The sequence below is a fragment of the Solanum verrucosum genome, unplaced genomic scaffold (genome assembly GCF_900185275.1).
Source record: "Solanum verrucosum unplaced genomic scaffold, falcon-dt-bn FXZP01000040.1, whole genome shotgun sequence".
Taxonomy (NCBI): Eukaryota; Viridiplantae; Streptophyta; class Magnoliopsida; order Solanales; family Solanaceae; genus Solanum; species Solanum verrucosum.
The window spans coordinates 750,631-822,719 of record NW_026020323.1 but is presented as its reverse complement, the minus strand read 5'-3'; the positions used below and the strand labels follow the sequence as shown (position 1 = coordinate 822,719).

The following is a 72,089-nucleotide window of genomic DNA, read 5'->3' as shown; positions in this document are numbered from 1 at the left end:
GCTTCTCCGCATCGCGGACTCACCCTCAGATATCGATTTTTGGTCTTTTATGATGTTTAGCTATCTAAAATCATTCCTAAACATCATGAGATCTTTCCAATCACAAATCACAATCCTTGAATCTATAATTCAATTCAAGGACTAGTTAAGAGTCAAGTCAAGAGCAGTTAAGGTCAAAGTCAAGGGAAGTTCTTCAAAGTTTTCAAAAGTCTTTTATAAATATTTTGACTTTGTTTTTAAGACTTAAAGTTCAAGTTGAGTAAATAGTACAGAGTAAAGCTTGAAGTTCATTTCTTCAAAAGTATATGGGGACTATGTATTCCCAAAGGGTTTAAAATGTTTTCACATTTAAACAAAAATAGAAACCTCGATTTCCAAAGGGCCTTCGGGCTAGTTTTCAGAAAAGAGTAATCGCTTTCTAAATGAAGCAAGAGGGGAAACTTTGATTTCCAAGATAGCCTTTGAGCTAAGTTTTGAGCACTAATCTCAAATCACAGAAGAAGTGTGTTTTTTAAACATAAAGAGCTAGTATCCTATTTTGGGAGTAGTATTGAGTACCGATATGGGAGAGTGTTCAGAGAACCCACAGCCCCCATAAACCATGTAGCCATCATGGGTAGGAAAGGGTTATACTTTTTAGATGAACCCTTAGTGATTTTTAGCATAGACTAGTGGATCCACTTAGTAGTTTAGGTCCTATACCCTTGGCAAGGTATAGGATGCCTTGGCAGGGTGAGGTAACACGCTGTATCATCACTGTAGCTCTTAAGTGATGGTTGTCGATTAGAGAAACTCCCATAGAAGTTATTTGTATTCTTATATACACAGTTTTTTTTGTATTTTTACATACATTTCAGAGTTTAAGTGTATCTTTGCATACACCCAAAGTTGACATCATGTTTTAAACAACTTTTCTTTATATTGCTGTTTTAAATCTTCTTTATATTGAAATGAGTTCATTTATGTTGAGTTGAATTGAGCCAGGTAAGTTATTCAGTTTCCTTTCAGTTTCTTTTCAAGCTTAAGTTGTGTTTAACATTACAACTCGCATATTTTTACATTCAATGTACTAATTCCAGTTGGCCTGCATCTTATTATGATGCAGATACAAGTAACAATGATCGACATCCAGTGCATCGTGGATCCAGTGAGCAGTTCAAAGTCTGTTGGTGAGTCTCTTTGCATTTCGGAGGACTCCTTGTATTTCACTTTTAGTACTTCATTGTTAGGATGATTGGGGTCTTGTCCCAACATCCCTCTTTGTTTTAGAAGATTCATAGACAGTTAGTAGTTCAGTTGTATTTACATTTCATTTTATATGTTAAGACTTGAGTTGCCATTATGGCCAAGTTGGATGTTGACCTTTAAAACATTCTAAGTTATTTTACCAAGCTATTTGAGTAAGTTCATTTGATCATTGTAATAATTTTTAGAGTTTTCCAATAGGTTAGTAAGCCAGGCCAAGGGTTTGCTTGAGGCCAGCAATGGTCTTCGAGTGCCAGTCCCACCCAGGGCGTAGGCTCAGGGCGTGACAATAGTGTAGACTTGTGAATACATTCTCATCACTCTCATGCTCACTTACTCGAGTCTTGAAACAAGTTATTAGAAGTTGTAGAAGACTCCTCAAAGGACTCAAAGAGACTTTCTCAAAATGTCCAAAAGAACTCTCAAGACTTGACTCTCAACTCTACCTTGAATGTGATTTATGAACTCAAGGTTGTGATTTGTGATAGGAATGATCTCGTGATGTTTAGGAGTGTTTTTAGATAGTTCAACATGAAAAACGATCAAGAAATCACTGTTTGGAAGCAAGTCCGCGACGCAGAGATGAATTAAAATATTTGGTCACGAATTAAATTTTAAGGCAGAGAGGTCCGTGACTTATCCGCGAAGCGAAGACAAAGTTTATGAAATAGGGAGCTAGGTCCGCGACGCGAAACAAGGTTCCAGATTTGCCTGACTTTTTCCTTCTTCATTTTCTAACCCCTAATTCACCTAAACTCGGTTCTTTTTCTCAATTCCTCTTTAGATTTAGATACCCAACACATGAACACAAGAACCTACTCATAAACAACTGTAAAATCGACATGATTTCATTAAGAACTGAATAATCTCATCTAAACTCAAGAACTAAAGCCAATTTCAAGAACATCACACTTTTAACTTTCTAGAACGAACTTAACGCTGAAATTAACATGATTGCCGTGTGGGTGAACAAACCCAACACTATGGAAGCTTACATACTTGAAAGAACCATCTTCTTGAAGAACTTGAAGGAAAATCTTGAAAGTTGAACCCTAGCCTTAGCGTTTCTTAAATGCCTAGAGCGTAGAATTTTTGGAGTGGATGAGAGAGTTTGAATTAAGAAAATTGATTTTCTACTTGTTTAGGGCAATTCAGACGACCTCCTAAGGGTTTTTAGGACTAAAATACCCTTAAAGAAATAATTAAAACGAGCTGGGAGTCGGAATGATTTTTTACCAGGCAGTGAGGACTCGAAGGGCTTTAATTTTCTATCTGTAGCTCACCTAACTCATCCTTTACTAGGAGTTATAACCATTTGAAGTTGACCCAAAACTTAAGAAAAACTTATGAATGACTTGAATGGGCTCTCTTTAGTTCTTTTTGGAACTCAAGGTGCTACATCTAGTGACCTTAATACTCAAAAAAATTTAAATTCCTTGCAAAAATCTCACTCATAACGAAGAACGGTTCGAGTCTTTGCTCAGAAATATATGGGGTGTTACAGTACGCCTCCATTGACTCAGCGTTTTGTGCATCCTGATGTATCACATTCATCTAAAACTAGATCTAGTGCTACACTAGATTATGAGATGCCTGCTCTAACTCCTGGCCAGAAGGACAGACTTGGTAGTGTCATGATTGAGCCAAATGGATCATCGTAAGTTTGTTTTGTTATCTATTTGTTAGTTTATTTTATTTATTTCTTATACTTTAATATATTATTCATGAACTAACATATTTATAATGTATTTTGCAGGTGGCATCCTACAAAGGATGCTGCCCGGGCTTTAAAAGACTGTGTTAGAAGACTTTATACATAGGCTAATCACTCTTGGAGCGAGATTCCAAACAGTATACGTCAGGCGATGTTTAATGAATTTAAGGTATATATTTTTTAGTTAAGTTTAGTATACTTTATTTTTTTTACTATCGATCTAATTAAAGCTATTCAATTTTTTTCAGAATACATGTACTTGGGATTTGAGGTACAATTTGTTCATTACGACCACATTTGAGAGGAGGGCATCCGCCAGACTGTCTAGCTGGAAAAAGAAAGTTCGGGATACTGATGAACGTCCGAATTGGATGTTGCCTCATGTTTTTGATGAATTGCATCTGTATTGAAACACAGATAAGTTTAAGGCAGTGTCAGAACAAGCCAAAAAGGCTAGAGATAGTCTTAAGGGTGGCTCGTTGGACACCGGAGGTTCAAAGACCGTTGGAACAATTGCAAGAGAGATGGTAAGTTCTAATTCAAACTTTTAAACAAATACTTAGTTGATTCATATATATCGTTATAAATTTCAGTTTTTATTTATAGGAAAAAGAATTGGGGTGCACTCCCCTTGGACCGGAAGTTTTCAAGAAGACTCATGTCAGGAAGAAAGAAAATGAGTCGGATTCGGATGTGTGGGTGGAGGAAAGAGCTGAACGAACATTTGTAAGTTATTTAATATGAAAAATATCTATTAATAGTGAATATATTTATGATATGTATATATATTGATGTCAATTTTTATATTTAATATGCAGAATGAGTTTCATCATTACGTCGCGGAGAATCTAGATAGTTCGGTCGAAATGACACATGAACTGTCCACCCAAATTTGGAAAGAAAAAGTGGTAGGGGGGACACACAAGGGTAGATAATATGGTCGAGGCCTTAGAAATGATGTAAGATGACTCCAGTCAGGGTTAGAAGGTATTGGATCGTCACGTCAAGCTGAGACACTTGACGGTGATCAGATTGCTACTATGTCGGCTCAAATAGCACAACTTACATCAGCACTGGCAGAGTCGGAGAGGAGAAGAGTAGCTAAACAACAAAGCATGAGTGAGACCGTTCAACAAATCGAAGAACAAGTGATAAACCTCACTCGTCGACCTACTACTTCGGCTCCCGAGGACACCGACGACGACAGTGATGAGGATGATTATGTAGATCACACTCCCTAGTTTAGGTCTCTTTTAATTTATGAACTTTTTAAAATTTTGAAACGAATTTTGAAACACTTTATAAGTCTTTAAATTGTGATTTAGATACTTTTGAATGTTAATTTAAGTTTGTTGTTTTATGTTTTGTGTAGCTTGTGTGTAATGTTGTGTTTTTGATTGGGCTGAATTGAATTACATTTGCTGTCAAAAAAATTGCAGAAAAAGCGACGGACAGCGTGGTTTAGTCCGTCACTTTTCTGGGTTTTATTTTTAAAGAAACCAAGAAAAGGGACGGACAGTGTCCTTTAGTCCGTCGCTTTTCTGGATTTTCCAAATAAATAATTTCCAGAAAAGCGACGGACTGCGTCGCTTTTTGGAAATTAAAAAAATGAAAATTAAATAAAAGCGACGGAGTTCGTCGCTTTTGTTAAAAATAATTCCTAAAAAAAATAATCCAAAAGCGGCACAATCTGTCGCTTTTTGAAAAGCGTCGAGCCAAAAAGCAACAGAAATGATTGCGTCGCTTTTTCGTCAATTTTGACCAAAAAAGCGACGCAATCCGTCGCTTTTGGCCGTCGTTATTTGGCAGTTTTTTAGTAGTATGTTACCTAAAACTAGTAAGGGGTATTTTGGTATTTTCCTTATCCAATCAGATTTAATTCGTTTTTAGTAATGTTTTTGGGGACTAATCCTATTAGGTTCAGTTTTATAATCCTAAAACACACCTAGGGTTTTAGTTGAGAGTTCAAGAAGAGAAAAGAGGGGAGGATCAAAGCGTTCGTCCATAGTGTTGGGTTTGTTCAACCACATGTCAATCATGTTATTTTCAGCGCAATTTCATTCTTAAAGTTGAAAGATTAGAGTTGTTGATAGGTGTTCTTTAAGTTCATTCTAAATCTTGTTTTGTTGGGGTTTTGATGATTTCTTGAGATTAAAGTGAGTGTTTTGAGGGCTGTATTGAGTAGATTAGAGTGTACTTATGTTAAGTAATTGAATCCAAGTGATTGGGGAAGAAACCATTCGATTCTAGGCGAATTAAGGTGAGAAAACGAGCAAAGAATTTCGTCAGGTCTTCTGGGTTGGGGCCTGGCGTGTCGCGCTAGCCAGAGCGCCCCAAAGTATGCTCTGAAGTTTAAGGGTTGGCGCTCCGCGCCACTCATAGCCCCAGGGTCGCCTACCCTATCCAGTTTGCAATTGGTTGCTCCGTTTGAGTTCTTTCGAAGGGTACCTTCACTCCTTTTCGATTATAACTACTATAAGCTACTTCTAAACACCTAAAATCATTCCTAACATGATCATAACCGTGAATTCATAATTCAAATTTAAGATAGGGTTAAGAGTTAAGTTTTGAGAATTGTTTCGAACATTCTAAGAAAGTCCCTTTGAGTCATTTGGTGGAGTCTTCTACAACTTCTAGTAACTTGTTCCAAGACTCAAGTAAGTAAGCATGAGAGTGAGTAGAATGTATTCATGAGTCTACCCTATCACCAATATCTTTAATATCACGAACCATAACTCTTGAATTCATAATTCACATTCAAGAGAGAGTAAAGAATAGAGTTCAAGAAAGTCTTCGAGTTCAATTGTGAATCCTTTGAGATGAACTATTGATTAGAACCCAGTTTTGAGGAAGTAAGTAAGAGAATGAGAAGAGTCATATACATGAGTTCTATGTAGTTATGTAGACCTTCGAGTCGAGTCGTTCATGCCCATAAATTCCGCATAGACTCCATAAATTGAGTATCATTAAGAGTAGTATCTTTAAGTTTTAAGTCTTGAGTATTGAGTCCCTAATCCCCTTTGAGTTTATATTTTTAATCATGGGACTATTACATCTTACCCATGAAGTCCTTGAGTTGAGTTGTTCATGTCCATAATTCCTCATGAACCCTATAAGTCGAACAGTCTTGAGATGAGAAGTATCTTTGAGTCCTTGAGTTGAGTAGTTCATGCTCATAATTCCGTATGAAACCTTCGAATTGAGCATTCTTGAAATGAGTAGTATCATTGAAGTTCTTGAGTTCCAAGTATTGAGTTCTACCTATGGTTATTGAAAACCTTGCATTGAGTCGTTCACGACCATAATTCAGCATGAATCATATTTTAAGAAGTCTTTTACAAACGTTTTAACTTTGTTTTAAGACTTAAGCTTTGAGTTGAGTAAAGAGTAAGAGTAAAGTTCATTTCTTCAAGAATTATACGGAACTAAGTATTCCAAAGAGTTAAAATGTTTTCACGTTTGAACAAGAAAGGAAACACCGATTTCCAAGAGAGCTTTTAAGCTAAGTTTTGAGTAATTATCTCAAACCAAAGAAAGAGTTTTGTTTTAAAAACATATGAGCTAAGTATATTTTTGGGGGTAGTATTGAGCACCGATATGGGGTTGCGAGTTCATAATAACTCAAGTCTCCATAAATCATGTAGCCATCATGGGTAGAAAGGATCATACTTTTTAGATGATTCCTTAGTGCTTTTTTAGCATAGACTAGTGGATCCACTTAGTTAAGGCGTTTTATATGACGGCAAAGTATATGATAGTTTTGGCAGCGTGGGCAAGACGCTGTATCATCACTTAGGATCATAGTTGTCGGTTAGAGAAACTCCCACAGAGTTATATTGTATTTTTATATACACATTGAGTATTATTGTATTTTTCAATACATTGTGTTGCTATCTACAGTTTTACAGCTTTCCATATATATTGCATCTTTTACTATTGCTTTATCCTTGAAAGTATCATGAGTTGAGTCTTTCGAGTTGAGTATCTTGAGTTGAGTTTCACTGAGTTGAGAACCTTATTACTAAGTTGAGTAAGTTTGAGTAGTTTTGAGTATCCTTGAGTATTCCTTGAGTTGAGTAAGTTTGAGAAGAAGTAAGTGTGTTACCCTTTTTATCAAGATTCAAGCTTATGTTATGCTTTAGAAATCCCCTTACATACTCGTACATTCTATGTACTGAGCCATTTGGCAAATGATGCAGATTCAAGTATTCGAGATCATCAACAGGAGATTCGTTGATATCACATGGAGTTCGAGTTAGCTATGGTGAGACTCCTTGCTTCCGAAGGATTTTATTTTCTTTTTAGTTATATCAGTTGTTAGGATATCGTGGGTCTTGTCCCGACTTTCATCTTTGTCAGTTAGAGGCTTCATAGATAGATAGTAGAGTTTGAGAAGTTTGTTTCATTTATCTTATTAAATGTATTAAAGACTTGAGTTTCTTATTGTTGGCTAGTTGAATATTCTATTATTATTCAAAGTTATTCATCTGAGTTAAAGATTTGTAAGTTTCATGAATTTTATTCAGTTTTTAAGCTTTTGCATGCTTAAGTTAGTCTTCCGCTTGTAGTCAATCAGGATGAGAGTTCGCTTGGAGACCAGCAATGGTTCTTGAGTGTAGGCTCGGGTCGTGACAGATACTCCAAAAATATTATCATGAATTTTTTTCGGCATTTGGGTTTAGCATTATGCAAAAAAAATTAATTTGATAATTTTTTTCATTTATTTTTTTATGTAATATAATATTAAAAAAATTTCAGTTGAAATATATTTCTTCTCAATTGAATTTTCTTGAAGCGGTGTTTGTTGGAGACTTCCACTTCTAATAATAGAGAATGAAATTCGAATGCGAGACATAATCAGAATTTTGATCACCTTAATATCAGATTGCATCGAAAAATTATTGATCTAAGTACAATTTGACTTTTAAAAAGGTGAAGATTATTAAGTCCTAGCTTCTTTCGTTAGTAAATGAGAAGAAAAACATATCATGTATTCTCACACCTTCCTACAAAAGTTAGTTTTAGCAAATAATGGTATCGAAGATTTTTAATAATTTTTTCAAGAGCTTTTTATAGCGTAATGAATTTATGCAAGAAAATTTTTGTTGATAGTCATGTGAACTGCACATGTTTTTGTAGGATCCTTTTGTTTTTTGGCAATATCTAGTTAGAAGGATGATAATCATTAACTTTAAAATAGTTAGAGGATATTTTCTGCCAAAAAGGATATATTCATATTGTAATTCAAGTTTGGAGTATAGTTTAAGCATGTTTTTAGCCAAAAACTCTATATTTGCTAATCTCTCAAACTTTCTCTTCTTCTCCTTAATTCAGTCTGTTTATGCAAATTAAATATAATTGTATGTTTATCCATTGATTATCCTAAAAGTACTCTTTCATATATAATAATTTTGTAGCATTTTCTTGCCCAATTTATTATGAGATTTTGCGGTTTGTTCAACTTTTTTTTTGGTGAAAATTCAGGTTATAGTGTTTGAGATTTTTGTTTTAAATTTCATGGGTAAGAAAATTTCTTATAAGATTCTCGTAAGAAGTCGGGAAGATGATTTCGATGAATACAGATTAATGTATATCAATCTCGATTTGACCAAATGTATACAAATTTATTGTGTGAGTATGGATCAATGGATACAAAGATAAATATGAATCAATGTATACATACAGCAGTTACTGTATAAATAATAAGCTAAATTACATGTAAAATTTATAAAATAAAATTGTATGCATACATGTATCATATTAATCTCTTCATGTATACATTATATAGTTACAACTACAATTGTTGTCAATATTCTTATGTATATAAATAAAATATAATTTACGTATACATATTATAGTTATCATATACATCAACTAAATTTACATGTCAATCTTTATGAATGGGGAATTGACACGAATATACAACACCTAACATAAATTGACAACAAAATATAGTTTATGTATAGATATTACAGTTATCGTATACATCAACTAAATTTACATGTCAATCTTTTTGAATAAAATTTTATGTATACATATAGTATATTAAACATTTTATGTATGCATTATGTAATTGCAACTATACTTGTTTTTAATTTTCTTATGTATACAAACAAATATAATTTATGTATACGTATTGCAATTTTTAAATAAAAATCGTTGTTTTTATTAGTATTTAACTAATTATTATCATTTTTTGACAATTAATACACGTTAATTGAGGATTGAAAATATATTTTTTATGCTTTCAAAGTAGTCACAATTTCTTTAATGATTTAATTAAACAATTAAAAAAAAGTGGGTGTAGCCTTCTTTAATGTGTTAATTATGGATTTCTTTTTCATTTTTTAAAAATAGCAGCAGACAATATGCTAATAAAAAAAATGATAATAATTATTCCAATTAATTGCCCATCGGCCATCACACCTTCAAACTTTATAGTAATAGTTTGTTATTCATGCCAAACTTTTAGATGTCACTTAAAATTTAAACCAACTATTGATTTCATAACTTTATAGTAATAGTTTGTTATACTGCTTTAAATTAAAATCTCACCAGCAATATCAAATGCCCTCGATGTTCGGTGCATGTATTAAAGTATGGATTCAAATTCGAGACTTTTCTAATATTACGGATGAAGCAGTTTCACCAGTATACTACAACCTATATTAGTATATTTAAAATTGTCTTACTGTTGCATAGTCTAGAATACGCCCACTCTAGGCTAGCCCTAGGTTTATTTACATCTAAATTAATTTGTGTATCCTTTTTGTTCACAATTCTCAAAAGAATTCTATATATTGAATTAAGAATATAATAATTAATGGAGAAGAAAGACTGTAATATTTCTATCCTCAAATAAAATATGTTGTAAATATGAATAAGAAGAGATGTTCCAAATGACAAATCTTATTAGTTCTAATCGTTTTGATTTTTTAATTTTCGTTCGAAAATAACCAAAATAAAATGCTAGCTAAACTAGAAAATATCAAAAAGTTACACTTAGGGTGTGTTTGATAATCAATGAAAATGTTTTTCATGAAAAATTATTTTTCATAAGAATAAGTGGATTTTTTATTTGTTTTCTTCACATTACTAAAAAATTACGTACTAGTTTTCCACTAAAAAAATACTCAGTGGCTATTCCCACACATATTTTGATTGAAATCATGAGAAAAGAAAAAATAGTTAGTAATGATTTCATACAGAAAAATTAGGAAGCTTTCCACTATTTTAGTGAGAATTTGTTTCCCACTATGTGTTTTCCCAGTGAGTTGGTTTGGTGGAAAATAAGTGGGAAAATCATGTTCAATAACACAAATTCTCCATCGTGATGGGAAAATCTTTATTTCAAGTAGTACTTGTGTTCAGTACGTAAGCAAAAAATATTATCCTAAAAGTATTTGTAAATAATCTAGATAAATATTACGGGAGGTGTGGGGTAGAGGCAGGGTTTGTAGGGTGGTTCGGGTGAAGATGAGGTCTGTTGGAGGGTGGGAGGATACTTGTGAAAATTGGTTTCCCTACTTCTACCAAAAAAAACATTTTCCTCATTTTTAAGGAACTTATTTTTCTAAAAAAAATAAAATCCGAACATACCCTTAAAGAAAAATTTATAAAATTCAATGTTCACAAAACAATAATTCTTTCAGGGAAGACATATTGTTGTATAATTAATGATGGTTAGTACATTTCAGTAGTATAAACATCAGAGAGTTGAAGAAGGAGCTGAAATCATTTTTTTAAAATATTCCACTCGTCTTTGAGTCGACTAGCTAGCTGCTATGGGAATAACATCTCTACCAAGTTCTATCGTAACGTTTTTGATGCCTGCAGAAGTAATGAAACAAAATAGAGAGGTAATATTAAAGCTAAAATGCGAGTCTGATTCTTTTTTATTGATCAAGTATAAGTAAAAAACTATTTTGTGTTTGTCAGGATGTTATTGCTTAGGAGATTGGCCACGGCAGAGTGCTCACCTTGAATCGGCCTAACCATTTAAATTCTATATATAAAAAAATGGTATATATATATATATATATATATATATATGCATGCAATATTTAGAAACATATAGTAAAAATGTTCAATTAATTATAAAATTTTCTTCATTAGGGATTAATGCTCGGGCAGAAATTTGAGAAATATGAGAAAGATGAGAATGTTGAATTTGTAATCGTTAAGGTAATTATCTATATATTTTGATTACTATTTGCTTAGTTAATTCCATTTCTTGAAAGTTGAAATTTTCATCCATTTGCACATAGGGAGTATATATTTGTTACTTGTGTTTCGTCCATCATATAATCGTTTCAATTCTCCACCAGCAGAGAATGTACGACCTGCTCCCTATGTGCAAATGGATAAAAATTTCAAATTTCAAGAAATGGAATTAACTAAGCAAATAGTAATCAAAATATATAGATAATATATATATATATGTTCACTTAAACTCATGAGCAAATACATAATATTCTTTGAAGAGGATTCTTGCCTTGAATTTGCTTATAGACTGTATTGGTTTTGCCACCACCTTCAAACTTATAAGAAACCACATATTGCTCTTGCTCATGGAATGTCAATGGGTGGAGGTGTAGGCTTGATGGCTCCACTGAAATTTGTCATGCCCCGAGCCTACACCATGGGTGGGACTGACACTCGAAGGCCATAGTTGGCCCCAAGAGAACCCTTGGCCTGACTTACTTAACTCAGCGGAAGACTTAAAATAAACAAAGATAAGTTCATATAATAAATTGGAATGTTATAAAGGAACATTCAATTGGCCACTAAGGCAAACTCCCAAGTCTCAACATGGAATAATGACAATGAAAAGACTAAAAACTAACATCTGACTGTCTATGAAGCCTCTAATAACAACTGAGATGGATGTTCGGACAGACCCCACAACATCCTAATAAACTAAACTACAAAGCAATGAAATGGATCCTCTAGAAAGCAAGAAGGCTCACCAACAAACTATGGAATGCTCACTGGATCAACGATGCGTCGGCCGGGATGTAGATCTTAGTTACCTGTGTCTGCATCATAATACGGTGCAGGCCAACTAGCATCGGTACATTGAAGGTACGAGTATGCGAGTTAGAATGCTAAAATAACATAGGCTAGAAAGAATCTGAGAGAAACTGAAGAACTTACCTGGCTCAACTCAACTCAACATGACTGAACTCATTTCAATATAAAGCAGTTTAAAAGCAAGTGCAATATAAAGAAAAGTTGTTTAAAAACATGACATCAACTCTGTGTGTATACAAGATACAAAAAACTCTGAGATGTATTTAAAAATACAATAACTTCTGTAGGAGTTTCTCTAACCGACAACCATTACTTAAGAGCTACAGTGATGATACATCGATCTACCACACGCTGCCAGCACATCCTATACCTGGCCAAAGGCATAGGACATGAACTGCCTAATGGATCCACTAGTCTATTTCGAAAAGGGTTCATTTAAAAAGTATGACCCATTTCTACCCATGATGGCTACATGGTTTTATCGAGACGTGAGTTATCTGAACTCATGCCCGCCCCCAATTCGATGTTAAATACTACTCCCAAAATATACTAGCTCTTATGTTTAAAAAAACACACTTCTTCTGTGATTTGAGATTAGTGCTCAAAACTTATCTCAAAGGCTATCTTGGAAATTTCAGTTTCCCTGCTTGCTTCATTTAGAAAGCCAATACTCTTTTCTGAAAACTAGCCCGAAGGCTCTTTGGAAATCTCAGTTTTCGTTCTTATTTAAATGTGAAAACATCTTAAATCTCTTTGGGAATACTTAGTCCCCATATACTTCTAAAGAAATGAACTTCAAACTTTACTCTTTACTCTTTACTCAACTTGAACTTTAAGTCTTAAAAGAAAGTTAAAAGCATTTGCAAAAGACTTCATGAAAAGACTCTAAGAATTTGATAGACTTGGCTCTTGACTTTCCTTGAATTTAAATTTAGGAATTCAAGGTTATGATTAATGTTTCTGGATGATTTCTAGATGTTTATAAGTCATTTGGAGTAGTTAGAATCACTGGAAAGTGGTAATACACTTTAGAATAACTTAAACGGACTGAATGACGAAAATTGGGTGAAAAACGACGATTTGGGGGCGCATCCGGGGAGCGTCGCGCCAGCCCCAACCTTTCTGAGGCTCCATTCTGGCGCACTGCTGGCGCGCCGCCCCTGGCTGCCTGGCGCTATGGGGGCGCGTCGCGCCTGCCTTCCCACAGACACCAACTAACGAATTTTTTACCTCGTTTTCTGATCCTAAATCGTTTTAATCCGATTCTTTTTCTCAAATTCACTTTAGATTTATGTACCCAAATCATATACACAAGGATCAAACTCAAAAAACTCAAGAACTAACAACTTAATCATCAAGAACTCCTAAGAACTCAACTCATGTTCAAGAACGAAAGTAATTCAAGAACCACATTCAATAACATTCAAAATCCAATCTTTTTTAGATGAAATCGCTGAATCAAACATACTTGGCACGTGGGTGAACGAACCCAACGTTGAGATAGACTCACATACCTTAATTGATTGAATCCTCGGCGAAATTCGCAAGCAATTCCTTACGACGACGACGAATCTAGCTTTTTCCTCCTTTCTCTTTTCTTGCGTTCTTCCTCCAAAACCCTAGCTCTATTTGGTAAATGTCTAAACTGATATAATTCTGCTTAGACCCCTAATTAATTACCAAAAACGAATTAAAATAAAAGGGTAAGGAAAAGACCAAACTACCCTTTAAAATCCGGATTGGACATTTCCTTAATCCAACAGCCAACTTCCAAAGGACATTTCTCACTCATACGAACTCGGAATCGCGCAAACTTGCTGGCGTTGGAAAGATAATTCCAATAGCTTTGAAACCATACCTGGAAGTACACCTAAATCATCCTGAGCTAGGAGTTATGGCCGTTTGAAGTTGGCCCAAAAATCAACTTTTCTTAACTTAAACAAATTTTCCAGATTTTTGTTGTTTCCAAAAATGACTATTTCAACTTCTTAGCTTCTTCCTAGTTATTTCAATTTGCGAGATGTTACAATATCTCCCCCTTGGGAACATTCGTCCTCGAATGAGATTACTCTTACTAGGCAAAAAGGTGATAACATCAAGTTCAAGCACCAAACCAGCAAATGCAATTAACAACATGCTACTCATAATTTAAAGAGTAAGAAGAAAATTAGTACCTTGGTCTTCATTTTCTCTGGATTCAAAGAGATGTGGATATCTCTTCTTCATATCCTCCTCAGCTTCCCAAGTAGCTTCCACAATAAATTGTTTCCTCCAAAGGACTTTGATGCTACTTCTTTAGTCCTGAACTTGCGAACTTGGCGATCTAGAGTCTGAACTGGAATCTCCTCATAAGATAAGCTATCCTTGATCTCAATATTCTTAGTTGGTATGATCAATGAAGGATCGCCCATGCACTTCTTCAACATGGAGATGTGAAATACCGGATGAACTGCTGCTAACTCTCGTGGTAGCTCCAACTTATAAGCTACATTGTCAATCCTCTTGGCTATGCGATAAGGCCCACTATACCGGGGACTAAGTTTCCCCTTTTTACCAAACCTCATAACACCCTTCATGGGTGAAACTTTTAAATATACCCAATCATCTACTTTGAATTCTAACGCCCTTCTTCTAACATCAGTGTAGGATTTTTGACGACTTTGTGCAGTTTTCAACCTTTCTTGAATCACTTTCACCTTCTCCATAGCTTGGTAAACTAAATCTGGTCCTATCAACCCTGCTTCACCAACTTCAAACCATCCAATAGGAGATCTGCATCTTCTCCCATAAAGAGCTTCATAAGGAGTCATTTGAATGATAGCATGGTAACTGTTGTTGTAAGCAAACTCAATTAAAGGTAGGTGATCATCCCAATTACCTTTGAAATCAATCACACATGCTCTCAACATATCTTCTAATGTCTGAATGGTACGCTCTGCTTGCCCATTTGTCTGAGGATGAAATGCAGTACTTAAGCTCACCTCTGAACCCAAGCCTTTTTGGAATGACTTCCAAAACTGTGCAATAAATTGTGCACCTCTATCTGAAATATTGGAGACTGGAACCCCATGAAGTCTTACCACCTCTTGAATATAAAGCTTAGCATAATCTTCTGCTGAGTTGGTAGTCTTTACTGGCAAAAAGTGGGCTGATTTCGTCATCCTATCGACAATCACCCAATTAGAATCATGCTGTCTGCGAGACCTTAGCAAGCCTGTGATGAAATCCATATTGATCATCTCCCACTTCCATTCCAGAAGTTCTATATTCTGAGCCAAACCACCAGGCCTTTGGTGCTCTACTTTCACTTGTTGGCAATTTGGGCACTTGGTAACAAATTCAACAATGCCCTTCTTCATGCCATTCCACCAATACACTTCTCTCAAATCACGATACATCTTAGTGGAACCCAGATAAATGGAATATCTGGAGCTATGAGCTTCCTCCATGATCCTCTCGTGGAGTACATCCACCATAGGTACGCACAATCTACCTTGATATCTCAATACACCATCTCCCCCTTGTTCAAAAGATAATACTCTTTGCTTATGAACATTTGCTTTTAAGTCTAGCAAAATTAGGTCTTGGTCTTGCTTCTCTTTCACTTCTGATACTAGTGATGACTCAGCCCCATTTGTCACCACTATTCCTCCTTCTGTGGAATCCATAAGTCTGACCCCCAGGCGTGCAAGTCTGTGCACATCTTTTGTTAACTCTCTCTTTTCTTCCTCAATATGGGTGGTACTACCCATATATAACATGCTTAAAGCATCAGCAACAACATTAGCCTTACCTGGGTGGTAAAGAATACTCATGTCATAATCTTTGAGTAACTCTAACCACCTCCTCTGTCTGAGATTAAGCTATTTCTGAGTGAACACATATTGAAGACTCTTGTGATCAGTGAATACATCAACGTGAACACCATACAAATAATGACGCCATATTTTCAAAGCGAATACTACAGTAGCCAACTCTAAGTCATGGGTTAGGTAGTTCTTCTCGTGAACCTTTAACTGTCTGGAGACATAAGCTATAACTTTGTCATTCTGCATTAACACGCAACCCAAACCAACTCTAGATGCATCACAATACACCACAAAACCTTGGGTACCTTTTGGTAAGGTCAATACTGGAGCAGTAGTCAACCTCTTCTTCAATTCATCAAAGCTTTTCTCACAAGCTTCAGACCATTGAAACTTCACTATTTTCTGAGTCAACTTCGTCAAAGGTGACGAAATGGACGAGAAACCCTCTACAAACCTTCTATAATAGCCAGTCAAACGCAAGAAACTCCTAATATCAGTTGGAGATGTGGGTCTAGGCCAATTCTGCACTGCCTCAATTTTTTGAGTATTAACTCTAATTCCTTCTCCTGACACAATATGGCCTAAGAATGCCACAGACTCAAGTCAAAATTCACATTTCAAGAACTTAGCATACAACTCCTTATCTTTCAAAGTCTGAAGAACTATTCTGAGATGGCTAGCATGATCTTCTTCATTCCTTGAATAGATTAGTATGTCATCAATGAAGACGATAACAAACATATCTAAATAAGGTTTGAAGACTCTATTCATAAGATCCATGAACGATGTGGTGCATTAGTCAACCCAAAGGACATGACCAAAAACTCATAATGACCGTATCTGGTTCTGAAAGCTGTCTTAGGAATATCACATTCTCTTACTCTTAACTGATAATAGCCTGATCTGAGGTCAATTTTCGAGAAACAAGAAGCACCCTGAAGCTGATCAAAAAAATCATCAATTCTTGGAAGAGGATACTTGTTCTTGATGGTAACCTTGTTCAATTGGCGGTAATCTATACACATCCTAAGGGAACCATCTTTCTTTCTCACAAATAGGACCGGAGCACCCCAAGGTGAGACACTAGGTCGAATAAACCCTTTTTCTAATAGGTCTTTCAACTGTTCTTTCAACTCTTTCAACTTTGTTGGTGCCATTCTATATGGCGGAATGGATATAGGACGAGTATCGGGAAAAATATCTATACCAAAGTCTATCTCTCTCTCAGGAGGGACTCCGGGAAGATCATCTGGAAAGACTTCTGGAAACTCATTCACTAACTGAATATGAGGTACCTCAACACTTGAGTCATTAACTCGGACTAAGTGATAGACACACCCCTTAGAAACTAATTTCCTTTTTTTAAGGTACGAAATGAAATGACGCTTAGGCACTGCTGAACTACTTTTCCACTCTAAGACTGGCTCATTTGGAAACTGAAACTTGACTACTCGATTTCTACAATCAACTGAGGCATAACATGCATGAAGTCAGTCCATACCAAGAATGACATCAAAGTCTACCATGTCTAACTCAATTAAATCAGCCATGGTACTCTTTTGATTGACGGAAATAGGACAATCACAATAGACTCTCTCTGCTAGAATAGACTCACCAATAGATGTGGAAACACTAAAGGGTTCACTAAGCTGCTCAGGAATAACATCAAAATTCATAGCAACATATGGAGTTACAAAAGATAAACTCGCTCCTGGATCTAGCAAAGCATAAACAGTAAAGTTAAAGACTTGAATCATACCGGTGACAACATCTGGTGAATCCTCTTGCTCTTGGTGACTAGTGATCGCATAGAGGCGGTTTGCTCCTCCGTCAGTACCGGAAATAGCTCCTCTAGGTGCAGATCTGTCTGGTGGAGCGACAGTAGAAGGCTGGGCTCTATTGCCCCCATTACCCTGTTTGTTCTTTGGACACTCTCTCATGAAATACCCACTTTGACCACACTTGAAACAATCAGTGGAGCCCTCACGACAAACACCTGTGTGGTTGCTACCACACTTGGCGCAGGTAGGAGGCTTACTTCCTTCTTGCACTACACTGCCCTGAGAATAGGCAGGTTTAGCTCTGGAATTCTGACCATAGTACTCACCCTTGTTCTTAGGTGCAAGTGCACTAGCAGATGATGGAGCAGGTCCCTTTTGTTTCTGTTGGAAAGACAATCGGTTGGCATTACTCCTCTGTTGCCCGGACTCATTCCCTATCTTAGCCCTTTTGTTCTTGAACTCCTCCCTATCTCTCAGCTTCTCTTCCTCTACCTGCTGCAGATTGACCATCAACCTCGAAATGTCCATGTCCCCAATAAGCATTGCTGCCCGGCCCTCTTTGCTTGATAGACGGCCTAAACCAGCAACAAACAAACTCATCCTACCCCTCATGTCCGCAACCATTTCAGGAGCATAGCGAGACAGTTGGGTGAACTTCAACCCATACTCATGCACACTCAAAGAATCTTGCTTAAGTGTGAGGAACTCATGCACCTTAGCCTCTTTCAGTTCCCGGGGAAAGAAACGCCCCAAGAAGGTCTCTTCAAAACATGCCCAACTCACATGTGGTGCATCCTCAGCTCTACCTCCTTTCCATTGATCAAACCAAGTCCTAGCAACATTTTTCATCTAATATGCAGCTAGCTCAACTCTCACAGTATCAGCAACATGCATCACCTCAAATACCTTCTTTAACTCCTCAATGAAGTTCTCCGGATCCTCAGTAGTGCTCGAACCAGTGAAACTTGGAGGGTTCATCCTCAAGAACTCTCGAATCCTTGAAGTGTCAGCCTCTTCTTGCCGAGCTCCTCTCTGCTACCCAGCTTGGTTGGTCACAACTTGACTCAACATCCTAATTGCCTCTCTGAACTCAGATATTGGTCACTTCTCCTTGCGTTTGCACCACAGGTGCATTGGGTAGTTCTTGCTCCTCAACGTTCCTCCTAGCTGGACGACCTTTGACTGTTCTTCGTGGAGGCATGATTATCTGAAACACGTACAAGCACGAATTAGAGGGAATTTTTTAGAGATTAAACTCTAACGCATGAAATGAGTATGAAAGAAGTGGGATAGTTCCTAAATGTTACAGCCTCCTAATTATAGATGTGGCAGGCTTCACACCGATAACTAGGACGCTACAGACACTGCTTCATAGACTCCCTAGGACTCTTGAACTCTGTGCTCTGATACCAAGTTTGTCATGCCCCAAGCCTACACCCTGGGCAAGACTGGCACACAAAGACCATTGCTGGCCCTAAGCGAACCCTTGGCCTGACTTACTTAACTCAGCGAAAAACTTAAACTAAACAAAGATAAGTTCATATAATAAATTGGAATGTTATAAAGGAACATTCAACTAGCCATTAAGGCAAACTCAAGTCTCAACATGGAATAATGACAATGAAAAGACAAAAAATGAACATCTGACTGTCTATGAAGCCTCTAATAACAACTGAGATGGATGTTGGGACAGACCCCATAACATCCTAATAAACTAAACTACAAAGCAATGAAATGGATCCTCCAGAAAGCAAGGAGGCTCACCAACAGACTCTGGACTGCTCACTGGATCAACGATGTGTCGGGATGCCGATCCTAGTTACCTGTGTCTGCATCATAATACGATGCAGGCCAACTAGCATCAGTATATTGAATGTACGAGTATGCGAGTTGGAATGGTAAATTAACATAGGCTGGAAAGAATCTGAAGAACTTACGTAGCTCAACTCAACTCAACATGACTGAACTTTTTTCAATAGAAAACAGTTTAAAAGCAAGTGCAATATAAAGAAAAGTTGTTTAAAAACATAATATCAACTCTGTGTGTATGCAAGATACAAATAACTCTGAGATGTATTTAAAAATACAATAACTTCTGTAGGAGCTTCTCTAACCGACAACCATCACTTAAGAGCTATAGTGATGATACATCGATCTACCTCACAGCCACCGCATCCTATACCTGGCCAAAGGTATAGGACCTGAACTACCTAATGGATCCACTAGTCTATTTCGAAAAGGGTTCATCTAAAAAGTATGACCCATTTCTACCCATGATGGCTACATGGTTTTATCGAGACGTGAGTTATCTGAACTCATGCCCGCCCCCAATTCGATGTTAAATACTACTCCCAAAATAAACTAGCTCTTATGTTTAAAAAAACACACTTCTTCTGTGATTTGAGATTAGTGCTCAAAACTTATCTCAAAGGCTATCTTGGAAATTTCAGTTTCCCTGCTTGCTTCATTTAGAAAGCTAATACTCTTTTCTGAAAACTAGCCCGAAGGCTCTTTGGAAATCTCAGTTTTCGTTCTTATTTAAATGTGAAAACATCTTAAATCTCTTTGGGAATACTTAGTCCCCATATACTTTTGAAGAAATGAACTTCAAACTTTACTCTTTACTCTTTACTCAACTTGAACTTTAAGTCTTAAAAGAAAGTTATAAGCATTTGCAAAAGACTTCTTGAAAAGACTCTAAGAATTTGATAGACTTGGCTCTTGACTTTCCTTGAATTTAAATTTATGAATTCAAGGTTATGATTTATGTATCTGGATGATTTCTAGATGTTTAGAATCATTTAGATTAGTTAGAATCAATGGAAAGTGTTAATACACTTTAGAATAACTTAAACGGACTGAATGACGAAAACTGGGTGAAAAACGACGATTTGGGGGCGCATCCGGGGAGCGTCGCGCCACCCCCAACCTTTCTGAGGCTCCATTCTGGCGCACTGCTGGCGCGCCGCCCCTGGCTGCCTGGCGCTATGGGGGCGCGTCGCGCCTGCCTTCCCACAGACACCAACTAACGAATTTTTTACCTCGTTTTCTGATCCTAAATCGTTTTAATCCGATTCTTTTTCTCAAATTCACTTTAGATTTATGTACCCAAATCATATACACAAGGATCAAACTCAAAAAACTCAAGAACTAACAACTTAATCATCAAGAACTCCTAAGAACTCAACTCATGTTCAAGAACGAAAGTAATTCAAGAACCACATTCAATAACATTCAAAATCCAATCTTTTTTAGATGAAATCGTTGAATCAAACATGCTTGGCACGTGGGTGAACGAACCCAACGTTGAGATAGACTCACATACCTTAATTGATTGAATCCTCGGCGAAATTCGCAAGCAATTCCTTACGACGACGACGAATCTAGCTTTTTCCTCCTTTCTCTTTTCTTGCGTTCTTCCTCCAAAACCCTAGCTCTATTTGGTAAATGTCTAAACTGATCTAATTCAGCTTAGACCCCTAATTAATTACCAAAAACGAATTAAAATAAAAGGGTAAGGAAAAGACCAAACTACCCTTTAAAATCCGGATTGGACATTTCCTTAATCCAACAGCCCAACTTCCAAAGGGCATATCTCACTCATACAAACTCGGAATTGTGCGAACTTGGCTGCGTTGGAAAGATAATTCCAAGAGCTTTGCAAACATACCTGGAAGTACACCTAAATCATCCTGAGCTAAGAGTTATGGCCGTTTGAAGTTGGCCCAAAAATCAACTTTTCTTAACTTGAACAAATTTTCCAGATTTTCGTTATTTCCAAAAATGACTATTTCAACCTCTTAGCTTCTTCCTAGTTATTTCAATTTGCGCGATGTTACAAAATTCTCTATCGTCACTGAGAAAACAGTTAGTACCAATTTTATGATTTGAATAACGACATCTTTAGTAAATTATTAATCTTAATGTTTTCTCATTTGCTGTTTTGTTCCACTCCTGAAGCAAATCTAGGGCATCACCCGGACTGTGGCTTATCATACATACTCTCACGCCTTCCAGGTCGACTTGGTAAGTAAGTTAGAACATGTATTTTTAAAATTTGAATATATATGTGTGTGTGTGTGTGTGTGTGTGTGTGTGTGTGTGTGTGTGTGTGTGTGATGTTGTTAAATGTATGTAGGAGAATACTTGGGCTTAACAGGAGCGAAATTGAAGGGTAAAGAAGTGGTTGCTGCTGGATTAGCAACTCATTTTGTACCTTCACACAAATTATTTCAGTTAGAGAAGATTTACTGAGCATAAACAACGGTGGTGAAGAGGATAATATTAGATCTGTCATCGACGAATTCTCTACTAATGTTCAAGTAGATGAAACAAGTGTATTGAGCAAGTAATGTATCACGATTTCAAACTGTTCTTGTGAGGATATTCACACTGATGCATTTTTCATAAATCAATTGTAGGTTGTCCATAATCGATGATTGTTTCTCCAGGGAAACTGTGGAGGAGATCCTGGATTCATTGGTAAGAATTGATTATACTATATATGATAAAACGGAATCATATAAAATAAAACATACAATTGATATAACTTTAATTTTCAGGAAGTTGAAGCAGGCAAAAGAGGAAATGATTGGATAATGCCAGTGCTTAAAAGTATAAAGAAAGCATCTCCAATTGGACTGAAAATAACATTGAGATCGGTAACTAGTCCTAATAATTCATACAAAGAATTTATGCATATCTATTAAACTGCAAATCTTACATTTTCTCTATATTATTTTTTCAGATACGAGAAGGAAGGACCCAAATCCTATCTGAATGTTTGAGAAGAGAATTTAGGATTACAATAAACACATTACGAACTTTAATATCGTATGATTTATATGAGGTAATTTATTTTTAAAAAAATTAAGCAAACATATTCTCAAAGAGGTACACTTAATTTGCTATTTAATTCTCATTTGAAATCTAAAATAGAATTCTTCGATTTATTTTTGAAGGGAATAAGGGCTGCCATCATTGACAAGGATAAGTCTCCAAATGTATGCTCCTTTCCTCCTTCAATATGTTTTTATCTAAACACACAAAATTTGTTGTATGACAAATTGATAGTTTTATTAACCAATCAAGAATTTAGAATAACTGTAAAGTACTCTTTAGTTATTTTATTCGACTGAGTAATAATTTTTTCAATACTGAAACTGATAATAAATATGAGTTGGAAATTGTTATCAGAAATACAGGAGAAATCACATTAACATGAAGTCAAATAATTAAACAAACTTAGGTTGATGAACTTTTAGAAAATGGAAAGATAACAGAATTAAATTACATTTTCACAACTGGAGAAGCATATTCAAGGATGACTTTGTCACTTTGAAATATTTCCATCTCTTTTTCATCCAAAGTTACCATTACATCCATCCCATTTCCAGTTGGACTATCCATGAAAAATATCTGATTCTTCACTCCGCGACTCACCGAGCTTACTCTTATGGCCTTCCCCCATCCAAAATCCATATTGTATAGTCCGAAATTGCACAAACTGCTACACTTATACACATCATCCTTGTTTACGCATTCCAGTAACTCTGCACCCTGTTGCGTTATTTCAAGCACTTTAAAAAATATGTCACTTTGAGTCACATTTTTCAATTTTTCGCGAAGTTGTTCCTTAGATTTTCTTAGTACAGCTACTGAATTGGACAGTTTCATATCATCTTCTGTTTGTGTTGACGTGACAAAGAAGCTACAAGCATTTCCGATGCTGTTTAAAGGCAACGGTGGGCGAAGACCCATGATGTGGCAGAGTAAAGATGGTTTAAATGAACCTGAAGCAATCATGGCATGTTTATGTATAAGTGCTGTAGCAACTTCAACACGACTCGGATTTTCAACGCCTGATTCTGCAGCTGCTATGATTTTGAGCTTGTCTAATCCAGACGACGAGAAATGAAACAATCTAGTCACACAATTTCCGTCATTTCTAACATCAAAATCAGGTAAAGTTGAAGTATCAGTAACTTGTGGGAAAAAAGAAGTTCCATCAAACAGAATAGACGGTTTTGCATGACTCGAATCACGAGTTAAATTAGCCCAATCAGTAATGAATTTGATTACACTATATGCATCCGCGACCTTATGTGAGATGCATACGCTGACTGCTATTCCACCGCAATCAAAAAGTGTTAGTTGAGCGACTACTAAAGTTCCGTCATATGTGTTCCAAGGACAACCTTGTGGATAAACTAAATTTATATCATCATTATAATAAGGATGGTCGAGAATTTCAGAGATGGGGATATCGAGTTGAACATTAAAAAACTCAGCTCCTACATCGTTACAATCGATAAATATGTTATCGTTATAAGTTCCAGCAAATGGATAATAGGAGGTTAATAGATTTGCCAGGGAATTTTGAAGAAGTGTGGATATATGGTTTATGTCATACGATGAGTTTTCGGGTTTAGGATAGAAGAAAGCAAGTGGATTATGTAAAGGACTAACAATCTGATCCAAGAAAGAGAGATTGTGACGCCTAAGTGAAGATGGAGTGGGAGAAGAAGGCTTAATAATCTTCTTGGACATGGACACAATGTGTGACTTTGGAGTAACCATTTTTGTTGGAGTGAAAATGCGCTTTCAAACTTTGGATTGTATGATATAATATATGTAGAGAAAGGTTGAGTATGAATTTATTTATACCAACTCCTAGCCTCATAGTCCTACAGCATATATTCAAGAGAAAGTGGCAAAAATAATCCCTATTATTATATTAGCATAATACATAATTCTTGGCTTCAACTGTCATCTCTGTCCTTCAATTTTAAATGGATACAAGTAGACACATAAATTATTATCACACCAAATTAATTCAGCGTGGTTTGGGTATTTTAAAAAGTTTTGCGGTACGGTAATGGGTAACCACATTTGTCCCACTTCACCTTATATATATATTCATATAATAGATAATTATGGCTTCAATTTTTCTTTAAAAGAAAAACATCTCAATTATATTATACTAACACTTTTTCTTTTCATTATCACTACCTGATTTTAGGGGTGTACAAGATCGAATCGAAAATCGAGTCAAACTGACTAATGGTTTTGTTTGACTTTTGATTTGGTATATATTGGGAAATTTTTTTTGACTATTCCCTAGGTTGGTTTGGTTTTTACTAAAAAAAGTCAACCAGAGACCAAACCAACCCGACATTATATTTATAATTTTTAAAATTTATTTTATACACAAAAGTATTTTCTTTGATATAATTTCTAAATATTACTTATACTTTTTCACAATTTTTATCTTTTTTTTCAAGTTTCTTGAGACTTAGAATTTTGAATGGTCCAATAAAGGTTATAATCCATACATATTAGTAACTCTATTAAAGTTCAATTCAAAATCAAATCAATACTAATGCTAACAAAAAAAATTAATTCAACACTAATTAGAATGTCAATAATGTTGAATATTTGTTCTTTAGTTTTACATTGGTTTAGACATTTAAAACACATAGCCTAATTTTATTTTTTCTTTAATGTTTAATCGTGTATTTGATACTTATTAGACTTATTTTAGCATGATTTAGTACTTTTAAATTATGATCATTTTCATTATGACTTATTGATTTGTAATATTTATTTTATACGATTTTATTAGTATTTTTGGTTGGACTAAAGAAATATTTGGAGCAGGTTATTATATGTTTGTATGAATACATTACTGGAAAAATCCAAAAAAAATCCGAGGTTTAATAGTTTGGTTTGATTTATAAATTAAAAAAATCGACACAAATAGTTTGGTTTGATATTTGAAAAACCCGAGGTTGAAAAATCCAAAAAAAAAACCCCGAGTTTTATTAGTTTGGTTTGATTTATAAATTTAAAAATTTGATACAAATAATTTAGTGTGATATTTGAAAAATCCGAATCCATTGGTATGTGCACCCCTACCTGATTTATAGTAGAATATAGAGAATATGACCTTCTTGCATTCTTCTTTTTGGTAAATTGTTATTAATACATGTACAGATATTCAAAAGAAAGTACAAGAAATTCTCTTCATTAATTAACTACATAAAAAGACATTTCAATCTAGATAGAGTACTAATCAAATATAGATTACTTGATTCGATATCTACCATATCATGTCCATCCCTAATTAGAATTTGTTAAATATTTAATGAAGACAAAAAATATTTATATTAGACAACTTTTAAAGAAAAATTAACACTGGTCCGAAATATATTTAAGAAAGTATTTTTAACAACTTGCATACATAATGGCCATTATTTTGCTCCACAAAATCAGGCAATTTTCTGGCTCCTTCAAGGAAAATGAGAAATGATATTTGTGAGTGCATGCCCACTAATTGCCATTACAGGGTTGAAGAAATAATTGAGATTTTTCTTGTCGTGCTAATTAAATTAAAAAATCATTATTAAAAGTTGAAGTTTGTTTATTACAACTAGTATTGGTTTGCACTTCAGCCCAATGATTATTCGTTTCTAATACCATTTGTCTCATTAATTTAGTGTAATAAATATTAATATTGTTTTCATATAGAAAAATTAAGAAATTTCTCATATTTCTGTGAGAATAGTTTTTTCCACCATGTATTTTTTCAATGAGTTGGCTAGGTATAAAATGAGTGGTAAAATTATGTTTTTTAGCAAAAATTTATCTCTAATGTTAGGAACAAAAATAGTAAAAAATACACGGGTAGAAAAATGTACTTAATAATCTCATGTAGGTCTTTTTTTTTGTTATTCAACTTACTATTTATTTTATGAAATATTACCACGTTGAAACACGTTGTCATTGTATAGCAAAGGATATACAATTAAAAAAAATTATTAATTAATCAATACATTAATGTTTTTTTAAAATGGTTTATCCCTTACATTTGTTTAAATGACGACACATGTATGCATATAGGATCTGTTTAATCCGAAAAAATTGTAGGATATGCACAAATCGTGCCTGTTCAATTATTAAAGCAATGTGCATTATATTCAACGATAATATATAGTATTAATTAATTATGTATTCCTTGGCACGTTTCCTCGGATGAATTCCAATTGGACGCATCGATAATTTTAATAGCTTAGTTGGTTAGTTATCTGAACTTTCTATTTTGTTAACGAGGGTTCAAAACCTCACCTTATAATAATCTCATTACTTTCCCAGTTCATTAATCAGATGGCAGCAAATATTTTTAATTACTACATTTTCTTGGTGGAGTAACTAATTATTTACCTCTATTACAATATAATTAGTGTATTTGAGAACAAATGAGCAACATTAGTAGTTGTTGTTGTCTAAGGAAGAACTATATAGTTGTTAATAATGATTATTGTATGCATGGATCAACTTGCCCACTAAGTATCCATTTCTTTTTGTTTAAGGCACGATCCTACTAATTAATTAATACTCACAACACTCAATCAAATAGGAGGTTAATTAGTTCAGTTATCGATTCTATAGAGATATGTCAAAAAATTAATACAAGATTTAATAGCAAGCTGGAAATATATTTTTAGGTAATTCAGATGAGATAAAGATCTAGGATCATATTCATGGTAATGTAACAATCTGATTGAGTTATCTAATCATATGCTTAAATAATTAGCTATCGATCATAACATCTATACGATTCTCAAACGTCAACCTTCAAGTCCAACTTGAAGTTTAGCTACTGATCATAACATCTATACAATGATTAAAACAAAAAGAGGATGATAAAATCTACGATTTCTCTGCATTCTAGGACGTAAATATAGGATTTCTAAAAATTTCAAGACGAAAAATACCCTCATTTAAACGGAGCACAACTTTTGACAAGTTGTGATGATTTATGGTTTTTTCTTTTTTTTTTTTGGTTTCTCATCCGGTGTCTGGAGCCCACATTGGAGCTCCGACTAAATTCGAATTGCGCTCTGCAAGGCCCATTCGGGGGTGGCGCTCCCAATAGGATTTTCTCCATACCCAGTGCTCGAACCCGAGACATCTGGTTAAGGGTGAAGCACTCCCACCAGTGCACCACAACCCATGTTGGTATTTATGGCTTCTACTCAAACTTCAAAGTGCAATTATACTTTTTTTTTCACTAAGGGTATGTTTGGTACGAAAGGAAATGTTTTCATGTTTGGTTGGTGAGTGAAAAATATTTTCTGGAAAATATTTTTTAGTAGTGCATGATTGGTGAGTGAAAAATATTTTTTAGAAAATATCTTTTGTTTTTGGCTAGAGAGTAGAAAATAATTTTTACAATATAGTCCGACACTCGATCCGAAACTTGATCACACTCCTGACATGGGTCCCGACATTTGAACTAGAACCGACATTGACCATGACCTGAATCAGGATACGATAACCTCGCTAGAGACCTGGCATTCGAATTGAATTATGATCCCGACACCCGAACCTAAACCCGACCCAAGACCCAACCTCGACTCGAGACCCGACCCCGACCCGAGACCCAACCCCGACTCTCAACCCCAACATCCGACTCAGGATCCAACTTTTGAAATAAAATCCAACATTGACACCCGACCCAAGACCCAACAACCAACTCCGACCCAGAAGTTGCCCCAACCCTGACCCAAGACCCAACCTTGACCCTGTCGCTGACCCAAGATCAGACTTTCATCGAGACTCGAGAATCGAACATGACCCCAAACCCAAACCGAGACCTGACCCCAATTTCGACATGAGACCTAATCCCGACATGATTAGACCCAAGACCCGACCTTGACTCTGACCTGAAACCCAACTCGAAACCTGGCCAGAGATTTAACCCAATCCCCGATCCTAGACCTGACCCAAGACCAAACCCCAACCCGAGACCTGACCTCGACCGGGACACGACCTCGATCAAGATCCGACCCTAACTCGATACCTAATAATGAGACTCGACCCTGACCTCGATCTGAGACCCGATTCGAGACCTAACCCTGATTGAGACCCGACCCCGACTACAACGCGGGACGTGACCTCGACCCCGACCCAAGACCTGATCCCGTGACGTGACGGCCCCAACCCCAATTTGAGACCCAAAATCGAGAATCGCCCTTGACTTGACCCCGAGACCCGAATGGAGACCCAAACTTGACTTGACCCCGAGACTCATGACCTTGAGACCCAACCAGATCAAGACCGGACCTTGACCGACACTCGATATCCTAACCGGACCCGAGACCCGATACCCAACCCCGACCCGAGAGCCGACCTTGATCGACACTCGATATCCGAACCGAACCGAACCCGAGAGCCGACCTTGACTCAAGACCTAACCCCGACATACAACTCGAAACCTTTCCAGAGACCCAACTTGACACCCGACCCGAGACCCGACTACAGCCCGAGATTTGACCCTGAGACCCGACCATGACACTAAATCCGAAATTCAATTCTAACTCGAGATCTGACCCGACTCAATTCGAAACTTGGGAGTTGGGTCTGGAATCGAGGTCGGGAGTCGGGTCTCAAATTTAGAATCAGGAGTCTGATCTATAGGATTAATATTGTGAATCAATACCCAAGATTTAAGTTATGCTGAAAAGTTGAAGTGTGAAGTTCAAAATGATACTTTTTTAAGGAAGTCATTTTTCTTAAATTTGAGGAAAACAAATTGATTTGAAAAATATTTTTCAAAATATTTAAGCCAATCAAACATGAGAAAATTGAAAAATATTTTCCTTCATACTAAACACACCCTAAATCCTTCATTGTTGTCCTACCCATAAAAAACAACCAACATAAGTATATTCATAAAATCAACATTAAAAGTGATAACAAAATCACTAAATATGAGGCAAATGATAGTTGAATATATGACTTATTCTTATTGACTTCACATCGTCAACGTTTAGCATTTTAATATTCATGTCTTTATAATATAATATGGAGTATAACAAATGTGCAGCACAGTAGTTGTTATTTAAGTACAAACTATATAAGATAATTAGATATACTCGTTTGATGTTAATGATTATTGCCCACTAAGTATCCACTTCTTTCTGTTTAAGGCACGAGCCACTAAATAATATTCATAAGTTTATCTTCATAATTTCCAATTTGATTCTCTCAGCCTACTCAAATCACGGACCATTATGTGTATAATTGACAACTTGTCATCTAAAAAATAATTAACTTTAATTTTTTATTTTTTCATAGCCAAAAAAAATGTTATGGCATATATTAAATCACAAGTTTTATGGACATACAAATATTATGATATGTTTAATAATATAAATTTTAAAAATCCCTCTTAAACTTGGTGCACAATAATCAATTTTTGCCAAAAGAACTGAGGGAGTAATTAACTAATCATTAGCTATAAGACGTAATTTGATAGATGGTTTGGAGGTGAGTGATGCAGGTATTAAATTCAGTAAAAGTTATATCATATTTGGTAATTGATTAAGAGGTAAACTATTCATGTCTAAAACTAAGGGAAAAGACTCAAATATATCATCAAACTTTGAGAAAAAAACTCATTTATGTCATCCGTTGGATTTGACTCATTTATGTCATCGCTGCTTGAGAAAAGATTAATTCATGTCATTATTTTTTTACTTTGATTTTGCAATACCATTTTTTTTTAACCTTAATGAGACCCCAAACAACTTTTAAACATTTTTCAATTGGAGTTTTGGATCAAATATTTTTTTTGTTGTTTCTTCTTCCTCAAGAACATACGAAGCACATTAAGAACTCCCAAATTTTCAAGTTCTTCATTTTTTTACGAAATCACCTCAAATTCCAAGAGTAGCTTCCCTCCGAACTAGTTATCAAAACTCAATATTTTTTGAGCTTGAATTCAAACTAACTCAAGACTCACTTGAAATTTCCTCAAAGTTTCAAAGTTCAACAATATTATTTAATGGTAGAATTTTCTCCACATTTCCAAATTACTTGAAATTTTGAACATAGATTTAAAAAAACACTAGGGAACAAAGATCTAGTGTCAAAAACAACAACAAAAACATGAATTAAAACAAATTTTTGAATTTTTGGGATTGATTTCCATTTTAAAAAAAATATTTTTTCTTACCCATCGGTTTTTTTAACTCCACAAATTATTTTAGAATTTTGATTTTTTTTTTTAAAATAATAATTAATAACGTGGCAGAATTATAATTGACCACGTGTAAAAAAAAATTATAATTGAAGTTGAAAATTTGGGAGTTCTTGATGCTCTTCATGTGTTCTTGGTGTTTTTTAGGAATAAGAAGTAAAAAGAGTACATTTAATTCAAAACCCCTATTTAAAAGTGTTTAAAGTTGTTTCGGGTCTTGTTGAGGTAAAAAATAATTTAACAAAATCGGAGTTAAAAAATAATGACATGGATGAATTTTTTCTCTAACGACAAGACATAGATGAGCCAAACTTTAACGGATGACATAAATGAGTCTTTTCTCAAAGTTGAGTGACATATTTAAGTTTTTTTCCCTTAAATTAATATTTAGTTTGGGTTGGAGTTTACAAAACTGCATAACTAATATATGTATATTATTTTATAAAGGATAGAAGGTGGAATACTCATACATGTATAACTAATATATTAATAAATAAACTCTGGATATGAAAATAATAATATATAGATTGGCTGATCACTAATACATACGTGCATAACTCTAATCAGCTAGTTGTATATATAAGTTGCAACACTAGTTACTAGAATGAATATCAAATTTTGCCAAAAGTATAGAGATGGGTTCAATATCACGAATTGTATCCATGTCGAAAAGGATAATAAAGCCCTCTTCTCCAACTCCTTGTTCACATAAACGTCACAATCTATCATTGGTTGATTGTTATGCTAATAATGAGTATGCTTCAACAGTCTTTTTCTACCCTAAACCAACAATCCCTGCTAATAACATATCCCAACTTCTTCAAAAATCCCTCTCAAAAGCATTGACATATTACTATCCCTTTGCTGGGATGTTAAAAGACAATGCCTATGTTGATTGCAACGATAGGGGAGCTGAGTTCTTGAATGTCCGTGTTGATTGTCGTATGTCTGATGTTGTCAATTCGTGTGATAATGATAGGAGTGGTGAAAATTGTGTATATCCACAAGGATTGGCTTTTGGAAATAGTAATTCTTTTGATGGTAGGTTAGTAATGGCTCAATTGACTCATTTCGATTGTGGTGGAATAGCAGTCAGTGTTTGCTTCTCTCACAAGATTGCCGATGGCTGTAGTGGTGCCATGTTTTTGAGTGACTGGGCTGCTATTGCTAAAGACCCGAATCATGCAAAACCATCTCCTCGATTCGATGGAGCATCCTTCTTCCCACCTATTCATAATGCTAGTTCAAACATATCAGAGGTGAACAACTTACCACATGATGGAGTAGTACAACAACGTTATGTGACTAGAAGGTATATATGTATACATGTTAAAATTTAATCAAATACGTTATAACTATGTATCTAATTACTACTCACAAATTAAAACCAACAGGTACCTTTTCTCTGCTTCAACATTGAATACTCTCAAGGACAAAATTGCTGATTCAGGATCAGGAATATTACAAAATCCTAGCAGGGTTGAAAGTGTATCTGCACTTCTTTACAAATCATGTGCTGCAGCAGCTGCAAAGAGGAATACATCATTTCGACCATCAACATTCACACTATTTGCAAACATGCGTCCACCATTACCCCTCAACACTATCGGAAATGCTCCTGGTTATATTTCCACATCAATAGAAGAGGAAGTAGATATGCAGCTACCCAGAATCGTTGCTGAACTAAGGAAAGGGAAAGAAAAACTCCGTAACAGGTTCAATACTGTTGATCCTAACAAATTGGCGTTTGAATCATTTGAATTAATGAAAGAAGTGGATCAAGTATTTAACAGACAAGGTTTTGATATCTATAGATGTAGCAGTTTATGCAATTTCCCCTTCTATAACGTAGACTTTGGATGGGGTAGGCCACATAGAGTGTGCTTTCTAATTCCTCCCTGCAACATCATTTGTCTGTTGGATAGTCAAAACCGCCGCGATGGAGGAGTGGAAGCGCTTGTGACGTTACAAGAAAGTGATATGAATTTCTTCCAACAAGACCAACAACTCCTTCAGTTTGCTCGCCCAATATAGTATTTTGTATTTCTCTTCTTTTATGTTTATATTTTTTTTATTTTTTTCCCCAATTGAATTTCGACATGATGAAAAACTTATTACTACTACATTAATTTGATATGAACAAGTTGTTGGAGGAAAAGAGGAAACAGGGCAGGTTTCTAGCAATGTAGAATCAACAAGGCTCTACGAGTTTAGATTCTGTAATATAAACCAGGCAAACAATCAATGCGGAAGTAAAAACTGTCAAAATTTTATTTCGAGATTGTTCACTTGAAATGTTGATTTTGGTCAAACTTTGAAATACGAAAAGTGTCACGTACAGGGAGTACATAGTAAGTAAGACATGCCAACAAGAATATAATAGGGTGTGTCACAAATCGATAATGGTGTCAATCCATCTACACACAAATCCAAACAAATATTTCTTTGTTTACTAGCAAAATCAAGATAATCTCTATCAAAAACATTTCACCATTCATAGTGTTATCTCATACGAGGAGCGAAACTTTTCAATGCATACAACCTCTTTAACCTAGAAATAAGAGATAAGTATGATAACATCATCTTAATTAGAACCATCTTTTCACTAGCCCACTTAAATGAGCCTAATCATAAAATTTACAACTTTCTAAAACAATATCATCTCTATAGAACAACAATCCTTTTCACAATAATAAATTTTACCATACAATAGTATTACTTGAACATCAATTTTTTTGTTTTATATAAAACTTTAGGTATGTCGAAATCTGGGTAAACTAGTTTCCTCATACGCCAATAAGAAAGTGCAACGCATCTTGAGACATATTCTAATCTGATTTTTATTTTTATTTTGGTTTCTTGAATGTTCGATATTCGTATTGAAGCTCAATTATTTTAAATTCGCATTGTGTAGGACTTCATTCAGAGAAAGCGCTCTCTACCATGTATTTTTGCATATTCAAACCTGAAACTTCTAATTAAGGAATGAGCAACTTCATCCACTGCACCATATCTTTTGATGGTACATTCTAATCCGGTTTGATATTAAGTATTCTTACATAGTGAACGATTAGTCTTTTTTTATTGTTGATAGTAATGAATTGTAATTCATTAGGAACTTGCCGTAAATTTTGTTCTAGATTAAACCCAAAGTGCGTCCCAAAAACATCTTTGACAGTCACTACATTTTATGATCTTTAGAGGAAATTAATTAACGGCAATAGCTCAATTGCCGCTAAATATGTATTTTTAGCAGCAATTAGCACTCTATATATGTCCTTAAAGCCCTTAGCGACGACATTGAATCTAATGACACTTAACTAATGTTAGCACTCTTTATTAATGTGTCTATTTATTGCTGCTAAAAGTTATTTTTATTGTAGTATATCATATTGAACACTATTTTCCTGTGACCCACTACTTTTACCAGCAACGATGTATTCAAATGTACCAAATATATCATCGATCTCTCTATGATTGGTCCACATAATAATTTGACTTTAACCCCTTTCGATAGAGATGAATCTTAATCTTTAAATGAACTAACACATTCACAGCGACATTGAACATAAAATATAGCCAATTTCAACCCCCACCCACGCACCCAAAAAAAAAAATTAAGATTAAGATTTTTATTAACTGATAACAAATGAGGTGTTGTGAACCATATGCACCTTAAATGTTCAAGTAGAGCGCATCACAACCCCGACTTAGGATTCGTCTCTATGTTCGATCAGAATTTTCTAAACTCACATCAACCTGACCTAAGTCTCGTCCCATTGACATCCCTAATAGTTGATCCCAATTAATTTGAGATTGAAGTACAATAGCAAGAGGTTGTTGAACGTGCATCATTCTAAGTAGCGGTGTACATGGTCGGGTTGGTTCGGGTGTTTCAAATATCAAACCAAACCATTTGTGTCAGATTTTAAAATTTATAAACCAAACCAAACCAATAAAACTCGGGTTTTTCAACCTCGGGTTTTTTCGGATTTTTTCGGGGTTTTTGGTTTTTCGGGTTTTTCCGGTAAATATTCATAAAACATATAATTTACTAGTACTTCAAATATTATTTTAGTCCTACCAAAATACAACTATCTAAGATGTTTTTTAAAAATATAACAAATATGATATGATTAATGACACTAAAATATCCAACAAAAATAATAATAATGAAATCGCGTAAAACAAATATTGCAAATTAACAAGTCATAATGAAAATGATCATAATTTAAAAGTACTAAATCATGCTAAAATTAAGTTTAATAAGTATTAGTTACATGACTAAATATTAAAGAAAATTAAAATTAGATTATGTATTTTAATTGTCTAAACCAATGTAAAACTAAAGAACAAATATTCAATATTATTGTCATTCTTAGTGTTGAATTGATTTTCTTTTTGCATTAGTATTAATTAGATTTTGATTTAAGCTTTATTATAATTACCAACATCTGTGGACTATAATCTTTATTGGCCCATTCATAATTCTAAGTTTCAAACTTGAAATAATATATTAAAAGATAAAAACTATGAAAAAGTATAAGAAATATTTTAAAATTATATCAAAGTAAATATTTTTATGTATAAAATAAAATTTTAAAATTATATATATAATGTCAGGTTGGTTTGGTCTCGAGTTGGTTTTTTTAGTTAAAACCAAACCAACCCAAATATAGTCGGGTATTTATTTTCAAAACCAAACCACTAGTCGGGTTTTTTTTCCGGGTTGACTCGGTTTGCTGTTTGATTTGGTTTTCGGTTCGATTTTATACACCCCTAATTCTAAGGGGACATGGAGTTGTAAGGATCCCTCAACTCTTTTTTCTTTTTAGTTATAAAATAATTATAACGGATCCAATGAGCTGTACTTAATTGGAAAATCTATTTAAATACACAAAAATTGCCACAACATTCTTTAATGAAGAAAAAGTGTTGAATTGGTGTTTAGTGATATTTAAATTCCTTTGATTAGTATTTAGTACTATGGTGGATGGTCACTTCATTGGAAATTAGCTGAGATTTTGTCAGGCCAATTGAAATTGTTAATTGCCTTATAAATTTATCCAAAAGTTAGTTTTATATATGGACACATAAGTAGGAAAGCTATTTTTCCTAATAATGAGTGCAACAACGCACGTTGATAAATTTAATAGTTTGATGAAGGACTATTTTAACTATCAGCAATATCTTGATGATATTTATTTACACTTAAAAATATCCAACTAATCACTGATTAACTCAAAAAGAAAAAAATAGAATTTGTATGTTTTGCACCCCAAATATGATGTGACATGCTACACATTTTTTAGGAAAACATTTCGTTTATACAAACACACCCTAAATTCTTTTAGCCAGCTTAGAGCCAACTTTTTTCTCATTATTTTTTAATCATTCGTTCCATTCACATCAAATTTCGTTCACATTTTAAATCATTAACTAATCAAGATTCTATAGCTGATTTTTTTCAATTATTATAATTAAGCTGGAGTATTAAATTAATAGATTCATCACGTTTAATACTATTACAATGATTCTTTCAGATTAGAGAGAGAACAGAAAGGGAGAATATGTTAATTAATCATGGTTAGAGCGTGTAAAATTTAATATATAAAGTCCTTTAATTTCTTATGCATCTCCATTAATACTTAATCAAGCTAGGTGTTCCTTTTTAATTTCTCCAGTACTACTTCAAGTTACGTATTGCTATGGCAATAATATCTATTCCCAGTAGCACCACAATGTTTCCAATGCCTCAACAAGTATTGAGACAAAATAGAGAGGTAATTTCAACGTTACTAAAACATGTTATTAATGTCAGAATTAATATTCTTCGATATAATTAATATATGTATCGATCTTTGGTCTGATAAATGTAGCTTAATATATTTTTTGGGTTGTCACTAGGTTGTTATGGCTGAGGAAATCGGTCGCGCTAGAATTCTCACCTTGAATCGGCCTAATCATTTAAACTATATATCAGGCAAAGTGGTATGTATATTTATACTATATACTATATGATGAATATATGTATAGTTACAAAATGGCTAGTGCATGTTCACTTAATTATAAAATTTCTTTTATATAATTAGGCATCAACGCTCGGGCACAACTTTGAGAAATATGAGAATGATGATAATGCTGATTTTGTAATCATCAAGGTAAGTACTAATTAATTATTTTGTTTTGGCATGATACATAATCGTGTCATTTAACTTGACATCAACTGACATTTATGTCCTTCAACTTTGGATGTGCACAAGTAGACATACACGTACGACCTCATGTAGAATGCAAATTGTCACGTAATACATGTGTGTCTATTTATTCAATTATATACAAGTTTAAGTGACTACTTGGTACACATCCAAAATTGGAGGGAATATATGTCAATTAAAGACAAGTTAAAAGGCATTTTTATGTATAAATATGACATTTAACTTGGCTTCAACTTGCATGTATGCCCTCAAACTTTTATTGTACACAAGTAAACACTTAAACTTGTATAAAAGTTGAACAAGTAGACATATATATACGTCTTATGTGGCATCCTACGTGGTCAATTACTTATTAAATTTTATACAAATTTAAGCGTCTACTTGTACACATTCAAAGTTGGAGAGCATAGATGACAGTGAATCCAAGTTAGAGGTCATATTATTATGTATTATGCCTTTTGTTTTGGCTTATCAGTTACCGTTAATTGTTAAATTACCAAATTTAATTCTCATTCATTTGCACATATATAGGGAACTGGTCGCACTTTTTCTGCTGGTGGGGATTTGCATATGTTCTATGAGGGACGAAACACAAGTAACTAGTTCTAAATTTTCCCTTTATTTTTTTCATTATATGTTAGAATTATTGAATTATTAATTAATTTCTATATGTCCACTTAAACTCATGAGTATACATGTATATTATTTGAAGGGGATTCTTGCCTTGAAGGTGTTTATAGAATGTATTGGCTTTGCTATCACATTCATACTTACAAGAAACCACATATTGCTCTTGTCCATGGAATGTCCGTGGGTGGGGGTGCATCCTTGATGGCTCCAATGAAATTCTTTGTGGTCACTGAGAAAGCGGTCAGTACCAATTACTATTATAAAGAAATTTACATATAATTATCTGATTGTGTGAATTAACTTTGCAGTTTAGTTCCACTCCTGAAACAAATATAGGGTTCCACCCAGACTGCGGCTTCTCATCCGCGTCTTCCAGGTCAACTTGGTAAGCGCTAGATGAAGGAGAATGTAATTTTTTTAAAATCTAAAGTCACCTTTGTGGTGAAGGTTAGACTTGACTCCTACCTCGTATATTTATACCCAATAATATGATACATGTAAAAGAGAACCTCTCCAAAAATTGATTGAGAGAGACCTAGTTAATTAATTAAATGTATGTATGTATGTATGTATATATGTAGGGGAATACTTGGGCTTAACAGGAGAAAAACTAAGGGGTAAAGAAGTGGTTGCTGCTGGACTAGCCACTCATTTTGTTCCTTCACAGGTTTATCTCTAAGCTTTTCCTTTCCTTCAGATATTCACCATACACTACAACAAATACCAAATTTTTATATTTAGCGGTTATAATATAATAGAGTATAAATATATTTATAACCAACACTCTATATATATAAATGCCGCTAAAGGTTTTAGCAACTCTAAATATAATGACTCATGAATTTTTTGCTTATAATTTTTTTTTTCAAATGTCAGAAATTATTTCAGCTAGAGAAGCGTTTGCTGAGCATAAAAAGTGGTGATGAGGATACTATTAGATCTGTCATCAATGAATTTTCCACAAATATTCACATTGATGAAAGAAGTATCTTGAACAAGTAATGTATCACATAATTAAATTATTATTTTGAGATTTTGCTTTGAAATGAAATATTAAGAGTAGTATTTTTATTTTTCCAATTAACGTGTAGGTTGTCCATAATCAATGAGTGTTTCTCCAAGGATTCTATGGAGGAAATTATTGAGTCATTTGTAAGAATTAATTTTTCTATTTTTCTAATTACATGATATTTTTAAAATTTTATACCAATATCATTTCATACTAAGTGAAAAAATATTTCAAATTTTTATGTATTTTCTGCTCAACTTTTCAGGAAGCCGAGTCAAGCAGAAAAGGAAATGACTGGATTATGCCAGTGCTTAAAAGCCTAAAGAAAGCATCTCCAACAGCACTAAAAATAACATTGAGATCGGTAATAAATTCTTTATTATGCTTATTGAACAAGAAAAATAACTTTATCAAGCGCTCAAAACTTTATATACTTGCAAAAAGAAAAAGAATCTTACCTTTTTCCTAAATTACGTTTTAGATACGAGAAGGAAGGACACAAACTATATCTGAATGTTTGAGGAAAGAATTCAGAATTTCAATGAACATACAACGAACCATAATATCTGGTGATTTTTATGAGGTAAGTTTACGAATTCCTTAAAGTAAACTCAATCTTATGTACTTGATATGTAGAAGTATACTTAATTTTGGATTTCTAATTTAAAGTTCATTGATATTTTTTATTTATGAAGGGCATAAGGGCTCAGATAATTGACAAGGATAAGTCTCCAAAGGTACGCATCTTTTTTTCTTTCAGTATTAAATACATAATATATAGTATTTCTCAATATTGAATAATGATTCGTTAATGTGTTTATTAAAATATATATTTCTTTTCATTTATATATAGTGGAACCCTTCAACTCTTGACAAAGTGCATGATGATCAACTTGACTTAATCTTCAAGCCATTTGAAGATCATGATTTGGAACTTCAAATTCCTATAAAAGAAGAAGAAGAAGAAGAATCCAGGTACAAATGAAGTCATATATTGCATTTTATCGAACAATAGATTTTGGAATATTATTATTTAATTAGTCATTAATCTTGCATTTGATCTAATAATTAACAGGTGGAGAGGAAAATATGAAAATTCGAGCTATTCTAGTCCCAACCAAGTGAACATTCAAAAGGCATTCCGATCAATGTCGTCTCGTGAAAGTGTCCTTGTGTAACTTATTTTCTGTTATTAGTAACATACAACAAAGTATATAGTTATTTGTTCCAAAACACATATACAATTGTATACGCGATCTCCAAGTAATACAATAATTTGTAGTCAGATATTGATCTCATGGCAACTTGATTTTACAGTTTATCAAATTCAATTGGAGTAATATATATTATCAATAAATCATGCAAGTGTTTTCATGACCACAAGTCTTGTTTTTGTTTTATAAGCTAGCTATTGCAAAAAAATAAACTAATTAATTACTCTATTTTTAAACTAGCTAATGTTGAGACGTGTGTGTGATATATATATATATTACTATATAATAAGTGGGAATATCTACTACTTAGCACATGACAAGTGTTGGATGATATGTGCTTAGATAGTGTTGTGCATTCTTCTTTTATGGTTATACCTTTAAAATTTATATTATTGGACAAACACCATTAATTACCTACCTCATTTGGGCCCATTTATATATATATATAAAATAAGCCACAATGCAAAGATTTTTATAGTATTTAGTTACATTGTAACTATCTTGTTAGCTTTCAACCAAAAGGAATACTTCTTTTAAATTATTCCTTTTGAATTTGTTAATCTGATTTTGATCTGACACATAGTTTACGAAAGTAAATTAGATTTTCAGAAAAAACATTAACTGATACTTGAAGTTGTCCCAAATTTTCAAAAAGACACATTAACTTTGCGTGCGTCCTATTACCCCACAAAACATTCAAAATCACAATAAATACACATTTTTTACACAATATTTCCACTTTGGACAAAAATATCCTTCGAATGTGCAATTTCTTAAAAACAAAAAGTCGGACCCATTATTGATGTATTGAAGGATGCTTTGGTAATTTTCCTATGATGAATTCGTTTTGTTTGTTTCTTTTAAATTTATTTTACTATACTAAATAATTGTATAAAATATTATGAATCACGATAATTAATTACTTAAATATTTAAAAGATATAAAAATATATAAAAGATCTGATTGACTCTTCAAATTTTACCGGTGACACATAAATTGGGACAAATGAAATAATATATATTATTTGAAAATTTCTTAGAAAGTACTATAAATTACAGTAATTAACAGTTAGAAATATTTCAAAGACAAAAAAAATTGATTGAATCTCAAAAAAAATTTAGTACTACATAAATTGAGAAAGAAGAAATGACCTCTATTATTTGAAAATGGCGTAAAAGTATTACAAATCATCCAATAAGAATTAACAATTTAAAATTTTAAAAGACTTTAATGCTTTATACTTATTCTATTTCCACTTTGGACAAAAATATCCTCCCAATATGCATATTTTTTTAAAACAAAAAGTGGGACCCATTATTGATGTATTGAAGGATGTTTTGGTAATTTTCCTATCATGAATTCGTTTTGTTTGTTGTTTAATTTTTTAAAAATAATTGTATAAAATATTATAAATCACAATAATTATTTACTTAAATATTCAAAAGATATAAAAATATGTAAAAGATCTGATTAACTCTTCAAATTTTATCGGTGACACATAAATTGGACAAATGAAATAATATATATTATTTGAAAATTACTTAGAAAGTACAATAATTTACAGTAATTAACAATAGAATATTTTAAAGACAAAAAAAATTGATTGAATCTCGAAATTTTATTAGTACCACATAAATTGAGAAAGAAGTAATAAACTTTATTATTTGAAAATTGCGTAAAAGATATTACAAATCATACAACAATAATTAGCAATTTAGATAATGATAATGGGTAAACTATCCATTGATTTCATAAAGTGCACAAGTATTCTAGGACATTCCAAAATAGTATAATAGACAATAATTATTGGACGGATGGAGTAGGATTAAGTATTTCTTTCAGTACTTTTCTCACATTAATTAATTTCTCTCAGCATTCAATTAGTGAATCTTTAGTAGAATTAATTAGAATACTTTTTACTTAATACAATAAAAGTTCAAATAAGATTAACATAAAGAAAAATTTAAAAAAAATCCTAAAAATCTATCAATATACTAAACAACATACAACATATATAACAAAAGTTCTAATAAGATTAACAAAAAGGAAAAAAAAAACAAAATTCTTAAAATTCATCAACAAACTACATACAAAATAAAAAGAAAGCTATTCCAACAAAAGAATACATAAAGTTAAAATGAACTTTAAGAATTCTAGCATCTTAAGCATATTGAGGCAAACATTTTAATTTAATGTCATTTCTCTCCAAAGAAAGAAAGGCATTGAATATTTTAATTTAATGTAAAATTGAATTTTTTGGGGTTATGAATATAAAAGGTTTCAAAGTTATGAATATTATTAATACTAATTAAAAGTATAATTTATGAAGATGAAGAAGTGTGAGTTATGAAAATAACTTTTAAAAAATAATATAATTGAGAAAGATTCAAAAAAGGAGAAAAAAGAAAAATGACAATGAAGGTCATAGAGAGCGCCACATCACCGTTTAAGGTAGCTCTACTGATAATTGTGAAGAAAGCATATTAATGGATTAAAAATCAAAAAGAGGCAATTAAACCCTAAAATATTATAAAGACATCTATAAAATTCGGTTGAAGCTCAAAATCTATTAGTGCCATATAATTTAGGATAGAGGAAACAACATACATTATTTGAAATAACATGAAACGTACTACAAATTACACAATAATTAGCAACTTCAAAATTTAAAGGACATACAAAAAATTTGATCAACTCTCAAAATTCTACTAATGTCACATAGTTTGGGATAGAAAAAGTAACATATACGTAAAATGTACTATAACTCATATTAATTAAATAACTTCAAAATCTAAAAGTCATATACAAAATTTGCTTGACTTTCGAAATTCTATCAATGACACATAAATTGGGACAAAGAGAATATTGAAAATTACATATAAAGTATTATTAACCACAATAACCAACAACTAAAAATTTAAAGAACATACAAAAAAATTGTTTGACCGTTAAAATTTTATTAATGTAAAGCTGAATGTGAAAATGATGATGTAGCACCTCTTAAAAACAAGAATTCCTATTTATCTATTATCTCAAATATTTAAATTATTTTCTCATACTAAATACAATATGCTTTATTATATTATATTTAATGTGTATAGCATTAATTGCATCGCCATAATGGAAAGACAATCATCCTTCATGGAAATAAAGGTTTAATTACAAATCGCCATAATGGAAAGAAAATTATCCTTTATTTTCAATAAAGGTTTAATTACAATTTAATAATAATTAAGGAAAGAGAAATATATACGGTAGTTGGGAATTGAAAGAGAATTACGATTTCAGAAAAATATTATTCCATTATCCTAATTCAAAACTTTTGCTCTTCTCCATGATATATTAAAAAGTATAACTCACCCGATAAAAGACTCTTTATTTTTCTTTAAATGAATTCTTTAAGTTACAACATTATATTATTAATTCTCTGTTACTTAATTATAGAATTCGAAAGTTTTGCACTATTAAGATTTAAACACAACTACTCCAATATAAATAGGCCTACAATATGCATTCACTTCTCACCTTTACATGAAACAAATTTAAACTTTTTGCAAGAAGTAGGTAGGATAGAAAGAATGAGGCCAAAAAGATAAGGCCATAACAATTCAAAATTATTTTGTAAGCTCGAAGCATTAGCACCGGAGCAGTCTTGTGCTCATGTAATAATGTTTGATCAACAATACATTATACAAAAATATTTCAGGATACATTTCAAAATATTTTTGCTAAGCGTATAATATTTCATTGATATTCGAGTGTGAGAAGAAGAAGAAGAAGAAGAAGAAAGAAGCAGGAATCGGAACTTTTGAAGAAGTTTTTTGCCAATCTACAGTTAATTTGATTTATTTTTCAATTCCATGTAGCTATTTTTCTTCTTGTACTTCTGTTGTCCTACTTTGACCTATTGAAATATTTTAAATTTATATGAGATTTCGATATTGGGGGATTTTGCATACAATTAGGAATTGACAAAATGAGAACTACAAGGAGTACTAGGAGGGAAAAAAAAACACTATAATAAACAAAGAGAAATAAGGAAAATATAAACATAGAGTAATCAAGAAAAAAAGTATGAAAAAAAAAATGGATCCATGTAATGTCGAAATTAAAGTATGATTTTTAAATAATAATTCATTCATTTTGTTTCATAAATAGTCATCTATAGTTTGTTCCATAAATAGTCATTATAGTTTGTTCCATATATACTCTTCCTAAATTTATAGAGAATAATGATAATTATTTAAATGGAGTGATTTTTTTTAGAAGGCGGGATATTTTGAAATATTACATGGAGAAATAGAAAGGAAATTCTAATTTAAGAGGAAGTTTGGAAATTATGGTTGTTATTAGGAAAAGCTCATAATTAACGTGTGAGGATGAAGGAAAAAGAAATAAAAATAGAAAAAAACACAAAGGAAAAACTAAGGAATTCCAAAGATTTGAATTTGATTGTATCATTTTACTTTATTTTTAGTTTTCTATTTTTCATTCTTACTTCACTTTTATATCATAAATTCATATAAAAAAAATTTTAAAAATGACTGTATGCAAATATTTAGTTCTTTTTATAAAATAATTTGAATTTTTTTTGTTATAATTATAAAAAAATTAGTCCTTTTTATGCATTCAACCACATAAATTTTGCGATGCTTCCAAAATAACAAAAAGACTCAAACTCGCAATCTTTAGATAAAGATGAGAAGAATTGAAATCTCATCACAAATATATTTAATAACTTATGTGCTTTGATTAAAAAAAAAAGTCAGCAATCTCTTAGTTATATTAGTCACACTTTTTTTTCTTTCTTAACCATTTCTATTGAGTCTTAGTTTTTTAGTTATTTATATGGAAGGTACATTTTTCTTTTTTCCCCATATTTTTTGCTAATTCTTTACATATTATATTTTCTCTATTCATGTGTTGTATTAAAAAGAGTTGCTTTTTTAATTATCTTAATTACACTTTTTATTTGGTCATGATCAATAGTTTTAAAGAAAAATACTTATACAAATGTAAAGATATATGTTCTTTCCTTTTCTTTTTTTTGTCTTACATGAGTTTTATAATACACAATTGATAAGAAATTTAAAGGTGAAATTATTTATGGGACAGAAATGCTTATATACTACGTATATCGTGAAATACTTTTTAGGCAAAAAACTTAAGTATACAATTTAATAACTTTAATTACACAAATATAGCAATATATTTTTTTTCAAAACTGGAATTCTTATTAAAATAAAAAATAAAAAAATGTTTACCAAGTCACCCACAATTATCCATATCCCTTAAATTTCTCCAATTATTTTACCTTCCCTGATTTCTCCAATTTGTTATATTGCATATCCCATAAAGAAAGGTTTCTTACAAAAATAAAACTTTTGTTCCAAACTAAGATCGACGATCAAATATGCAGACCAATAATTTTTCAATTCTAATTCATCACAGCGGGCGTTGGGACTCATCAGGTAATCTTTTTGGTAGTAATTTCTTTGATTTTGTCGAATTTGGTGGAATATACATTCTTAAGATTTTGGTTAATGTTCAGGTGCAACGGTAAAAGGTATAATTATTAAATAGATATTAAGATTTAGCAATTGTTTGTGGAATATTAATAGGATTTTCACATAATCTGCGTTTTAATTATTTTTGGTATTTATTCGTTGTTTTATATTAACGATTTTGGTGTAATACAATAACATCATATGATTTTGGTTGTAATCTGATGAGCCGAATAAGTTTTTTTTTTAAAAATTAGGTTAAATTGATTAAAGCACCAAGTTAATATAAAATCATTAATTAAGTGGTTTAATTGATATGTTGATGCCGAATATTAACAAATTTTATCAATAGTTTCTTTTGGTATGTGTTACGGTGTACACATACCAACTTCAAGTTAAATTTCAGGTACATATTTTTGTGTATTTAGTTGTATTATTTGGTATATAAAATATATCTTCCAAAAAAAATATTGGCTAATTTTTTGGTGTATTTTATTTATCTAAATTGGTGTAGATAATAATTTGAAAATGTCACGACCCAAAAATGGACGTGATGGCACTCGTCTTAACCCACCAAGACAAGTCAGCCTAAAACTCAACCATTACAATACAATGCGGAAATTTTTATAATAAACTCAAAAATACCCCCAAAATCTGGTTGTCACGTGTACAAGCCTCTAAAGTATTACAATTGAATAAAAAGAAAAATACAAGTCTCATATGACATTGTTTCTAGAGTAGAACAAGATCATAAACAGGAGTAAGAAGGGTCGCTGAGAAGACAAACAACTACCTCACAAATCTCCCAGAAGCCTTGGAAAAGAAGAGAATGACAAGTACCACAAAAATCCAGGCTCGTAACCTACAAAAATTTGTAGAAGCAAGGGGTGAGTACCAAACCACACGGTACTCAGCAAGTAAACCTCTAAACACGAGCTAAGGGGATAGAATACAAGTACTCATTACACACCAACCGAACCTTCACAACTATAATCTGTATAAAACCAGCCCAACCTAACAGTTCACAATTTACAAACACATATCTCAACAACAACATTCTAACAATCATATATTCTCAACAACAAGCTCAATATTCATCAATTACCACCTCCACAACTACAACCTGCTTAGTACCAGCCTAACATAACAGTTCACAGTTTACAAAGCACATAGCTCAACACAACACTCTAACAATTTCATACCCTCAACAACAACAATAGTTTCATATCCTCAACAACAACACTCTAACAATTGCATATCTTCAACAACAAGCTCAATATTCATCAGTCACAAGTTCCATAGAAAGGCACTCACAAGATCAGCAACACACAAGATCAAGTTCACCAATAATAAAGAAGTGCAATGCAATGAAATGCAATGTCAAGTATAGTGATGCATGTCTGACCTAATGATACACACCCGCTGTCTCTCAGTCCGGGACCCATGGGGGACATATCTGTGCATGCATCCATCGCGGCGCGCGATACAACCCTCGATACTAGTAACCATCGCGGCGCGCAATACGTCCCTCGAAATATAGTATCCGTCGCGGCGCGCGACACGTCCCTCGAATTATAGTATCCATCGCGGCGCGCGATACGTCCCTCGAATTATAGTATCCATCGCGGCGCGCGATACGTCCCTTGAAATGGTACATCCTCTTTATTTTCTTATTCTTTCTCAATGCACATAACACTTGTCAGAACCATGTCTCAGAACAATGCAAATGACATGTTCACACAAATAATTAGGAGATGACCATTTTCATAACATTGCACAATTCACAACAAGACAATCAGGATACAACATCAACAACGATTCAACAAGTCTTTCAACCCAGTCTCAAACATCACACATCAACAATTAACCACATTGCCTTTTATTAACCCTTTTTTCATCATTAGAAAATAATCAATATGTACAAGTCAACACATCACCGAGTCTCATTACCCCCAAACACATATCACAAGGAAATACACGAATTCCATACACTTAACAAGGGTTTAGAAATCCACTTGCCTTAGTTAATTGAACAATCACTCCAGGTCTCGAGTCTTCCCATCTCGTTGAACTTCCAACTCAAAGCAATCTATTCAAATAAGTAACCACGATAAGATTCTTAATATATACTAACAACACTCATATTGCTATGTGTTTAGCCTTGACCCAAAAATCCACCCAAGTTTATAATTAAGTTCTTAAGCTCGATGTCAATTAACATATCAACTCTCATATTTCTCAAATTCAAACCTAGGGTTAAGTCATAATTTCCCCAAACACTATAACCCTAATAGCTTTCATATAATATAATACACTCGATATTTAATTAAATGTCTCAATATATTAAAAATTGAATTTATAATATAATAAATGATCAATATTATTAATTTCGAAGCCACTGTTACAAAAACAAATCAGTGGCGACAACATCATGACCCCACTGTCAAAATCTTGCCCTTTTTCATGTAAATCCCCATCTATAATTCATTTCCTACTCTTCAGTGATTCAATTCCCTGGAATCCTTTCGCTAACAAACAAAAATCAAAGTTCTTATCAGTTCGTCCCCACCCAAACCAAAAATATTACATGCTACACACGGTCAAAACTTGCTAAATTTCCAAATACCTATCAACTTTCATTAAATAATCAGTAATATTAACAGTGAACATTTTTCAAGCATTAAGTATATAAATATCACAAGTTTCAGATTGTTTCTTACCCGCCGCCTGAAGCACTTCTCCTTCGTTGTTCCCCTATCTCCTTTTTGTTTCTAAATAAAATAATTAGGTATAATTCAAAGTGTTAAATTTCACTAATTTAATTTAATTATATGGTACAAATGGTATAGGGTCTTAAATAAATGATCACTTTAGCCCATTAACTATCGATTAAGTCAATTATTCACAATTACCCATCAACTAATTAACTAAAGTCAATAAATACTTCAAAATTACCAAAAATGACCTTCCGGGTCATTACAGAAAATTGGTCATATGTGATCTAGTACTTAATCTGGTATATTTGTTTCTATAAATTGGTGGTAAATTAATACTCTGATAAATGTGTTGGTGTATTTTTGGGTTAAATGTCAGATTACTTCTGGTACGTCGATTGGTGTAATACATTGTATGATTTAACTGATTGTGTGAATTACCACAAATTGGTTTAGGTATGTGATGTGGTATTTATGCTGATGTATTTGTTTCTAGTAAATGACACCAAATTAATACTATGATGTATGAGTTGGTGTATTTATTGGTGTAATAAATTATTTGGTGTAATTGATGGTGAAAATTGAGGTGAAAATTTTGGTGAAAACTTTGGTGCATATTTTGGGCAATTATTAAAATATATCGATAACTATCTTATATACCATCGAATACCAATGTAACTACCAAACTGTTTAAATTGATGTGTGTATAAAATTCATTCTGCAATTTTTTTAAAATTTATTAATAATTTGAAATTTTCTACAGGTAATTACATGGATTACGAAATTGAAGGAGTGATGTATGATGCAAACACCAAATACGAAGGCTTGATTACTACTATATCTTTACAATTGGATGTGGACACGACCATTTATCATTTGGAACTCAAGTATTTCGTGATTGGTCCATCACCGCCAATAAAGATTCATAACGATATGGGTGTATATAATTCCAGCCTAAAACAGAAATAATTTGAGTGAAACTACTTAATGTGAAAATTTTGGTTACCAAAAATAATAGACTATGTTAATGTAAAACGTTGATTAACAATCTATATATATATATATATATATATATATATATATATATAAAGGAGAAACATAGAGATAGTGATGTGGCACTTCTCTATGATCTTCATTCCTATTTTTCCTTTTTCTCTTTTTTTGGGCTTTTTTTATATTTAAAATATTTAATTTATTGTGAAAGTATTATTTAATTTATTATAAATAAATATTATATTAATGTATATCAAAGACTCTTCACATGTCAAATATTTTTTTATTTTTTATATTATAAAAAAAGAAAAATAACAATTACTACTCCTCCATTTATTTTATTTTTAAGGTACAAAATTGAATGTCTAAAAATTTACTAGTCCACTCAATTCCCATAATTTGAAAAATTAAAAGTCTCATCAGTTTTTTTTTTTTTTTTTGCCTTGTGAGTATTTTCTTATTATATAAAAAAGAAAATGACAATTTATATATATATATATAAAGCTAAATGAAGACAAGGTGATGTGGCACTTATCTATGACCTTCATTCCTATTTATCTATTTTCTCCATGTTTTTTGGGCATTTGTTAGTTTTTCTCCTCATTTTTAATGTAGTTAATATTTATATAATTGTTGAATAATTAATGTTTTATTGTAAATATGTTATATTAATGTAGATGTCCATAATTTCAAGATGTAATTGCACCATTATGTGAATAAACTCACACCTCCACCATCTCCTCTTTTATCTTCCACACCCCTTAATCTTCCTCACATTCTCAAGAATTAATGTCATGTTTATTATTATCTCTTTATATGTCTTTATGTAACAATATAAATAGAGGTCTTGAGGATTATGTTATGCACTTGAAGATTTGAGAAACACTTGAATATACTCAGAAGAATAAGAAAACTCTTCTATCTTATCTCTCTACATTTTTTGTCTACTTTCTTACTTATATTATTACTTCTTTAGATTAATTTGAAATATGTTTCGATTAATTCTTGAATAGCCACATCTAATTGCATTTACCTTCTAGACTAGAAAAAGATGTATTAATACTTTGTAACTGTTCAATGTAATTAGATACGATGAAAATTCATTGTCTCCCAATAGATATGTGATTTTTTACAAACGAATTCAAAGAGACAAAAATCTACGTGAAGACTTCTGCTATTAAATATTATTTTGGTTATGAAGCTGCATTTTCAAGGTAATAATTTGCCCACTTCTTTCTTTTTTTGATTATTTTAGTAGTATAAATATGCAATAGTGTGAAAAATATTTCGGAGTTTTGAAAATATAATACTTTTCAAGTACTTTATTTTTTATTTCCTATTTCAGTTTGTCTTTGATTCATTTAGTTAATGAAAAAATTGACAATGGTTTAAATTATCTTTATGTCCAATGCAATGGACAGGAAAAGTAAACCTACACTAAGGGTGCGTTTGGTATGAAGGAAAATGTTTTCCTGGAAAATAAGTTGATTTTTGACTTATTTTCTCATGTTTGGTTGGTGAGTAGAAAATATTTTCCGGAAAAGTTTTTAGTGTTTGATTTATGAATGAAAAATATTTTTGAAAAATATCTTTTATTTTTACTAGAGTTGAAAATATTTTTTAAAAACAAACTTAAAATTCATTTATTTGGGGGGGGGGGGGGGAGGGGGGCACTGGGTAAGAGGTGGGGGGGGGGCACTGGGTAAGAGGTGGGGGGTGGGTCGAGGGTAGGGTGAAAAAATGAAATTTTGAAGTTGAAAATATTTTTCAAAAAACAAACTTAATTTTTTTTTTGGGTTGGGGGTGGCGAGTAGGGGGTGGGTGGGTTGGGGTGAGTAGGGGTGATCGAGGATCGGGACGAAAAAATAAAAATTTGAAGTTAAAAATATTTTTTCAAAACAAACTTGAATTTTTTTCTTTTTGAAGGGGGTTCGGGGGCTGATAGGGGGATTGATAGGGGAGTAGATGGGGGGAGTGAGCGTAGTGGGTGGGGGGTAAAAAAATAAAAAATTGAAATTAGAAATATCTTTTAAAAACAATTTTTAATATTTTTTTGGGAGGGAGTGGGGGTAGGGGTGAGGTGGGGTAAAAAAATTAAATTTAAAACAAGCTTTAAAATATATTTATTTTTTTTGGGGGGGGGGGGGGGTGGTTGGGGGCTGGTTTGAGGGTAGAGACAAAATAAATTGATTTTTTCAACAAAAAAATAATTGTAATTTGAAGTTGAAAGAGAGTTTTGGAAAATGTTTTCCTAAAGTTTTGAAAGGAAGTCATTTTCCTTAAATTTGAGAAAAATGAATTGATTTGGAAAACATTTAACTCAACCAAACATGAGAAAATTGGAAAACATTTTTCATACCAAACACACCCTAAGTCACTAAGGTATAAAAAACATTTTATTCTTTGCCTTTTTTTTCTTTTATTCAATATAAATGTATAATTATTTTATACTTTTAATTTAAGATTTTGATATGTATTTATACTTCCGAATGCAATAACTTTGAGTAGGTGATTATTTCCTATGTTGAATTGAGACTTTGATGTGTGAGTTTCATCATGCAATAACCTTTGTATGCTCTTCCTTTGCCTTTATTTTTTTTTCTTAAATAATTTCTTTGTAATTTTTCATGATCTATAATTATTTTTCATCAATTCTTTTGACTTTATAAATTTTCATCAAATGATATGAGTGAAATAAATTTATATTATATTAATCTCATAGTGTCTTTTTCTAAAAAAAATCTTGATTTCTTTCCATGTATTCTTTCATAATACTTAAAAACATTCTTTTTTCAATAAAAAAACTTAATTATTTCATTCGATTTTCAAAAAGAAGAAGAAAAAAACCTAACAATACAAAAAAATAATAAAAAAAAAACGAATAATTTCAAGAAGAAGAAATAATTGTCAAGACAAAAATAATGACAACTCTACCACCATTCAAATCATCATGATCTTAAAGCTTGACTTGTATTAGAAAGGTTTATGCCAACACATTTTTAGTTAATTAATAAGGCATTAGAAAGGCTATGCCAACACATTCTTAATTACTATATATTAGAAGAGTCTAGGATTTACTACCAAAAGTGGGCCCCATCTCCTTCCACTTAAATAATATTTTTCAACCTTATCATGGTAAAAGTTGAATTTATTATCCTTTTCATTTAATTTTATATGATATTATTTTTTCTATAAAATCATTATATATGTTTTAATAATTTAAATTTCAAAAACATTATAATTTAACTTTAAAGATTTTATTTTATCAAAATCTTGTACATTGAAATATATAGTTATGAATTTAAAATATTTTTAAAATCATATAAAAATTTCAATAACTTCTCAAATTCCATAATTACTATATATTAGAAGAGTCTAGGATTTACTACCAAAAGTGGGCCCCATCTCCTTCCACTTAAATAATATTTTTCAACCTTATCATGGTAAAAGTTGAATTTATTATCCTTTTCATTTAATTTTATATGATATTATTTTTTCTATAAAATCATTATATATGTTTTAATAATTTAAATTTCAAAAACATTATAATTTAACTTTAAAGATTTTATTTTATCAAAATCTTGTACATTGAAATATATAGTTATGAATTTAAAATATTTTTAAAATCATATAAAAATTTCAATAACTTCTCAAATTCCATAATTACTATATATTAGAATTAGAAGAGTCTAGGATTTACTACCAAAAGTGGGCCCCATCTCCTTCCACTTAAATAATATTTTTCAACCTTATCATGGTAAAAGTTGAATTTATTATCCTTTTCATTTAATTTTATATGATATTATTTTTTCTATAAAATCATTATATATGTTTTAATAATTTAAATTTCAAAAACATTATAATTTAACTTTAAAGATTTTATTTTATCAAAATCTTGTACATTGAAATATATAGTTATGAATTTAAAATATTTTTAAAATCATATAAAAATTTCAATAACTTCTCAAATTCCATAATATAACACTTAAATACTACATATTATATATTAATTACTATACTATAAATGACTTAAATACTCCATATTATCTATTACAATAATTAACAATTATTCGACACTTTAAATTCTATCAATGCCATATAAATTAGGAGAAAAAACCTAACATATAATATTTAAATATATTTAAAAATAATATAAGTAATACTATACATTACAATAATTAACAGCTTAATTATTTAAAACTTATATAAAAAATTTAATTGAGTCTCTAAATTCTATTGGTACCACATAAAATAGATTATATAATAAACATATATTGTTCTCCATATTATCTATTACAATAATTAACAATTATTTGACACTTTAAATTCTATCAATGCCATATAAATTAGGATAAAAAACCTAACATATAATATTTAAATATATTTAAAAATAATATAAGTAATACTATACATTACAATAATTAACAGTTTAATTATTTAAAACTTATATAAAAAATTTAATTGAGTCTCTAAATTCTATTGGTACCACATAAAATAGATTATATAATAAACATATATTGTTTGAAATTGACAAAAAAGAAACAATAAATTACAATAATTAATAAAAAAAAATTCCACTCCAAAAAACCTATCAATTAACAACATATATTGTTTGAAATTGACGAAAAAGAAACTATAAATTACAATAATTAACAAAATAAATCTCTCGACTCCAACAAATCTATCAATTAATGCCACATAAATTGGGACATGGCAAATAACATATAGTATTAAAACATTAGGTTCAAAATGTACTAAAAAATACAATAATTAACAACTTAATATATTAAAGAGACATAAAAAAGGGTTAATATTTTAAATTCTGCATGTGCCACATAAATTAGAACAAATAGAGTAATAAATATTACTTTCAAAATTATGTTAAAAAAAAGTACTACAAATCACAATAGCTAACAATTTAAAATATTTTTAAAATCATATAAAAATTTCAATAACTTCTCAAATTCCATAATATGACATAAATTTTAAAAAAAAGTGTTATAAATCATAATAAATAGTACAATATTTAAACTACTTTAAAAGCATTATAAATTGTAATAAATAATACAACAATTTAAATTACTTAAAATTTAACGACTTAAAAATATTTTTTTAAATGTATTAAAATTTTGGTTAATTGTCAAAACTTTACATGTGCCACATAAATTGGGACATGGACAGTCACACATATTTTTTAAAAAAAATTACATTAAAAGTATTCTATCAATTAACAACATATATTGTTTGAAATTGACGAAAAAGAAACTATAAATTACAATAATTAACAAAATAAATCTCTTGACTCCAACAAATCTATCAATTAATGCCACATAAATTGGGACATGGCAAATAACAGATATTATTACAAAATTAGGTTCAAAATGTACTATAAAATACAATAATTAACAACTTAATATATTAAAGAGACATATAAAAAATGGTTAATATTTGAAATTCTGCATGTGCCACATAAATTAGAACAAATACAGTAATAAATATTATTTTCAAAATTATATTAAAAAAAAAGTACTACAAATCACAATAGCTAACAATTTAAAATATTTTTAAAATCATATAAAAATTTCAATAACTTCTCAAATTCCATAATATAACACTTAAATACTACATATTATATATTAATTATACTATACTATAAATGACTTAAATACTCCATATTATCTATTACAATAATTAACAATTATTTGACACTTTAAATTCTATCAATGCCATATAAATTAGGATAAAAAACCTAACATATAATATTTAAATATATTTAAAAATACTATAAGTAATACTATACATTACAATAATTAACAGCTTAATTATTTAAAACTTATATACAAAATTTAATTGACTCTCTAAATTCTATTGGTACCACATAAAATAGATTATATGATAAACATATATTGTTTGAAATTGACGAAAAAGAAACAATAAATTACAATAATTAATAAAAAAAATAGTCGACCAAATTGACGAAAAACAAATTATAAATTACAATAATTAACAAAATAAATCTCTCGACTCCAACAAATCTATCAATTAATGCCACATAAATTGGGACATGGCAAATAACATATATTATTAAAAAATTAGGTTCAAAATGTACTATAAAATACAATAATTAACAACTTAATATATTAAAGAGACATATAAAAAAGGGTTAATATTTGAAATTCTGCATGTGCCACATAAATTAGAACAAATAGATTAATAAATATTATTTTCAAAATTATGTTAAAAAAAGTACTACAAATCACAATAGCTAACAATTTAAAATATTTTTAAAATCATATAAAAATTTCAATAACTTCTCAAATTCCATAATATGACATAAATATTTTTAAAAAGTGTTATAAATCATAATAAATTGTACAATATTTTAACTACTTTAAAAGTATTATAAATTGTAATAAATAATACAACAATTTAAATTACTTATTACTTAAAATTTAACGACTTAAAAATATTTTTTTAAATGTATTAAAATTTTGGTTAATTGTCAAAACTTTACATGTGCCACATAAATTGGGACATGGAGAGTCACACATATTTTTTTTTTTTTAAAATTACATTAAAAGTATTCTATCAATTAACAACATATATTGTTTGAAATTGACGGAAAAAAAAAATTACAATAATTAACAAAATAAATCTCTCGACTCCAACAAATCTATCAACTAATGTCACATAAATTGGGACATGGCAAATAACATATATTATTAAAAATTTAGGTTCAAAATATACAATAAAATACAATAATTAACAACTTAATATATTAAAGAGACATATAAAAAATGCTTAATATTTAAAATTCTGCGTGTGCCACATAAATTAGAACAAACAGAGTAATAAATATTTTTTTCTAAATTATGTTAAAAAAAGTTCTACAAATCACAATAGCTAAAAAATTAAAATATTTTTAAAATCAGATAAAAATTTCAATAACTTCTCAAATTCCATAATATGACATAAATTAAAATAAAAAAATATATATATTTGGGCCCCGTGCTGGCACGGGGTCCTATATCTAGTTAATTAATAAGGCATTAGAAAGGCTATGCCAACACATTCTTAATTAATTAATAAGGTCAAACATACGCATTGACAATTTTTAGATATTTTTAAGTTAAACACATAATTTTATATAGATAGGAATAGACAAGATGATATAATACCTCTTTATGAAAATAAAATATTATTTGCACCATTCTTTCATTTAACACTTTAATTGTGAAATAAATTGAATACATGATATAAAAAATTGAAGATTGAAAACATGATTTAATATTCATTCAAAAACATTGGTACTTAATATTTATAATAGAATGTTCAATGTAAATTTACAATGAATACGAGAAAATGGGTGAGGTGAAAAGATTGTAACTTATATGAACTTGCAATGTTAATTGAAATTCAATAAATATGTTAAGAAAATGTAATAAATGGTCTTATGAAGTGGCTTTTGAATTTTTATAGCGTCTCTTTTTTCTCATGTTTGTTATGATTTTTTTCAATATGATAATTCATTTCAATTTATTTTATTAATACGTCATACAATTCCTATACTAATTTGGATTATTAGCTTATATACCAAGTTGATGAAGTATAATATTTTTTTCGTTGTCTTTTCTAAAAATTTCAAATAGATTGAACATATTATTTTCATTATAGTATTACTTTGTGTATTATGAGTTTTGAAACTTTAAAAAACTTTATAACGTAATCAAAGAATTTGAGCATCGCTATATTTACACCTACACTCAAATGAATAGCAACATTTCATGAAACATCTTCAATTCATAAATTCAAAATATTAGAGTGGTGAGTATGAGTAGAAAACTGATGAAAGTTTTTTTAGTTTATATTCTTTTTCGAGTGATATAATAAAGTATGTTTTTTTGAGAAATTTTTTATATCATGTTTTCATTTAATTATTTCTTGAGTAGCAAAGACTAAATATATATAAATAACCTGGGCGGACAAATATATAATCAAAGGTCTGTCAAAAAGCTATTTTTATACATAATTTTTTTAATATTTGTTTAAAACAAAATATAAATAAAGTTCAATTCTAATTTTCATGGTCAAATTAATATTCAAATAAAGTAAAAAATTTCAAATTCTTTTAATTTGTAATATCTTATGACCAAACGGGTGGTGTAATTTTTTTTATTTCGCGCGAAGCGCGGATAAGTTCCCTAGTTATAAAATATGCCCAAATATTGGTAAAAATATAGGAATAATGAATAAAGGTGTGTTAATATATTGGTTTGATCTGGAACCAATATATGATAAAATAGTCACGAAATTGGTAAACATATAGGCACGTAATAATGGTTGTGTGTAGGGGTGTTCACAGTTTGGATAAAAACCGATTCAAACCGAAAAATCGAACCAAACCGATTAAATGAATCGATTTTATTTAGGGTTTGATTTGGCTTGATTTTAGATTTTTAAAAAGTTGATAGTATTTGGTTTGGTTATAGTTTTATTCGAAAAAAATCAAAGAAATAACCGAACCAAACCGATAAATAATACACATAAATTTTATTATTATACATACATAATATACTATTTTATAAACAATTTTAAAAATCTTATATATGTATTCATCAAAATGTATTTATAATTTACTTATGAAAGTAAAAATGTCCAAGGTAAGAACTTCTATCTTATTGGTTTCACGTATATGAGTGTCTATGACAATTCTTTGTGGAACTAAAAATGTCAATGTCTCTTCCTTCTAGGACAAAACTAGTGAATTTTGAAGCTTTATTCATAGTAAATTCAATGATCGAAAGTTTTATAATGTCAGTCATTCTAACTATTTTTCATTTTGAATGGATTATTGTAACTATTTTCACGTTTTGAATAAATTATTTCTTTTAATTTTATGTATATGGTTATTATTTTATTCTTTTACTAATATTTTTAAAACTGAAATATAGTACTCACTCGCCTTAAGGAGCGTGAAGCGACACACTTTCGCCAACTCAACCATTTTAAAGACACATAAGCGTGGCCAATGGTCAGAGGGGTTCGATAAATTGTGTTTTATTGAGTTTAAGGGTCCAGATGACAAAGGAGTAAGTAGAAGGGTTCAGAATACAAACTGATACAAGTACAAGGATCTACCAGACCATTTCGCCAAATCTTAATAATCAATAACTAAACCTACAAACCAAACAGGTCTAGTAATTGCACTATGAATAATTAAGAGACTAAGATTTTCATTAAGTGCTAATATATGAGGTGTGTGAGCCACGTACGTATATATACACTATAAGAAAATGGTGAATTAATGGGAATTTTTCTGGGGATTAGTATGAAAATTTGCAGGAAAAAAAATTTCTGCGAATTTTCATACTAATCCCTAGGAAAATCCCCATGTAATTCACACTTTTGTTGCAGTCACACCTTCGATTTGCAAGTAGGGTATCAGCCCATCACAACTCTTGCCGACTTAGGATTCGTCTCATTGTCTGATCAAATTTTCTTAAGCTCAATATCATCCGGCACTAAGCTCCATCCTATTGTCATCCCTAATAGTGATTCAAATCTTTTTGCAACGTGCATCATTCTAAGGGGACATGGGGTTGTAGGGATCCCTCAAACGACTCAATGAGCTGTACATATTTGTTTTTAAAGTTGCACATGATTTGTACATAATTGAACAATCTATTTAAATACACAAATTTGTTTTTTAAAACAAAAAATATTGTGCCACACCATTCTTGAATGAAGAAAAAGTGTTGAATTGGTATTTAGTGATTAAATTCCTTTGATTAGTACCATGGCTAAGATTTCTTCAAACTTCAAGAGATTAATCAAATTTGTTTCTGTTAGTTTTATATTTGGACATATAAGTAGGAAAGCTATATTTCCTAATGAGTGTAGCAACGCACGTTGAGAAATTTAGTAGTTTGATAGAGGATTACTTTAATTATCAGCAATATCTTGATGATATTTATTTACGCTTAAAAACATCCAGCTAATCACAGATCAACTCAAAAAAAAAAAAAAAGTATATTTTGCATCCCAAATATGATGTAACATGCCACACATTATATGTCGTTCACTTGGGGAGTTAGAATTTGACGAAGGGCGTATAAAATTGAATATATACCCATATTAATTAATATTTAATGGAGAACTTATATAAATTATACTAGTTTAAGAGTTAATTACTTAGATACATTCTAGTTTGCTATATTATGTATCTTACCAGGTTTTTGTGCCTCCAGATACGTCCAGATATATGATATATGTATCCCGTATACATGAGGTAAGTGTAATTTGTTCTATATACATTGTATCCAAGTGGATTTGCATTACCTGGGATGCATAGCAAATCTCGCTCACCTCTCTCATGTGTATCTGGTAGCCCAAATACATGTGAATCACTCCAGATACATCCAAATACATGTATCTAGTGTGATTCGCATGTATCTAGGAAACATACGAATCTCGCTCACTTTCCTTTCAATCCCGCTCGCCTCTCTCCCTATTTTGTGTATTTTGTAACAAAAGTACATGTATTTAAGTGTAAAATACGTAGGAAACTCTTAATTAGTGGTAAGATACGTAAGATTTTGAATGTATAGGTAATAATATTATATATGGTAGTAAAGTATGTTTAATTATACATATAGTTTTTCCATATTTAATCTACATACACTAGATAATTTTTTGGCGAAGATGGGTGTCAAACCACTGTTTGTCTAAGGTGGTTCCGCTCATAATGTCTTTTAACACCCCACATTATATGTCGGCCAGCTTGAATTTTGAAAATAAGAAAAATGAACGTTTTAATGAAAGTCTATTAGGAAAAACAAGTTTCCTAAGTGATATTTAAACTTTATTATCTCCTTCTCACGTCCCCAATCCCCGCCTCTTGACCATCCCAACCCCGAACACCCAATCCCTGCCTTTTTATTCCCAATCACTTTAGCCAACTTTTTTCTCTATATTGTTTAATAGGATTTGATCATTTGTTCCATTCACGTCAAGTTTAGTTGACATTTTAGATCATTAATTAATTAATTATGAAGGATTCTATAGCTGATTTTTTTTCAATTATTATGATTAATTAAGCTGGAGTTAAATTAATAGATTTCATTAAGTTTAATACTATTACAATGATTCTTTCACATTATAGAGAGAGTGAGGGAGAATATAATTTTATTAATAATTGTTCACGTGTAACAATATATAAAGTCCCTTTCCCATACACAAATTTAGAGAAACCAAGGTTAGAGCAACAACTTAATATTTCATATCTTCCAGACTATCTATCAGAAATAAAATTTGAGAATTATATTTTGGTTAATCTGGTAAGTGAAATTAATCACCCAATTATTTGTTATCGCGAATTTTAACTTTATTATAGATGCTTTTAATTAGAGTTATTAATTACTTGTTCGTTTTCTGTAGTACTACTATGGCAATAATATATATTCCCAGTAGCAGCACAATGTTTCCAATGCCTCAAAAAGTACTGAGACAAAATAGAGAGGTAATTTCAACGTTACGAAAATATCTTATTAATGTCAGAAATATATTTATATATATATATATATATATATATATATATATCGATCTCCGGTCTAAATGTAGCTTAATTTTTGGTTCTCATTAGGTTGTTGTCCCTGAGGAAATCGGCCGCGCCAGAATGCTCACATTGAATCGGCCTAACCATTTAAATTATTTATCAGGCGAAGTGGTATATATATTTATACATTATGATAAAAATATATGTATAGTTATAAAATGGCTATTGCATGTTCAATTAATTATAATTTTTTTTTTTATATTAGGCATTAACGCTCGGGCAGAACTTTGAGAAATATGAGAAAGATGATAATGCTGATTTTGTAATTATCAAGGTAAGGACTAATTAAGAAGTAGTATCTATTTTGCTTTACCATGATACCCTTTTAATTTGGTATTAGTTGGCATATATGCCCTCCAATTTTAGATGTGCACACGTCCTATGTGACATAATACATGTAGGACACGCAAATTGTTATGTAGGACGTGTGTATCTACTTGTTCAATTATGAGAGAACACATAAAACCCCTCCTAAACTTGGTCGCAGAACTTACTTTAGCATTTAAACTACACGGGTGTTTAAATATCTCTCTTAGCATCTTTCAAGTGAATTTAATATCACCCTAAGATTATAACACAACTCTCACCCGCCACATCATAGCCACATAAGCGCCACATCATAGCTATGTAGGCATCACGTCATTAATTTTTATTTCTTTTTAACTTATTCACCATTTTTTCTTTAACACTTTTTAAAATTAATTACATCAATCAATTAATTTATAAATGCATACCCCCTCCCCCTCAGCCCCCCCCCCCCACTCTCTTTCTTCTTCCTTGTTTTTTACCATTTCAACCTTCAATAATTTCATTTCTTCTTCTTCACTATTCAACAATTATTTTTAAATAACTTCAAAGAAAGAAAATTCATTATAGTATTCACATTATCTTCTTCGAACTCTCTCCATGAATTTGTCCTCTAGAAGAATGCATTTTTTGAAAGTCAATTTTTTCTTGACAACTCAAATAAGAAATAAAGATTACATAAGAAGATTGATCCAAAAAACTATAAATTCTATGAGAAATATCTGAGTTGATCTAGAAATGTCTAAAGATGGATTTGTCTTTGGGCCATTTTCAGATTTCGGTTTTGTTTTTTAACCAACTGTGACTTGTTCTTTTATTTTCTATATTATAAAAATGTGACCAGCTTGGTCACACTTTGATTAGAAAAAAGAGAAGAAGATAGTTTCATATTTTTTGCATTATAAAATAATAGAAAATTAACATGGGTTACTCAAAATTCAAGAAAGTTTATATTTGTGAAATTGAAATAAATAATATATAATGAAATCGACGTCAATAAAATGACATTGGTATTAAATTTTATAGATTATTAAAGGACTAGTATAATGAAAATAGTGGATAGAGATGGAGATGAAGATGGAGGAAGTGTTATTTCAATGGAAAAAGAGGTGCATTGGGAAAGACAACAAAATGAAAAGAAAAAAACTTACCAAAATTAAAAAAGGGGACCCACAAATTTACATTACCTCTAAATAAGAAATTTTAAATATTTTTTAAAGAGGTACTAATATATCAAGAAAAACTATTAAAAATATTAGTTATATATTGGTCAATAAAAAAAGACCATGTGTACGTTTACAAAATTCAACTTTTTTTTTCTCATTTTTCACGTGCTTTTAGGAGAGTATATTCACTCTCTCTATAATGTCACCCCTTAAGGTGATATTTAAATCACTTGAAAGACGTTAAGGGGATATTTAGTCACCGTGTAGTTTAAGTGCTAGAATAAGTTATGCGGCCAAGTTTAGAGAGATTTTATGTGTTTTCTCCTCAATATATACATGTTTAAGTGTCTGATTTGATGTACTATACCTTTTATTTTAAATTCTCATTCATTTGCACATATATAGGGAGCTGGTCGCACTTTTTCTGCTGGTGGGGATTTGCATATGTTCTATGAGGGACGAAACACAAGTAACTAGTTCTAAATTTTCCCTTTATTTTTTTCATTATATGTTAGAATTATTGAATTATTAATTAATTGCTATATGTCCACTTAAACTCATGAGTATACATGTATATTATTTGAAGGGGATTCTTGCCTTGAAGGTGTTTATAGAATGTATTGGCTTTGCTATCACATTCATACTTACAAGAAACCACATATTGCTCTTGTCCATGGAATGTCTGTGGGTGGGGGTGCATCCTTGATGGCTCCAATGAAATTCTCTGTGGCTACTGAGAAAGTGGTCAGTACATATATCTGATTTACGTATAATTATCTTATAAATGATCTGATTATACGAATTAAGTCGATATTTAATTTCAAGTTGTCTAACATTTTTGTTGATCGAACTTTACAGTTTAGTTCCACTCCTGAAACAAATATAGGGTTCCACCCAGACTGCGGCTTCTCATATATGCTTCCGCGTCTTCCAGGTCGACTAGGTAAGCGCTGGACTTGACTCCTACCTCGTATATTAATACCGAATAATATGATACAAGTAAAAGAGAACCTCTCCAAAAATATGTTAATTAATTAAATGTATGTATACACGTAGGGGAATACTTGGGCTTAACAGGAGAAAAACTAAGGGGTAAAGAAGTGGTTGCTGCTGGACTAGCCACTCATTTTGTTCCTTCACAGGTTTATCTCTAAGCTTTTCCTTTCCTTCAGATATTCACCATACACTACAACAAATACCAAATTTTTATATTTAGCGGTAATAATATAATATAAATATATTTATAACCAACACTCTATATATATAAATGCCGATTAAAGGTTTTAGCAACTCTAAATATAATGACTCATGAATTGCCGCTAAATATGATATTGCCACGAAATATCTCTTTTGCTTATAATTTTTTTTTCAAATGTCAGAAATTATTTCAGCTAGAGAAACGTTTGTTGAGCATAAAAAGTGGTGATGAGGATACTATTAGATCTGTCATCAATGAATTTTCCACAAATATTCACATTGATGAAAGAAGTATCTTGAACAAGTAATGTATCATATAATTAAATTATTATATTTTGAGCTATTTCTTTGAGATGAGATATTAAGAGTAACATTTTTATTTTTTCCAATTTACGTGTAGGTTGTCCATAATCAATGAGTGTTTTTCCAAGGATTCTGTGGAGGAAATTATTGAATCATTTGTAAGAATTACTTTTTTTATTAGAAGCTACTCCTTTCTTCAAATTTATTATTACATGATACTTTTAAAATTTTGTACCAATAATCATTGCATACTAAGTTAAAAATTCAAATTTTTATAAATTTATTTTGATGTGACTCATAGCATAACTTTTTGTATGGTTAACTTTTCAGGAAGCTGAGGCAAGCAGAAAAGGAAATGATTGGATTATGGCAGTGCTTAAAACCCTAAAGAAAGCATCTCCAATCGCATTAAAAATAACATTGAGATCGGTAATAAGTCATTTATTATGCTTATTAAACTAGAATAGGAACTTTATCAAGCGGCTCAAAACTCTATATACTTTACGGACAAAAAGAAAAAAACCTTACTTTTTCCTAAATTATATTTTAGATACGAGAAGGAAGGACACAAACTATATCTGAATGTTTGAGGAGAGAATTCAGAATTTCAATGAACATACAACGAGCCATAATATCTGGTGATTTTTATGAGGTAAGTTTACAAATTCTTTTAAGTAAACTCAATCTTATGTACTTGATATGTAGAAGTACACTTAATTTTCGATTTCTAATTTAAAGTTCATTGATATTTTTTATTTATGAAGGGCATAAGGGCGCAGATAATTGACAAGGATAAGTCTCCAAAGGTATGCACCTTTTTTTCTTTAAGTATTAAATACATAATAGTTTTTCTCAATATTGAATAATGATATGTTAATGTGTTTATTAAAATATTTCTATTCATTTATATATAGTGGAACCCTTCAACTCTTGACAAAGTGCATGATGATCAACTTGACTTAATCTTTAAGCCATTCGAAGATCATGACTTGGAACTTCAAATTCCTATAAAAGAAGAAGAAGAAGAATAATATAGGTACAAATGAAGTCATATATTGTATTTTATCGAACAATGGATTTTGCAATATTACTATTTAATTAGTTATTAATTTTGCATTTGATCTAATAATTAACAGGTGGAGAGGAAAATATGAAAATTCTAGCTATTCTCATCCCAACTAAGTGAACGTTTAAAAGGCTTCCCAATTAATATCGTCTCGTGGAAGTGTCCTTGTGTAATTTATTTTCTGTTATTAGTAACATACAACAAAGTATATAGTTATTATTTGTTACAAAAGGTATATGCAAGTGTACACGGTCTCCAAGAAATACAATGATTTGAAGTAGTCAGATATTGATCCCATGGCAACTTGATTTTACAGTTTATCAAATTCAATTGGAGTAATATATATTATCAATAAATCATGCAAGTGTTTTCATGACCACAAGTCTTGTTTTTGTTTTATAAGTTAGCTATTGCAAAAAAAAAAACTAATTAATTACTCTATTTTTAAACTAGCTAATGTTGAGACGTATATATATATATATATATATATATCTACTATATTATAAAAGAGAGTTTAGACCCAAGTATAATATATAATATTTAAGATTGGAATTTTTCCCAATCTTGAATATTATATATTATACTTGTGGGACTTTTAAAATTCTATTTTATACCCAAGTATAATATATAATATTCAAGATTGGGACTTTCTTGAATATTATATATTATATTTATTATATAGTAGAACTTGGGCATAAACTCCCTTTTAAAATAATATAGAATATGTGTATATATATATATATATATATATCTCACAAATGGAAAAGTTTCGATCAAGGAAGCAACATATATCATTTACAAATGACTTAAAAAGCTTTAAAATATTTAAAAACTATATAATAAAATAGGTTGACTCTCAGAATTTTATTAGGCTCACATATATTGCACAGGAAAAATAACACATATCATTTTAATATTACCAAAAAAGTATTATAAATAATAATAATTAACAACTTAAAATATCTTAAAGACATTTTAAAAGGGTTAATTTTGTAATTTTATCCATATCACAAAAATTAGGACAAAGTGACCTATAATGTACATTATTTCAAAGTTACATAAAAATATTATAAATCACAATAATTAATAACTTCAAACATTTTTTAAAAAAATGAAAATTTGGATGACTCTCCAAATTTCATTTGTGTCACATAAATTGAGACAACAAAAATAACATATATTGGGTCCATTTTAATTTATTTGTCTTATTTTTTTTTATATTTAAAAATTGCGTAAAAATACTATAAATCATGATAATTGACAACATAAAATATGTTTAAAAAAAAAATACAAAAAATTCCACTAATTCTTGAAGTGAATCTATCGTAAAAATACTATAAATCATGAAAATTGACAACATAAAATATTTTTAAAATGTTGTATGTGAGTAGTCTTATTATGCCTTAAATAGCGTCAAAGAAAGTACAGGTTTGTGATAAAACAACTTATTCCTTTATCCACGCAAACAATCGCTTCAAAAACTCGATTATTAGCCCCAAAACATACCATTTATATTATTGGGCCCGTGCATAGCACGATATGTGTATATATATATATATCACAAATGGAAAAGTCCCAATCAAGGAAGCAACATATATCATTTACAAATGACTTAAAAGCATTAAAAATTACAATAATTACCAATTTAAAATATTTAAAAGCTATATAATAACATAGGTTGACTCTCAGAATTCTATCAGGCTCACATATATTGGGACAGAAAAAAGAACACATATCATTTTAATATTACCAAAAAAGTATTATAAATAATAATAATTAACAACTTAAAATATCTTAAAGACATTTTAAAAGGGTTAATTTTGTAATTTTATTCATATCACATAAATTAGGACAAAGTGACCATGATGTACATTATTTCAAAGTTACATAAAAATATTATAAATCACAATAATTAGTACATTATTTCAAAGTTACATAAAAATATTATAAATCACAATAATTAATAACTTCAAACATTTTTTAAAAAAAATGAAAATTTGGATGACTCTCCAAATTTCATTTGTGTCACATAAATTGAGACAACAAAAATAACATATAGTGGGTCCATTTTAATTTATTTGTCTTATTTTTTTATATTTAAAAATTGCGTAAAAATACTATAAATCATAATAATTGACAACATAAAATATGTTTTGAAAAAAATACAAAAAATTCCACTGATTCTTGAAGTGAATCTATCGTAAAAATACTATAAATCATGATAATTGACAACATAAAATATTTCAAAAATGTTGTATGTGGGTAGTCTTATTATGCCTTAAATAGCGCCAAACAAAGTACAAGTTTGTGATAAAAAAACTTATTCATTTATCCACGCAAACGATCGCTTCAAAAACTCGGTTATTAGCCTCAAAATATACCATTTATATTATTGGGCCCGTGCATAGCACGGGCAACATTATCTAGTATATATATAAAGCTAAATGTGAAAACGATGATGTGGCACCTCTTAGAAACAGAATTCCTATTTATCTATTATCTCAAATATTTAAATTATTTTCTCATATTAAATACAATATGCTTTATTATATTATATCACTACTAGAAATTTGACTTACTGCAACGCTTATTTAGCAACGGTTACACAATCGTAGCAATAGATCGCCTATTACAACGGTTATAACTGTTGCAATATATCCTTGAATCTAATAAAACAATTCTTATAATAAACTGTGGCATCAACTCTATAACCGTCCCTATAGTCTTTCTATGGCTACAAATTTTAGAATTGTGGCAATAGATGACTCTATGGCAACGATTATTTTAGGATAAATATTGTGCTTCTGATTTTTATCCCTAAAATATATATATTTCCCTCGCCTAAAATATATTTCCCTCCACTAATTTTGCAAAGCGCCAAAAAATTTCATCTCATTAAAAAAATCAAAAAGAAAAAAGCCATTTCCCATAAAACCCTTTTTCAACCAAAGCACGCTATTTTCCAAATTCTCAGCGAAGTTCTGTTCCAGCAATTCTCAACGAAGTTCTTGGTGAAGAAAAGAACAGCGAAACTTCTGGTGAAGAAATCTGTCTAGTGAAGCTCGTTGGTCTTCTTGGGCATTGGTATTTTTTACTTCAGTTGAAGCTCCACTGGTCTTCCGACAGCGATTTCTTGGATATAAAGGTGAATAAATTTTACGTTTTCTTTGCTAGTTCATGATTTCTAAGTCCACATTGAATGATTTTTGAGAAATTTTAAAGAATAATATATGAGTTTGTCTTAAATCTATGTTATTTGTTCTAATCTAGGTCTGGCATATAATCTATTTGTGGGTTATAGTTTGTATTTCATGTTTGGTGAAGATTTGAGAACTCTCTAGCAAAAGTCTTTGAGAGGGTGAATTTCAATTTTATGAGAGAAATTTTGATTTGTAGTTGATTTTTTTCCTCAAAATAACGCACAGGACATATTTCAGGTAAAAAAAAGTCTAAGATACTTGTCTTCTTTTTCTATACAATAAACTGAATATAATGGACTGATCAGATTTGAAAACCTCAAGTTACAAATTCACTAAAGAGGATTGTCCAAATTTTGTTTGTTTTCACAATCAGGTCATTCATATATACTTAGGCTTGAGCTCATTAACTAGGTCTAGTTTTACTCCATTTGTTACACCTCCCCATTTTCAGCATTAATATGCTCAGCTCGCTTTATATTCTCTGCTTCCTTTCCGTCTGTCTATTTATCACCTTCTGATGCACAAAAAATCTAACAGTTATGGCCCAAAGAGAACAAAATAAATTTATATCTTTAAAAAAGTACACAGTCTTTTGGCAATCGAGACTGTCCTCACAATCAATGTCTAAAGGGCCAACTTTGTTAATCGATGTTGAACAGAGACGGATGGGACAATGTATAAGTTACTTCTACAAGTGTTTTACTTGAATGGGACAATCTGTTACTTATTAAGAATGATTATGATTTTCCTTAAGTTACCATATCAGATTTGCTATGAAAGATTACTTGTTATTGAAAATTTATAAGTTAAGCTGATTTCATAACTGTCAATGAATAGAATTCGAACTTTTACTAATCATGTCATGTATCTGTATAAATGAAAATTTAGATACTAAATGATGCAGCAACATTACTAGTCAGTGGGCGAGTTGATAACTTAGCTGAATGAGTAGCAACACATCAATCTGGAAAAGCTCTCAATACTCTTAATCTTTGGATTGGTGTTTCGACGGTAAGTCAAAATCATTCTAGTGAAATACAAATTACAAAATTGTGAGCTCTTTTTGTTGGAGTAGAGAACAAAGAGATGGTGTCTTCCCATCCTCAATTCTTTTGAAACTTCAAGTATTAATTAGGGTATATTTTGTTCTTCATATTATTGGTCTGAGATGTGCCTTATTTTTATTGAAGTAGATTAAGTAAAAAGTGTTGATTGATGCTATCTTGTCCTCAATACTTAAAGAAAATAAAACTTGAAGTTGCAATGATATAATTTTCTCATTTCTGTAACAAATATGTTGGGCAAGAGTCGAGAGTTATTATTCCTACAATTTGTTTGTTGACAATCCAACCTAACTAGATAGTCGAGAGTTATTATTCCTCATTTCTGTACTTCATTGGTGTGATTTGTTTTTGCATCAAAACATTGATTGAAGGCAAATCATTGAGCTTGTCTTTGTTGATTATTGGTTGATCTTATAAGGAATGGTAATGCCCTGTTTTAGTTCAGAGACTTGAGGATCGGAATGCATTAATTGTCTGCTACCTTAAATGAGTACACTCCTGAATTGACTTTTTTCCACTAGTGTATCCATGACCTTTTGAATTAACATGATGGATTCTCCCAATTGTGCTGATTTTATTGATAAATTCTTCCCCTTTACTCTTGGAATCGCATAGGACTTTTACTGCAACATAGATTTCACTGGAAAGTCTGCCTTTGTATACAGTTCCAGGATAGCCACAATGTTTTGGTTGATGACTGAGTCTGAATGGGAAAAGATCGATAGGTCACCGCTTTTGTAACTCCATCTCCAATTGTTGGCCAAGTTTATTTGAAAAAGAAGGCATTAAAGTCATCAATTCCAGGAGCTTTCCCATCCTCAATACCTTGTAAAGCATGAATATTTGTTTGTCACTGGTTCTATCAATTGCAATTGTTGGCTCCTATTCAATACATGGCCTAAAGAACAAATTTCAGGCTTGACTGCTGGTTTTTAGAGTCCTAAAATCTGCAGAATTTATGCTAAAATATGGCATTAAAGCTGAAGTACTCTAAAAATGTGAATGTGCTGACATCTGCATTTTTATTTTGAAGTGTAATGTGCTAAATTGTGGAGCTTATTTGTAGTGAAAGGGTTGCTGAAACAGCACCTAGAAACTGTAAATAGAAAATTTTTGTCCATATTAAAGCTTCAATAGAAGAATCATATAATAGCAATAGAACTGCACATGAATCTTGTTGCTGTAAATTTCTGAAAATTGGTAGATGAACCCTAGGAAACCCATCTTATCAGATACTTGTCATACAGTCTAGCAGTTTTGTATTTCTTTTGTTCCTTTGTTCTCTTGTTTGGTAACAAAACAGAGAGAACTAGGTAGTTGTTCTGGTTGGACATGGATGTATGGTATTCTTTACACCGTCTCCAGTTGGGATGAGATATATGCATTCATTTTGGGATTATTGACTTCCAACTCCCCAGGCTGAAGCATCTATGGCAGCAATGAAGTTGCGGAAATGTTTTAGATTAGTCCATACTCCATATATATAGTTTAATTTTATTTGAGTTTATTGAGTTTATATATGTATGTCTTAGATATAGAGTAATAACTTTGTAATATTTGACTACTGTGGATCCATTAAGCTTTTGCGAAAAAATTGCTAAATTATTTATATTTTTTCTAATTGTATGTAGGTGATGAAAGCAGTAGTGAAGACTTGACATAGGAAGGAGCTGAATTGTTGATGTTAACTTTACTGACTAGAACTCTTATTTTTGAAGATTAAAAACTGTGTGGTGCATGTGTTTCACCTTTTTTTGGATGGTATAAAAGTATTTGTATATTTTGCTTTTATTGATATTAGCCAATTATGGATCTTGAATTATAATTTTGGTAATGCACATGTCTTCTCATGAACGATTTATGTGTATTTTATGTTATAAAATTACTGTAATAACTCAATAATATAATATTTGTGGAAGTGCACCAATAATACATAAATGTTGCAATAGCTTAATAATAACTGTTGCAGAGAGTAAGAATTGTTGCAATACCTTGTAATAACCGTTGCAATAGCCATTGAGCGACATTTATAATCGTTTAAAACTGTTGCCATAGCCATGGAACGACATTTAGAATTGTTGCGGTACCATGTAACAACCGTCGCAATAGAATGAAATGGTTGTTGAATAGAGAGAAAAACTGTAGCCACAACCTCAAAAGAACCGTGGCATAAAATTCTTTTCCGACGGTTTATAACCGTAACAATACGACACTAACCGTGGGCAACTAATTAAAGTGAAAACCGTGGCAATAGGTCTATCTACTGCTACAATTATTAGAATCGTCGCACATAACCGTAGCAACAGATCTATTGCTACGCGATCAGTTGTAGCGGTTGCATAAACCGTGGCCATAGAGCTATGGCTACGGTAGGATAGTCTATTGCAACGGTATATGAACTGTGACAGTAGATCAAATTTCTAGTAGTGTATTTAATGTGTATAGCATTAATTGCATCGCCGTAATGTAAAGACAATCATCCTTCATGGAAATAAAGGTTTAATTACAAATCGCCATAATGGAAAGAAAATTATCCTTTATTTTCAATAAAGGTTTAATTACAATTTAATAATAATTAAGGAAAGAGAAATATATACGGTAGTTGGGAATTGAAAGAGAATTACGATTTCAGAAAAATATTATTCCATTATCCTAATTCAAAACTTTTGCTCTTCTCCATGATATATTAAAAAGTATAACTCACCCGATAAAAGACTCTTTATTTTTCTTTAAATGAATTCTTTAAGTTACAACATTATATTATTAATTCTCTGTTACTTAATTATAGAATTCGAAAGTTTTGCACTATTAAGATTTAAACACAACTACTCCAATATAAATAGGCCTACAATATGCATTCACTTCTCACCTTTACATGAAACAAATTTAAACTTTTTGCAAGAAGTAGGTAGGATAGAAAGAATGAGGCCAAAAAGATAAGGCCATAACAATTCAAAATTATTTTGTAAGCTCGAAGCATTAGCACCGGAGCAGTCTTGTGCTCATGTAATAATGTTTGATCAACAATACATTATACAAAAATATTTCAGGATACATTTCAAAATATTTTTGCTAAGCGTATAATATTTCATTGATATTCGAGTGTGAGAAGAAGAAGAAGAAGAAGAAAGAAGCAGGAATCGGAACTTTTGAAGAAGTTTTTAACCTTAATCTACAATTAATTTGATTTTTTTTTCAATTCCATGTAGCTATTTTTCTTCTTGTATGTTGTCCATCTTTGACCTATTGAAATATTTTAAATTT

The 72,089-nt window shown here is 31.3% G+C and overlaps 3 protein-coding genes and 2 pseudogenes across 3 annotated transcripts; 4 read left to right on the top strand and 1 right to left on the bottom strand.

Annotated features, from left to right (window-relative positions):
* Positions 1–11,414: 11,414 nt before the first annotated feature.
* On the top strand, positions 11,415–22,820 carry LOC125835492 (3-hydroxyisobutyryl-CoA hydrolase-like protein 5; annotated as a pseudogene).
* Positions 22,821–22,871: 51 nt separating this feature from the next.
* Positions 22,872–24,161, bottom strand: LOC125835463 (acylsugar acyltransferase 3-like). Its single transcript, XM_049514587.1, has one exon. The coding sequence runs from the start codon at positions 24,159–24,161 to the stop codon at positions 22,872–22,874; it is 1,290 nt and encodes a 429-aa protein (XP_049370544.1).
* Positions 24,162–31,262: 7,101 nt separating this feature from the next.
* On the top strand, positions 31,263–32,661 carry LOC125835461 (acylsugar acyltransferase 3-like). Its single transcript, XM_049514585.1, has 2 exons — positions 31,263–31,939; positions 32,022–32,661. The coding sequence occupies exons 1-2, from the start codon at positions 31,263–31,265 to the stop codon at positions 32,659–32,661; spliced, it is 1,317 nt and encodes a 438-aa protein (XP_049370542.1).
* Positions 32,662–36,335: 3,674 nt separating this feature from the next.
* Positions 36,336–39,662, top strand: LOC125835491 (3-hydroxyisobutyryl-CoA hydrolase-like protein 5; annotated as a pseudogene).
* Positions 39,663–60,352: 20,690 nt separating this feature from the next.
* On the top strand, positions 60,353–64,526 carry LOC125835494 (3-hydroxyisobutyryl-CoA hydrolase-like protein 5). The gene is made up of 13 exons (XM_049514626.1): positions 60,353–60,427; positions 60,551–60,634; positions 60,729–60,797; positions 62,401–62,464; positions 62,582–62,739; positions 62,854–62,938; positions 63,052–63,137; positions 63,375–63,496; positions 63,593–63,653; positions 63,826–63,924; positions 64,046–64,147; positions 64,260–64,301; positions 64,410–64,526. Exons 1-13 carry the CDS (start codon positions 60,353–60,355, stop codon positions 64,524–64,526), a joined length of 1,164 nt encoding a protein of 387 aa, XP_049370583.1.
* The last annotated feature ends 7,563 nt before the right edge of the window (positions 64,527–72,089 follow it).

Bases quoted from the DNA above. Each gene is read 5' to 3' on its own strand.
- LOC125835494 (XM_049514626.1), top strand. From the start codon at position 60,353: ATGGCAATAATATATATTCCCAGTAGCAGCACAATGTTTCCAATGCCT. The intron at 60,428-60,550 runs GTAATTTCAACG...GGTTCTCATTAG, and splicing joins TACTGAGACAAAATAGAGAG to GTTGTTGTCCCTGAGGAAAT. The intron at 63,925-64,045 runs GTAATAAGTCAT...ATTATATTTTAG, and splicing joins TAAAAATAACATTGAGATCG to ATACGAGAAGGAAGGACACA.
- LOC125835463 (XM_049514587.1), bottom strand. From the start codon at position 24,161: ATGGTTACTCCAAAGTCACACATTGTGTCCATGTCCAAGAAGATTATT.
- LOC125835461 (XM_049514585.1), top strand. From the start codon at position 31,263: ATGGGTTCAATATCACGAATTGTATCCATGTCGAAAAGGATAATAAAG. The intron at 31,940-32,021 runs GTATATATGTAT...TAAAACCAACAG, and splicing joins CAACGTTATGTGACTAGAAG to GTACCTTTTCTCTGCTTCAA.